At 37.5% G+C, this 72,089-nt stretch overlaps 1 protein-coding gene across 2 annotated transcripts; it reads right to left on the bottom strand.

Annotated features, from left to right (window-relative positions):
• Positions 1-21,112: 21,112 nt before the first annotated feature.
• Positions 21,113-57,339, bottom strand: SHFM1 (split hand/foot malformation (ectrodactyly) type 1). 2 transcript variants are annotated; one of them, XM_011943364.1, is made up of 3 exons: positions 57,137-57,319; positions 41,660-41,753; positions 21,113-22,081 (listed from the first exon to the last, which is right to left on the bottom strand). In XM_011943364.1, the coding sequence occupies exons 1-3, from the start codon at positions 57,210-57,212 to the stop codon at positions 21,982-21,984; spliced, it is 270 nt and encodes an 89-aa protein (XP_011798754.1). In that variant the 5' UTR covers positions 57,213-57,319; the 3' UTR covers positions 21,113-21,981. The 2 variants fall into 2 exon arrangements, with proteins under 2 accessions (XP_011798754.1, XP_011798763.1); XM_011943373.1 differs by lacking the exon at positions 21,113-22,081 and adding an exon at positions 35,325-35,528 and having other exon boundaries at positions 57,137-57,339.
• Between the last annotated feature and the right edge of the window lie 14,750 nt (positions 57,340-72,089).

The raw sequence follows: 72,089 nt of genomic DNA, 5'->3' as shown, positions 1-72,089 counted from the left end.
TTTATGGTCACCAAATATTATTTTTTAAAACTTTGAAGGCATAATAGATTTTATGTATAATACTATTTAAAACACCAAAGAAATCTAAGCTACTTTAGAAAACCTTTCTTTTTCATCTTCAGTTATGTTTCCCAAAGAATGAAATACAGTTTTTCCCAATTTGTACTCAACTTATTTGAATGTGAAATGAAAAGCTAATTGTGTGAATTAAACTTAAAACACACACTCATACAGATAATCACTCAAGCATGCATTGAAGAGTCTGTGAACAGAATAAAAACGATCCCCCTTTTCTTTCTGTTTCCACTCTTCGTAGTTTTGACAGAACCATTAATGTTGACACACTAGCACAATCTGTTGGATTTTCTAGTAGCTACAGCACCATGGTTTTGGAGATTTCTCAATTCTGATAACAATAATGATGGACATGGTTAATGCGCCAAGCACTAAGCTACATGCCTTTTATGCATGACCTAATGCAGCAGTTCTATGCTGGCAGGTACTATGATCTCCATTTTACATATGTGCAAAATGTAGACGCCAGAGATTTAAATAGTCATTTGACCAAAGTCACACAATAGTAAATGGTAAAGCCATGATTCCCACGCAGGCCTCACTGGCTCCAGGAGCCATGTGCAGACAACTGTGGTACACTGCCTGTCAAAACACAGAACAAAACAAACAAAGGCAGATATGAGATTCAGCTTTTTTAAAAATGGAGGTAGATTCCTAATAGAAAAAAATGGAGGAAATCTTACTCTTTTCTAGATCTGACTCATTTAACAAATTGCTCACCTACTTACTGGGATCTACAGAGATAATTGCCTAGCTCTTGAGTTCAGACTCTAACAGGGAAACAGACACATAAACAAATAAACATTATTTATTTTTCCAGGCAGGAGGCAATTAAGGTGATTTCAGCTAAGGGTGGTAAGACAGGTGGGATGGAAGTAATTGTTGTAGCCAAGACCCAGCAAAGGGAACGGCAATGGCATCAGGAGGGCAAATGGACTTACTTTAGAGAAGAGTTATGATAGTTGATAGCAACCTGTACAGATTAAGTCCATTAAGTCCAATAATGCCACGTACTATGCTAAGCATTCATTTTCTCATTTATTCCTCCCAATAACTTGTGAAATTATTACCTTTGCATTATTACCTTTGCATTACAGATGAGGAAACTGAGATGAGTTACCTTATCTTCTTGAAGTCAGCTTGCTAGCAAGCATTGGAACAAGGCAGGAATGCAGGCCATCCTCCACCTAACCATTAAACAACACAGTCCCCTCTTTCTCTTCTGAATGAGGATAAAATGAAGGAGTGGCAAACAGCAGAGAAATGTTTGTCTGTTGGGGGCCAGGGAATTATACTTAAGAGTGTCTATTTCTTTATGCAATTGGAAGCTAGGCTATCTGCCCCAAATGAGGGAATATGATTGAGGGGGAGACTTACAGAGAGTTGTAAACATTCACATCCAGCTAGGAGCTGACCAGAGAAGAGTATGTTTAAATGGTTTGCAGAGCAATGATGAGAGCACAGTTAAGCAAGGAAGCCCTATATTTGTAATGGAGCCCACATTCACAGTTATTCAATGTTGTGCAAACAATGACATTTGGGCAAGAAGTACTCATACTAGAGTTCACCAGGGAAAATTCATGGAGACAGAAGACACAGGTCTCCACCTTTCACTTAATTCTACAGCGTGAGACCTGTCCAGGCCAAGTTTCAGATTCAAGTAGAAAGAGCTGAACTTTGGCCTGTGGAGTTGTGAAGCTACTCCAATAGAAAGTGTTATCCCTCTCCTAGTATAATCAAGGACCAGGATATAAACGTCATATACAGATGGTCTCCAACTTCTGATGGTTCAGCTTAGAGTTTTCCAGCTTTATGATGGTGTGAAAGCTATATGCATTCATAGAAACCATACTTTGAATTTTGAATTTTGCTATTTTCTAGAGCTAGCAAGTACTCTCTTACAATGCTGGGCAGCAGCAGTGAGCCACAGCGCCCGTCAGCCATGCCATCATGAGGGTGAGCAAATGCTACTCTACCAGTGAGTTGCCAGATAATTTTTGTCCATCTATAGGCTAACGTAACTGTTCTGTGCACATTTACGGTATGGTAGGCTAAGCTTTGATGTTCAGTAGGTAAGGTATATTAAATGTATTTTTTTATTTGAGGTATTTTCAGCTTATTATATATTTGTAGGGACATAAGTCAATTGTAAATTGAGATCTGTAGTGTGATGGAACCTCGATGCAAGGCTTTCCCGCCAACTCAAGGCTCTTGACTGGGAGTCAGCAACTTCTTCCCTAGTATGATCTGGATTTGAGGTCCACGATTCGCAGTCACAGGTGTATGATGTTGCAAGCTCTCTGCAGCATTCACCACAGTAGTGTTCATGATTGTGAAGCACTGTCCCCTCCGCTGGCAGGATGCGGAGAGGCCAGGCTCCAGGCCAGTAGTTGACCAGAAATGATTGATTGCTTTAAGCACTTAGAGCCTAGTCTGTTTCCATGAAGATTTGCAGGAAGCTAACTTCTTTTCAGGGAGGGCAGCCAGCAGGGGATTAGTTTTGTACAAGTTAACCCTTACCTCTTATTCAAGTTTCTACCTCAGTGAGAGCAGAGGTACCAGAGATTAAGGGTACCAGCGACTAAAATGTTTAAAATGTTTCATCTCAGCATCTGGGCCAGGTAGTGAGGGAAGCAGAAGTTAGAGGAGTCTTGACAGAGAAAATAGAAAGGCATCAAGTACCATAGACTTCCATTGCCATTGTTGTGTGGTTGTGCAAACTTTGCAGCTTATTTCCACTTACATTCATCAGCTGTTGGAACCATCAGTTATTTCATTTTTTTGAACAGCTCTGCTAAATTATGTTTGACATAAAATCAATTGCAAATACTTTTCTTTTCTTTTTTTTTTTTTTTTGTATTTTTAGTAGACAGGTATTCACCATGTTGGCCAGGTCTCGATCTCTTGACCTCGTGGTCTGCCTGCCTTAGCCTCCCAAAGTGCTGGTATTACAGGTGTGAGCCACTGCACCCTGCATCACTTGCAAATACTTAAATTGTACAGTATAAAAAGTTTCAACATCTATCTACACCTGTGAACTAACACCACTGTCATAATAATGAACAAACCCATCGCTCCCAAAAGTGTCCCCATGCCCCTTTCATTACAGCAGGTGTTGAGGGTCCTGATTTGATTTTTCCCACCCTGTTTGTTTTATGACTAGTTGCCTGTGGCTTTGAACAAGTTACTTCTTTTCCATTTTGTCATTTCCATAATGAATATAAAACTAACTTATAAACTAGAATATTTTGAGAATTAGTGATTGTAAAATAAAGGACTAGAGATACAACTTTTATTATAATAGTGAAAAGTGAAAACGGTACTGGCTATGTAGAAAGAAGCCATTAATCTTGATGACAGAAACTTTGGGTCAGATTCCCACAACAGATTCTTCACAGCATCTAATAGAATCGTGCAGTAAGGAATGGGAAGCATGTCTTTTTGCTCCCATCTCGAGCCTCCATGCATTCATAGGCTCATTCCAGTCTCACCTCAGAAACAGGCTCTTGCCCTGGGCAGGAGGAATGTAAAGACTCCCTCTACTCAAATTCTGAGCTCCGAATTAAATTCCATTTTTTTTTCTGTTGGTGACAGCATCTGCTGCACACACAAGATGTTGCCTGATCTCTCTGGTGTCCGTTTCTGGCTTTTGGTTGGCCAAACCCACAAGTCTCCAAATTCTTAGTTGGAGTCCTCATGACTACTGCCTGAGCATTCTCTCCTCACTGCTTAGTTTGTCTCCTTGAGCTTACTTCCTTGCCTGAACATCACTGCCTCAGCTGGCTTTCCTCTTGCAGTCTCTGATATTTAGAAGAAATTAACTCCGACCCCACCCCAGCCTCCTTGGCAGCCCACCTAGTTTGTCACTGACGGTCCAGATCCAAGCATGACAATTTAGTCCTCATATCCAGTCCTCCCCTGACCTAATTAATTTTGCACTTAAGCAACTTCCATGATAAGTTATACTTTTTTTCTTTAGTCCCCAGAGTCAGTTTAGGACCTAGTAAAAAAAATATACCAGGCTTCTTCCATCTAAATTCAAAATCAGTGTTTGGAAAACTGTCTTGGTACAGCAAAATTATCTACATTTATTTATTTAGTGATAAAAGATGAAGTGATAAAAATAATCTCTGAATCCTAAAATGTCTGCAAATGAGAATGAAGAATGCTACAAGCTAGCAGTTTTAGCATATACACTCTCCAACTGTTGGGGCTGATATAGCCCAGTTGAAGAGTGCATGTTAAAAAACATAATGTTAAATACACACACACACACACACACACACAATGTATATAAAATAAGTTGGGCTTATTTATAAGTTGGGTCAATTTATACATCTAAAGTATGCAGTCTATAGTATAAAATTGGGATTATGTACTCTAAGAAATATTGTCTTAAGCCCTTTAAAATATGCAGCATCTATTATTCATTTCCACAGAGACAAAACAATTTAAATGGCAGTAAGGAAATTTAAGTTAGACACTTTGAAACAGTGAGAACAATGAAGCCAAGGAATAGGCAAAGGAATCTCCTACCTCATCAATGACAGTTTTTTGTTAGACGATTTTTGAGATGTTATCTGTAGACTTGAGACTAACTCAGGATTATGGAGATGATTCTAAATTAAGGGTGGCTTACACTTGTAGGAGGTGTATTTCAAATGGCAGCTTCTGTTGTAGACACAGATGCATGTTTAAGGATAAAGTGCTTTCAGGATCAATGAACTTCACAAAATTAAACCTCAGCTTTCCATTTGTGACCCTAAACTTTAGTATCTTTATCCAGTCTTGATATCACTCTTTCAGATTTGGGTTCAGGCCATTTCCTCATAAGTAAAAGAGGGATTAAAATCCAGGGAAAAGAGAATCACCTCCTCTGACTCCAGAGGTGTTCTCAGCAGAGTGGCTATTCCCAGTTTCACCTCTCACTGGTGAAAGCCAACAGAAGGAATTGCAAATTCCTTAGGGCCACCTCTAGTGGATTTTCTCAGTTGGAAAACCTCAGAGGTAAGAGTTTAATTAGGAATTTAACATTGGCTTCGAAAAAGAAGTCACAATATCTAGGTATTTCATGCAGGGAAGTTGAGTCACTCACAAAAGAATTTCCTGCTAAAAATTCTTTAGTGGCACGGAGTGTGTCTTGCTAATTGGGGTGATGACCACGACAACGCCAGTGGCCAGCCCTTTGCCCAGGGTGGCTGCCTCCATTAGGAATGCCCATATGCCCTTTTTGTGTACTCTGAAAGGCGCCTGGTGGGGAGGCCCCAGGAGCCACTGGCAACCTTTGTGCAGAGGGCAGGTCTGGGCAGGCCATGAACCAGCAGGACTGAGAAGCCACCTGCTGACAGGGCCTTTCTTCCTCATGAATAAGTCCGGGGGATTCCATTAGAGAAAGTGCTGTTTTAAGCATGCCGCGGCCACCTTTAATGATTTCCAGGGAAGGAAATGAGTCTCCCAAATCAATTATGACACTCAATTAGGTTATTTAGGCCGATGAATCCCAAGCGAAATTAGAGGATGGGATGCATGATTCGGTGGCCTGCAACTCTCCTGGCTGCAGGGCCCAAAGGCTGCCAGGGTAGTGTTTTACTAATACTCCTCTTGTACCTTTGAAGTGTAGTGCTTAGTGCCAGCCCAGTCCTGAGCACAGTGTGAGTGCTCAGTTAAAACTAAATCTCAATGCTTCTCTTTTTTCTGGGTTTGATCTATGCACTCACTTGGAAGATCAGAAATGCTTGGAAAATGCATTTTATATCATGAAAAAAGGCTGAACTTCTCTGGTATATGGTCTTTTAATTTCTTTACTGATCTGAATTTTTGAAGTCACACGGGTGTTTTTCAATATTAAAAATGACCAATTAATTTGTTTTTCTATAAGCTTCTCTGAGAAAGAGTGCAAGTAGAAGGGAACAAATGTTAAATCCATGCATAGGAGCCATGTAATTCCTAGTAGACAGTATTCATAACCTGTCTCAGTGTCGGAAGGTGCCCCAATAATGGATAGAGTGTCTGTGCACAACTATTGTTGAAGAGACCAGCCTGTAATCAAGAGGACTTTCCCTAATGCACAATGTGAAGACTTCTGCAATCTTTGGGGTTACCTCCTTGTGCCTCTGATCTTAACACAACGCTGAGTGTCCCACAGCCACCACGGGTTTTATCATTTCAGAGGTGGTGCAAATTGCTGTGCAACTGTGCCCACCAAAAAGGAATCCAGTTAGTGGCGCAACAGGAAAATAAAACCCAACACTGATCCCTGCTCTCTAAGCCATGCTTTCTGCCCACTGAACCACATGTTCCCATCCCTGAAGGGGGCACCTTTTTGCTAACGCACAAAGGTACTATATGATCTAGTAGAGACCCTGCAGTTGTGGTTAGTTGCATTATTGTGGATGTCTCAGAAAACTTGGCAGATGTCCATACCTGCAGAAGTGTACTGCAGCAAACCTCAGAAGTATGGGAAAGCCAGCATGCAAAATCAAGGTTCAGAATTTTCCAGAATTGAGAAAATATGAACTCACAAACACAGGAAGCACATTAAAATAAAAAGCAAAACAAAAAAGAAATCCACACCTGGATAGGTTTTAGTGAAACTGTAGAACACCAAAGACAAAGGGAAAATTTTAAAAGCAACAGGAAAGAAAATGGTCCACAAATCACAGGTAGGCTCTTTATAGCAATAAGGAAAGCTAGAAAACAGTGAAATAATATTGTCAAACTGCTGACAGAAAATCGCTGCCAACTTATACTCTCAGCACAACTGTCTTTCAAGAACAAAGGCAATATAAAGACATTTTTGGCAAACAAAAGTTGAGATCACAACCAGAAGATCTTTGCTAAATGCACTTCAAGAGGAAATGAAGAAACATTTCAGCAGGACAATCTGAGAGACACAAGAAGAAAAGTGAGCAAATAAATGTTTAAACTGAGGGTAAATCTAAACAACATTATTTGTATAAAAGAGTGATAATCTCAAACCTGATGTCTTAGAAAAAGACAAAATACTCAAGATGGAAGAAAGAGTGATTAGAATTAAAGCATGTTAAGGGTCTGTGTATTTTCACAGTGAAAGACTATTTGTATTGCTTACTAATTTTGTTAAGCCTACTTGCAAAATTTCAAGGGTGATCACTAAAACAGAAATAAAATGAATAACTTACAAACTAATAGAGGGAAAAATGGAATAAACAAATAAACAAAATATCCCATCAAGTCCCCCAAAAGACAAGACGATACATAGGAGAATCAGAGAAAATGTGAATGAAATAAAAGAAAGAAAGATGGGGGGGAAAAAGCCCAAATATATCGGTAATCACAGTAAGTGGGATTATATTAAACTTGCCAGTTAAAAAATAAGAGTTTCAGACTGGATGAAAAGTAAAACCTACTGTTGATTATAAGCAGTTCCCCTAAAACACATCTAAGAAGATGAGATAGTTGAGAATAAAAGGACAGAAAAAAACTAACCATGCAAATACTAATAAAAATAGAGCTGAGATGGCTATAATAACAGCAGATGAGATAGACTTTGAGACAAAATCCATTCTTGTGGCTTGAGTGTGTCCCAACATAATGACAAAGATTTCAACTCCCCAGGAAGATCCAACAATTCTAAAATTGCATATAACTAATAAAATAGCTTCAAATGATATAAATCAAAAGTTGATAGAACTACAGAGATAAATGGACAAATCCCTTCTCATAGTGAGAGATTTCAAAACATTTCTCTCAATTCTTGATAGGACAAAGAGATTTTTAAAAAATTAGTACAAATATAGTGGCATTTTATTGTCTAACAATTTCATTTTAAAAATAAAAATATATATAAGTACCACTCTGAACATAACTTAATCCAATCCCAGTAAAAAGCAAAAACCCCTTATGCATTTTTAAACTGAGAAAACACATTGCTATTGTATATATAATTTCCACTGTGCATTTAGAAATTTTAAAATTGTCTAGAGATTTCTATATTACTACCTCAGTTTCATCCAATGATCCAGTGAAACCCACACACTTTAAATACAGTGCCACAGAAGACTTGAACAACACAATTCACAAGCTCAAGTTAATGAACATCTAAGGAAATCCATATTCAATACCTGAAGAATATACATTATTTAATAGAATTCATGGAATATTTATGAAAATTGACCAAACGGAACAATTCTCAAGAAATTTCAAACAAATGGAATCTGACAACAACAGAATTAAGTTTAAAACCAATATATAAAAATTAGTTACATGTATGTATCAGAAATAGAAAAATGTAATTACAAAATATCTTATCTGAAATAGAACAAGTCAAAGGAAGCTAGGAATAAATAACACTAGCCATAAAAATTTACATGATTCTTAACTATTTCTCAGACCTCTTTCAAAATATTTCATATATATTAATTTACTATTTACTATTGACAATAGCCCTTTAAAGTGAGTATATTTATCTCCATTTTAAAGATGAAGAAATTGAGGCACAGAGAGGTTATATAACTTTACACACCCAGTAAATAGCGGGATTCACACCCAGGTAGTCTGCTGCCAGATTCTGTACTCCTCATCACTATTCTCTGCTACTCCTCAAAACACATGCAAGATCTCCGGGAAATCCATAAAGGTTTATTAAAAGACATTTGCACCTAATAGATGGCTATATCATATTTAGGATTGGAAAGACTCCAGATCATTCAGATATCAACGCTTTCCCAAGCTGTTCTTAAATTCAGTGCAATTTCAATCAAAATATTAACAAATTGCTTCCAGGAATTCCACAAATTGATTTTAAATTTTATATAAAACAACAAATATTCAATAAAAATAAGATAATAATTGAGAGAAAGAGTAAGGTAAGACTTGCCCTACCAGATGTAAGGACTTGTTGTACACTGTATTGACTAGGGTAGTGTGGTACTGACTAGAAATAAATTAGATGAAAGGAATAAAATAGAGAAGAGACAGTGTCAAGCATATAATTGACTTTTATATGGCAAAAGTGGCATTGTATATCTTGAGAATAGAACTGACTATTCAATGGCGATTATCAAAAAGTCAGGGGGCTGGGCGCAGTGCAGCATGCCTGTAATCCCAGCACTTTGGGAGGCCAAGGCAGGTGGATCACCTGAGGTCGGGAGTTCAAGACTACCCTGACCGAGAATGGCGTGAACCTGGGAGGCGGAGCTTGCAGTGAGCTGAGGTCAGGCCACTGCACTCCAGCCCGGGCGACAGAGCGAGACTCCGTCTCAAAAAAAAAAAAAAAAAAAAAAAGACTACCCTGACCAACATGGAGAAACCCCATCTCTACTAAAAATATAAAAATTAGCTGGGCATGGTGGGGCACGCCTGTAATCCCAGCTACTTGGGAGGCTGAGGCAGGAGAATGGCTTGAACCCAGGAGGTGGAGGTCACGGTGAGCCAAGATCTTGCCATTGAACTTTAGCCTAGGCAATAAGAGCAAAACTCCATCTCAAAAAAAAAAAAAAAAAAGTCAGCAAACAACAGATGCTGGCGAGGCTGTGGAGCAATCAGAACGCTTTTACACTGTTGCTGGGAGTGTAAATTAGTTCAACCATTGTGGAAGGCATTGTGGCAATTCCTCAAGGATCTAGAATCAGAAATGCCATTTGACCCAGCAATCCCATTACTGGGTATATACCCAAAGGATTATAAATCATTCTACTATAAACACACATACATACACATGTTCATTGCAGGACTATGTGCAATAGCAAAGACTTGGAACCAACCCAAATGACCATCAGTGACAGACTGGATAAAGTAAATGTGGCACATATACACCACGGAATACTATGTAGCCATAAAAAATGAGTTCATGTCTTTTGTAGGGACATGGATGAAGCTGGATGCCATCATTATTAGCAAACTAACACAGGAACAGAAACCAAACACTGCATGCTCTCACTCATAAGTGGGAGCTGAAAAATGAGAACACATGGACACAGGGAGGGGAACATCACACACTGAGGCCTGTCAGGGGGTGGAAGGCAAGGGGAGGCAGAGCATTAGGAGAAATACCTAATGCATGCAGGGCTTAAAACCTAGATGACGGGTTGATGGGTGTAGCAAACCACCGTGGTACATGTATACCTATGTAACAAATCTGCACGTTCTGTACATCATCTATCGCAGAACTTAAAGTAAAATAAAAATAATTTTTTTCAAAATCTGACTATTCAATAAATAGTGTTTGGACAACTGGTGAAATTGGGCATATGGACAAAGACTGAACCCTACTTCATATCATACACAAAAACTAACACAATATGATTCAAGGCTTAACTGTGCAAAAGCAAAAGACTAAAAAAATTAGAAGGCAATATAGGAGAATATGTTGTTGAACACATGTTCCTGAACAAGACGTAGAAAGTGTAAACCATAAAAGAAAAAGCTGATTTTCCAGCTACATTAAAATAAAACATTTCTGTTCAACCACAAAAATTTGAACACACATTGAATATTAGATGACATTAAGGAATCATTAAATTTATTAGATAAAATAATGGTATTATGTGATTTTGTTTTGTTTTTAAGAAAGACTCTATTAGAGATTCATAGTGAAGTATGTCCTAGTGCAATAATATGATGCAGAACTTGCTTTAAGATATTCCAGCAGAAAAAAAAAAAAAGTGGAGGGAAATACATGACATGAGATTGGAAAACATGTTGATAACTATTGAAACTGGGCAATGAGTATGTGGAAGTTATTTTACAACTCTCTTTAGTTTTGTATATGTTTTAAAATTTCCATAAGAAGAATAAAGAGAGAAAGAGAAGGTAAGATAGGAGGAAGGGCAGAATTACATTTATCAAAAAACACTGTGCTAGTCTGGGTTCCCCAGGAGGTAGATGCCAAAATGGAATTAGAGGTGCAAGAGATTTGCTGGGGAAAGCACATGTGAAGAATAAAGGCAAGAAGGAGCAGCAGTGTCCGGGAGAGTCTGAGACTATGATGCGGGCCTCACACCTAGGAAAAGAGAGGGGCGAGAAGAAGGATTGGATAGAAAGAACTGGCCGGGCGCGGTGGCTCACGCCTGTAATCCCAGCACTTTGGGAGGCCGAGGCAGGCGGATCATGAGGTCAAGAGTTCGAGACCAGCCTGGCCAACATGGCAAAACCCTGTCTCTACTAAAAATACAAAAATTAGCTGGGTGTGGTGGCACGTGCCTGTAATCCCAGCTACTTGGGAGGCTGAGGCAGGAGAATCTCTTGAACCCGGGACGCGGAGGTTGCAGTGAGCTGAGATCATGCCATTGCACTCCAGCCTGGCAACAGAGCGAGATTCTGTCTCAAGAAAAAAAAAAAAAAAGGAAGAGCCTCAGCCTGCAGTGCCACACTGAGAAAGCCCTGGGCAGGCTTCAGTACCTCCACCATGCTCAGGTTTGACCAGTAGCATGTGACCCAAAGGTGTGGCTAATGAAGGATGTCAACTAATTACTTTCCTTACAGTAGGTTCTCTCTGAACAGTGCACTCCCATGGTTACCACACACACCAGAAAGGAAGTGAAACGACAACCACAGACTTGAAGAAGTAACACAGAAGACTTGAACACTATAAACACTATAAAGAATTTTAAGAAAAAAATATAAAAGTCAAACAAATATAGAATTAAAAACAGGCAAAAGACAAAGCAGGCATTTCACAAAAAATAAAATATATAGTCCAAAAGTATATGAAAAGTCTCATCAGTAACAAGGAAGATAAAAATTAAAACCAGTTCATACCCACAAGATTGGCAAAAACGTTAGAGTTAAATATACCAAGTGTTTGTGAAGTTATGGAATAAAAGAAACACTCCATTGAATGCTTGTGGGAGCACTAATTGCCTTTGGAAATCAGTGTGTCATTAGCTCATAAAGCTGAAAACAAGAATTCACAACCCAGTAATTCCACTCTTAGTTATATATCTGTTTGCTTTCTATTGCTGCCATAACAAATTACCACAAACCTGGTGGCTTGAAACAACACATATTTATTATCTTACAATTCTGTAGGCCAGATGTCTGTATGGGTCTCCCTGGAACAACAGGAAGGTGTTAGCAGACCGCATTCCTTCCTGGAGGCTCTAGGAGAGAATTCTTTCGCATTGTTGGCACAATTCCGTTCTTTGAAGTTGTAGGACTGAGTTCCCTGTTTGTTCACTGTAACACGAGGGCTGTTCTTGATTTCAGAGGCCTCCAGGTTCTTCTGCTTTTGGCTCCCCTCCTCCATCTTCAAAGACAGCAAGGACAGGTTGAGAAGTTCTCAAGTTGCATCTCTCTGACCATTTTTTTTGCCTCCATCTTCTGCTTTTAAGTACTTGGGTGATTAGTTTGGGCCCACCTGGGTAATCCAGGATAACCTTCTTTTCTTAAAGTCCTTAACTTTAATCACATCTGCACATTCATTTTTGGCCATGTGAAACAATATGTTCACAGACTCAGAGGGTTAGGACTTGAATGTTTTTAGCAGGATATTATTTGGCCTACCACATCATTGTAAAGACACTTACACACACACCAGGACACATGGTTTGGAATGTTCATAGCCACATAGTGCATAGACAATAGAAACTGGAAACAAACCAAGTGTTCATTAATGGTAGGATGGTTGAATAAATTCTGGTATGTCTACAAAGTGAAAAACCATACAACAGTGAAATAATGAATAAACCACAGATACAAAAAATAAAATGTTGACACCCACAAAGTTAAGTGGTGGACACACAGCAGTCTCTGAAACAGTCATTCTGCATCCTCTACTTGTTTCCAAGCTGCTCTGGACTCAACCCACTTCCCCTTTAGTTCTTCCAGATTCACAATCCCACACATGTTCAGTGGGCTCAGCACTGGCATCTGGGATCTCAGTTCTGAATTCTCAGGGCTCCCATAGGCACTGGCTTCTCATCTTCGCACTGACTTTCCCCACAATCCTCTACCCCAGAAAGGCAGCTCTATCCTAGCCTCTCACTCCCAGCCAGCCCCTGACCCAGCTCTCTGGTTGGACATCCCTCTGACTTGCCAAATCCCAGAGGTAGTATCAGACACCACTCAGTCACAGACCCCTCTGCAACACAGGAGTTCACCAAGGGGGAAAATGCCTACATGTTAGTGGGATTTCAGGGGAGGGAAGAGATAGAAGATGATCTATTTTGAAGGTATATTCCCCGCCTAAAAATATGGCCTTGGTTTCTCATTCTTGTTCACTGTTGAAATCAACAGCTAACTTGAAAACTTAAAAAGCAAAGGAAATGTAGCAACTCTAAACTTCTGAGAGAGTAAATATGAAAAGTTAGTTCTCTATTTATAAATAGACAAATACTCTTTTTATGGTTAAGACTTGGCGACAGTTATTTTTACTCAGGAATTTCACCAATTCTTTGCTGAACTGAGGAAGAAAATTACCTTTCACCTAAACAAGAGAAAAATATTATTCAGCACTTATGTGTTGGTCTCCAGTCTTGACTGTACATTAAATGACAAAGGGAGCTTTAAACAAATACTGAGGTCTTGGTCCCATGCCTAGGAATTCTGAATAAATTGACCTGGAATGTGCCTGGCAGCAAGGGTTTTTAAAGTCTCCAAGTGATTCCAATGTACAACTAATGTTGAGCTGACAACCTGTCCCTAGGATAAACATGTCAACACAGGTCCTCACTGACTCTTCACAACAATCCTGTGAGACATCAGCCCTGCAGATGAGAAAGCTAGGGCTCAGAGAGGTTAAGTAACTTACCTATGACCACACAGCTAGTAAGGGTATGAAACAGCATTTCCAACCAAGTTCACATGACTTCAAAGTCCATGCACTTAACCACTAGCAAGTGAGAAAAAGCTGTCATTGTGAGGAAGGGTGAAACTAAATGTGGATAAGGACCTGCTTAGCAACTTTAATTTCCCACTCTAGAGCCATTACATTCTTACTTACAGACACAGCCAAGGCCGAATCTCTAGGACTCTTGGTCTTGAAAGAAATCTTAAAAGTTTTCCCAGTGTATGTATCATCCTTGTACCCTAGATCTGGAAACTGGGTTCTTGTCTTATGCCTATAAACTGAGGCTCTGTGGTCTCCCCTAGTCCAGGAAGGATGGGCATAAAGCATGGACAACAGAACTAGAGTCCTGGGTTCAAATCCTGTCTGCATTTGATATATCACTGTGACTCTGGGTAAGTCAGCTAACCTCTCTGAGTCTCAATTTCCACATCTATAAAATGTGGACATTAAAACCTACATTGTTGGACTGTAGTAAGGAGTAAATGAGATCTATATAAAGAGATGGTATAACATCCAGCTCATAGCAGGTACTCGATAAAGTGTAGCTATAGTATGATATTATAATAAATATAATGATTATCACTTGGTACCCTTTTTCAATGGAGTAAGATTGTTGCTTTACCTTTCCAAGAATTGCTTGAATGCTGCCATTGAACCCTATTTTTTTTCTGCCTCAACCATAAAGATGTACAGCTCAATCTCTGTGATACCTGAGGCTTGCCCTCTAGGACTTCAACCTGGTACCCACAGTCAGACCCTACTTCTACCACTCTCTCTTACCATGCTCCTCCTGCCTGTGTCCTAGAGATACAGAAGATGTTCTTGATGCAAGGCCTATGTTTGTTCAGATCCCTGCAGAGCACCCACCTCAGGGCTGTTCCAGATCACCCATGTGGCCCCAAAAAATATGCTCCCCTAGCTTCCAAGTCTCCAGTCCTCTCTTCTTTGGGCCAACTTGCTATATCCATGGCAATCCATGATATTACTTCTGCCAAGTAAAAGCATGATGTTAACCCATTGATTTGTGTATCAAAAATTCAACACCATTGGTTTTAAAGTTTGGGCTGACAGATGAGACAAACCTTCCCAGTTTCCTCAGAGGGATTCCAGCCTAACCCAAAGCCACAAATGTGGTTGGGACGGAACTCTCATTTATTCCAATCGTTGCATAAACATAGATAAAGAGGCATAATTCTCTTGAGAGATTTTCAAGGTCCTCCTTAAAGTGTGTTTCCCTCACTATTGTGGTTCTAAACTATAGCCACAGCCTCAAGACCAAATTACAGCCTTTGGCGGCCGGTTTCAGTCTGGTGGTTACGGCAATGAATTTGGAGTCAAGAATCCTGGAGTCTCAGCCAACTATTCCCTGGGTAACCACAAGCAAGTTAGTTGCCCTTGTCTCAGTTTTTCTATCAGTCAAATGGGGTAATTTTTCCTTCCTTCCATTTACTTCAAAGGCATAGGTTATGACAATTAATTACCTATTGGCCACAGTAAACTTGAAACTTTCTGTGCAGTAACAAAGCTATTGTCAGCTTTTTCCTTCAAAGCATAATCCTTGAATCTTGGGATTATTTTAGCTTTTGGATATATGAATGTCACAGCTGGAGGTTCATTCAGGGGTGTTTTTTCTCTAGGGTTACTGAGCCACATACTCAATTGCCTTAGTGCTGGCAGACGGAAGCAGAAGAATCTTCCAAAACATTAAACCAAAAAGCCTGGATTCAGCTGAAGAGAACCACACTGCTAAATCACATGGGTGGCTTTCTTTAGTCCCAACTTCCTGAGCTTCCCCATAATATACACACCTAATACCACTTGAAAAATACTGTAAAGAATATAGTTTGGTATTTGCAGGTAAATATGGCCTGGTTAAAGTTTCCCATCTCCTCTTCCTGTTTGTGTAACACCAATATCGTTCTTTATCTGCCATGTCTCTATCACTTTTAGTTTTAAAGGGATCCTTTTTCACAATCATATTTTAACACTGAAAATTTCTATTAGCTCCTTGTATACAACTGGTGACAGACCTGTGGAGGTGGAAACCCACCCACAAATACCACTTTTAGAGCAACTTTGAGAAAGAAACAACTTGAAAGTTGAATTCCTATAGCAGATAAAAGTGATAGCCATTGAGAAAAGAAATGAAATTGTAGAGATAGCAGACATTTTATTTTAATTTTCGTGCATACATAGTAGGTGTGTATCATATTATTTTTAAGTGCTTAAATTACTATTTATATGGCTGGGTTTTCCTCTTTAGTATTGTTTTGTATGGCTGTCACTTCTGAATAAGAGTGTAAATTTTGACAATTTAGTAGAATATTACTGTTGCCACATAATGTAGATTATGAACACATTCATTTCTGTTTTTTAGAATGGTTAGCTGACAATTGAAATAGAACAAATACACCTCATCACAATTATTCTTCTCTGCTATAAAATAAATAAAAATTACAGTACTGGGGATTTTAGCCAATTACAGTCCTCAACTTCAAATAGTGTGCTTCATTATTAATGCTTAAATAGATATGTTCTAAAAAGGACTCAATGAAATTAAGTATTGCATATACACTAGATATAAGAGATTAATTCACTTTGATTCATGTAGTGTAGTATAAAGATTATTCATCAATCAGCTACAGATTCAGCTTCCCAGGTGTGTCTTGGTTCTTCCACTAACCCTCTTTGTGACTTTGGGTAAGTTCCTTCACAGGTCAGGGCTCCAGTTTCCTGATTGTAACAGGTTCATTTGTGTCCCCTTCCCCTCTACCAAAGAAAGACGTGTTGAAATCTTAACCCCTAGTACCTCAGAATGTGACCTTAGCTGGAAAGGAGTTCTTGCAGATATAATGAATAAGATGGTCCTGCTGGAGTAGACAGGTCCATTATCCAATAAGACTAGTGTCCCTATAAGAAGATGGCCCCCTGAAGACAGAGGCACACAGGGAGAATGCCATGGGACAACAAAGGCAGAGACTGAAGTTATACAGCTGCAAACCAGGGAACATGCAAACCACCAGATATTAGGAAGAGACAAGGAAGGATTCTTTCTCACAGGTTTCAGAGGGAGCATGGCCCTGCTGACACCTTAATTTCAGACTTCTAGGATTTCAGACTTCTAGCCTCCAGAAGCGTGCAACAATAAATTTCTGTTGCTTTGAGTCACCCAGTCTGTGATACTTTGTTATGGCAGCCCTAGGAAACTAAAATGCTGATCTTTAAATTGAGAGTGCTGAACTCTGAAAGCCTCATCCAGAAATACATTTTTATTTTTCCAAGTCAGGAGTAATTTTTTCTGTAAGATTTTCCTGTAAAGGAACAGATATAGGCTTTGCAGGTTATGCAGTCTCTTTCATAAATACTCAGTTCTGCTGATTAAAAGTTGCTATAGATAATATGTAAATCAATGAGTGTGGTTATGTTTCATTTAACTTTATCTATAGACACTGAAATTTAAATTTCATATAATTTTCCTGAATCAGAAAATGGTATAGAAAAATTTCTCCACTACTTAAAAATATACACGTGATTATTAGCTCTTAGGCTACACTAAAACAGGCGGGGGGTGGGGTGGTTGGTGGGGGGGTCCTGGATTTTGTCTTCAGATGCAACTTGTTGAACCTTATTCCAGGTTGATAACATAAATTCGACCCACTTGGTCAAAACCATGACAGAAAAGCAATATACACTCTTTTACTTAGGATACATAAGATAAGTGGCCTGACTTGTGAATGAGAATTGTATTCATGGAGTGATATCTCTCTACAATAAAAGTATTTTTATGAACCCCCCTGAGAATCACATTTCAAAATGCATGATAGTGTAGTAGTTTTTCAAAACTCTATTTTATTACTTCATCTCTTTTCTTTAGTATTCAAAGATACTTTAATAGTAGCACAAATAATAATGAAAACAATCAGTATTTGTTGACGCAGGGTTTCATTTGGCACTGTGCTAAATGCTGTACCCAATTATCTCATTAATGCTACAATAATCCTGCAAGTTACATAGTCCTTTACCTCCTTTACAGATGAGGTAAGTAACATGCCTGAGGCAACATGATTAGTACATAATGGAGCCAGGAGTAAATCTGGTGATTCTGACTTCAAGGTATTTCATTGAAACCACTTCAAATACTATTGTTAATTTCTTGTTATGGTTGATTCTAAATTTCCAATGTTAAGAATCAATTAATTGGCTGGGCACGGTGGCTCACGCCTGTCATCCCAGCACTTTGGGAGGCCGAGGCAGGCGGATGACGAGGTCAGGAGATCTTGACCATCCTGTCTAACATGGTGAAACCCCGTCTCTACTAAAAAAAAATACAAAAAACTTAACCAGGCGTGGTGGCATGCGCCTGTAGTCCCAGCTACTCAGGAGGCTGAGGCGGGAGAATCACTTGAACCCAGGATGGGGAGCTTGCAGTGAGCTGAGATCACTCTACTGCACTCCAGCCTGGGCAACAGAGCAAGACTCTCAAAAAAAAAAGAATCAATTAATTTTAAAATCTACAATTTTATTACTAATAATAACAAAATCTATAGTTCATATTAACAACAAATAATGGAAGAAAAATGTACTTCATTCTAACTCATTAAATTAGATCAAATATAACATTTGATTTCTTTGTCTCAAATACTGGAATTACATGAGCAAATGGCCCAGCCTTAATCTTAAGGCTTACTTAGCTTTGGGAAAAACAAAAATTATGATGTAAAACTAGATACTGCTTTATAATATACTCTTTTTTAACCACCCAGTGAAAGAGAAGGTAGAAAAAAAATTCAAACTGACCTATTGATAGCATATGTGATTACGTTCTTCATTCAGGTGTATTGACAGATGGCAGAAAATAGAAGAAAGGATATAGATGCCAGGGAGATGGAGGGTGGTGTAATCAAATACAAAACCGTCTGGATCCTGTCCCTGTGTGACCTAGTGTTTGTGTTTAAGTTAAACTTTTTGTATCCTCATCTGACAGATCACAGACCAAATTTCTAAACTGAAGCATTCTTTTGGCAAACACAGAGGAGCAAAGTATTGTTTGAGGAAATTATATACTTCATTCATATAAAGGTTAAGTCAGTGAAATTATTAAAATGGTAGAACAGGGTTTGAGAGCTTAACCTGCAAGGATGCCATCATGCCTGATTTACAAAGAGCATGCAATGTGCCTGATATAAAAATGTCTGCAGAGTACAAACCCAGCAATCTGCTTTGTGTTACTTTCTAATAAATGTCAATGGGGAAACTGTGTTTATAGCTTGAAATACAGGGAGGGAGAGAAATCCAGTAGCTTGCCTCACGGAGATATATCCTCTTTGTTGATTCCAGGAAAATGTCAAATCAGTACAACTGCTCCAAGGCTCTTGGTCTTTGCTTCTGCACTGATTAAGCTGCATACACTACATTTTGGGAATAATAAACTGCATTCATAATATGCTGACTCAGTGAGAATAGCAAGCCCCACAGATTTCAATGAACACAATGTCCACAGCTATTTTGCAGCTAGACAAATTAAGACACCTTGAAAAAACAACCTGTTTCAAAACAAATTAGAATCGGAAATCAGCAACAAGACTTAAGTCTATCCCTTTTCTGGGACAGTTGCATTATGGGGTTTAATTTTGGTAACATTGTTTCAGTGATAGTTTAGTAGAAACAATTCTCACTTCCAAAGCTACAATAGATTTATGGAACTCTCACTACATCTTATTGAAAACCAGCTTTTACCCATTTAATTTGGTTTGACTGACATTTATGAAGAACTTTACTAGATTTACAGGTGAAAATGCTGAGTAAAGACAACCCCCACCCATGAGGACATTAGAATCTAATGAGGGGGAAAAACCCACAAAAGAAACTTCAGGATAGATAATTTTATTTGAATGAGCCTACAGAACAAGATAAAGATATTGAGCATGATGGAAAATGGAAAGAGAGGCACAAAGCTCAACCTGGAGTTCAAAAAAGGCTTCTAAAAGGGGATAATGCAAAAAATGAATTCTTAAAGGTAATGAACATTTAACCAATTGAAGAAGGGAGGAAAAAGCATCCTACCCTAGAGAAACTAAATAAGCAAAGTTGAGAGGTATGAGACATTGCGGAGCATGCCTGGAGAGGATGCTCCTCGGAGACCAAAATTACTAATGTGAAAACTCCAATGTATAGCTGTTCCTAAATGGAAAAACTAGGTATCTGGACAATATTATTAAAGGCTTTAGATTCACAGTGTAAACAGTAACTGGGGAAACCTGTTGCTATTACATAATGCCCAATCAGGATAGAAAATCTGATCCTAGAAATACCTCTTATAAAAATAGAAAACCAACTACAGTACTCCCTGGCTGATGACATGGCCTATGCCTGCTTTTAGGTCAGTGCCCTCATTGGGTGAAAGTCTGTGGCAACTCTGAGTAAGACAAACAGAAGCTCAATGGCCTCTCAGGTATAATCCCCTGAAAATTATTTACTGAACATCCTGCACACCCAGTGATTCTTCCCAGGACTTCTGTGTAGCACTTTGCACTTCTATCCCTTTTCTTTTACAAGGAAAGAACAGTGGTGCGCAGGAAACCAAAAGTTGTGCCTGTTCTGCCCCAAGGTCACTGTTGGCCACCGAACTGTAGAAGGTTGCAGGCAGCTACCCAAAAGTTTTTGGGAAATAGCCTCCATTATTACAATAAATGCAGGCCCACCTAAGTATTAGCCTTGAGGGAAGACGTTGTAGGTAGGAAAAAGCAGTCGTCCAACACCTCCAGCTTCATATCTGCTGAATTTTTCCTCACTCTAGTTTTTCATGCTTTGATTTTGAGTACCATCATTTCCTGGATGGCGTCTCTATGACTTGGGCACTGGAGAAGGGGTACCTTTGGTTCTCCAACTGCAACAGGCTGAAGTGTCCAGAAACACTTAGTATGAAAGAACAACAATAACACCACTGGAAGGACACTCTCCAGTTAAGCTAACAAAATAGTGGCTTCTCACCATCCCAAATCTGATTATTAGGATAAACACTAACTCTAAAAGGAAATATAACCTCATTAGCACACTATATGCATACCTTTTCCCTGTCCTCTGTCCTGCCCCTGCAAGATGCAATAACACTTCCTTTTCTACAGGGTCAGGCACCTGGTCACCAGGGTCCTTCCTGGCCAACACCAAGAAAACATTTTTCAGCTGTATGAGAGTAGTATAGTGGCCAAAAACCACCTGAGTCAGATTGCCTGGGTATCACTTACCAGAGGTGTGACCTTAAGTAAATCACTTAGTCTGTTTTTCTCTGTTTTATCATCTGTAAAATGGGGAAAATGATACTACTTAGAATTAAGCGAAAAAAATGCATATGTTATATTTATCACACATAGTATATGAAATTATTATTAATAGTTATCTGTCTTTTAGGAGGCAGATAGTTAATACACTAAAAAAACATGGAAGTCATTTCTTCTAATTTTTATTTTTATTTTTTATTTTTATTCTTTTTTTTTTTGAGACAGAGTCTTGCTCTGTCACCCAGGCTGGGGTGCAGTGGCACAATCTTGGCTCACTGCAACCTCCGCCTCCCGGGTTCAGGCAATTCTCCTGCCTCAGCCTCCCGAGTAGCTGGGATTACAGGCATGCACCACCATGTCTGGCTAATTTTTATATTTTTAGTAGAAACAGGGTTTCACCATGTTGGCCAGGCTGGTCTCAAACTCATGACCTCAGGTAATCCACCTGCCTTCGCCTCCCAATGTGCTGGGATTACAGGCATGAGCCACTGTGCCTGACCTCTTTTTATATGAAAGACATGACTTTCTGCTGAACTCTGGTGACTGAAACAATAAATAGGGTCACCCTTCAAGTAAGCCCCTGTTATGTAGCTACAGGAAGTGTCATAATCTCTTACTACCCAACAATACTGCAGTATGCTAACCATAATCGTGTCTCGCCTAGGCTGGACCTTCGCCCCGGCTACTTCTTCACCCAGGCTGCTCTCTCTGCCTGAAATGCTGTCGCACCACCCCATTCCCTCCTCACTGACTCCGTTCACATATCCACATGACTAATGCTCAACAATAGCTCTCCACTCCTGCGCATCCCAGCTCTTTGCAGTTAGGTGGGGCCACGAACACATACAGGTTGATGATATGTTAACAGCAGAGGAAAGCACTGCACATCCTTCCCTTTTGATGGAGAATATAACAGCCATATGGGGTTTCATAGACCTTTTTCATCAAGAGTACAGTTGCCCTGGAAAACAGACTTTGTCTAAGCAAGAGACAAACTTTTAAGTATCAAGCCACTGTGATCTGTGGGCTGCTTGACCACAGCATAAGCCTAGCCCATCCTGAAAAATGTACACCTCCCATGCCCCAGTCCCATCCCCACTCTATCTCCCCTCTCCCTGACTCCCGCCAGCCAAATTTTTAGATCATTACTTATATGTTCCTCAGATAAGCCTAATGGTCATTCTTTCTAGGTAGGTCCCACTCTTGCTATTCTCTATTACAGAGTCCAGTTCTTTCTTTAAAATTATTTTCCTCATAATTTGTAATTACATATTTACATATTTGTCCACTTCTCTCTTCCTTGTCTCCACCACTAGACTGTTAAGATCCACCAGAGATCTATAATTATGATCATCTAGGCTTTACTTGCCAAGAAAATAGGTAAATCAACCAGGGCTTAGAATATTACTAGGGCTTATAGGACAGTGTTTATACATATATTTTAATGAATGAACATTGGTCCATCAAAAGAAGTATATAGGCTGGGTGCGGTGGCTCATGCCTGTTATCCCAGTGCTTTAAGAGGCCTAGGCAAGAGGGGGATCACTTGAGCCAAGAGTTAGAGACAAGACTGGGCAATATAAGGAGACTTTTTTTCTTAAAAAAAAAAGAGAAAAAAAAAATTCACTGAGTGTGGTGGTGCATGCCCGTGGTTCCAGATACTTGGGAAGCTGATGTGGGAGGATGGTTTGGGCTTACGAGGTCAAGACAGCCGTGAGCCATGATTGAGCCACTGTACTGCAGCCTGGGCAACAGAGCAAGACCCTGTCTCAAAATAAAAAAAAATAAAAGTGTACACACAATGCATACAATGGCAGGAAATGTGTGGTTTCATAATAGGAATGAGGAATCAAGGGAAGGACAAATTCCACTGAACCCTGTGCTGGGCCAGAAATTTTGTGCACAGAGGATATTCATGGGCATTAAAAAATCACATCTAAGAGAAAAACAGCAGACTCTTGAGCAAGAGCCAACAGGTGGAATCCCTGTTATGCTCTCTTCCATTCTGGAAAGCTGTGCACAAGCACCAGGGTCCTCCATGGAGGAAGAAGGAGTAGGAGTGGGTGACATGGAAGGGTTTGGATATTTTAGGAGCCTGGGGACACAGTACCTCAGTCCACCCCATAGGCAGCATCATTGATTGTGAGGACCACTTCTCTGTTATTCATGGACATGGCCATCATCCTGAACCCCACTCCACCCCCGCAAAATAAATAAAAGGCAAAAAAGGAAAAGGTGGAAAATATAGTTGCATTTCTATCTTGGAAAGATTATAAAATTTGAAGACTATTCTCCTTTCTCTGGAGAAAACTGTCTTCTGCACACAGTATGGGGCGAACTACAGAGAATCAAGAGGAATAATGAACTCATAGAATTGCATCTTGAGTATTTCACTATGAACTGTCACTTGATATTCTCTTTCCTTTTCAGGCCATCAGTTTCTGCCATTACTTCTATGTATAGAGAAAAGGACATGCACTAAAACGCTGGGTCAGGAAACTGGTCACTTAAATGCCGTTAGTTCTAACACTTGATGTTTCTATCTTTGGAGCAGTTTTGTTTGGCAGCTACGACTAGATAATATGTTTAGGTTACATTAACAGCTAAGTATATAACAGACATTTACCATTTTATAGTTATCCAGCACCCAATTCTCTCCACACATACATAGCTTCCTAAAAACACCCCAGTCTCTCCTTGGGGATAACTCAAATGGTGTGTGGTCTTAGTGGGAGGACACTAAGTGCCAGCTCTCACTGTCATTTCCTACTTCAGAAGCTGGGGAGCCTGCTCCTTCCTCCACCAGCTCCCTGTTATAGCCAGGGGGCCAGGCAGTCAAATATCACTCTTGGGACTGTAAATTCTAAGTGAGTGATGGAAGAGGACGTGGACAGATGCCCAATCCTTTGCAGTAGCACCTGGGGTCCAGCTACTGAGTTAAAGCCTCAATCAACCTTAAGGTCCCTGATGCCAGAGATGTCCTAGCTTCTGTTACTTTCTCAGGTTCCTCTTGATCTGTGAACTCCAATATCCTGCCAGTAAATTCTGATTTGGCATAACGTATTTAGGGTTGGATTCTGTTGCAGGCAACCAAGAACTCACACCAGGGCTGTTACATACAGCTATGTAGGTTGTACTCTGTACAAGAGAATCCAGCGAAAGAAACCAGAGGCTGAAATCTAGCCTGAGCTCCATTTGCCAAATTCATGAGGCTAAATTCTCCTGCAGGAAGGGGTGAAAATTTCCAGTTTACATAGAGGCATTGTTTAGGCTGACAGTGGCCCTGCCCTTGACCCATACATCCCCATTTTCTAGGTGTGAAATAAAGACCTAGAGATTAAGTCATTGACAGTTTTATGATTATAGTAATGCAATAACATTGCACTGGGCTCTTCTGCTGCCTTTCTCTCTACCTATATATAGGCTAAATGATTGAACAACCTCTTTATTCCTGCAGGGAAAATGTGAAAGAAGAAGGAATGTTCCTGCAACAATTCATCCTCCTATGATAAGGCTGACCAGTCTGCTACCTATTATTTGCCCACAATTATTAAAAGAGTTGAAATTTAAATGTAAAATATATGTATAAATGTAAAATATATGTATAATACTCAGTGCTACGCTACAGTTTTTAATAGTTACCCCTTTACATTCATTAACAATGGCAGAAAAACAAGTAAAGGACTCAAGAACTTTCCATTAATTACCTACAAGTTACATTTCTGCCAATTTTATTGAGAGATATCATGGAAGGGTAAAGATGACAAATTTTGAGTGCAATGCTCTATTCCAACCTCTTCAATTTTCCCATGATTGTTTTACATTTCCCATGTCTTTTTCTCTCATGTTACATCACAAATTTATACAGAGGATCTATGGGCTAGTATATACCATGCCTAGCATGTGAACAGCATTTATTGTTAAGAAGGAAATTAGAGAGTCACCACTCCTTCCATTAGGAATCTAACAGTTCTGCTTCCTTTCCTTTACAGAGTTTCCTTTTACCATATTAAATCCTCCAGTCTTCCTTTCATGTTACTTTAAGACACTGATCAAAATCTTTTGTTCCTACTTCCATTCCCCATAAAAGAAAATTAGATTTGTTTTCAGGCTTTAATCCTGCTAAGACAAAGCAAATCAGCCCTGTTTTCATTACTGTCCAGTCAGTTCCATCAATCACCAAAGGGAATCACTAAAAGCAATCAGCGAACAAGGTCAACAGCACTCAGCAGAGGGCCAGCGCAATGGTACTTTAGCAGATCAAAATGAAGACTGGGAAAAGGATGACAGTGCTTCACAGCCGTAAGAGGCCCAGGACAGCTTCTCAGGAGTCGTCTCTAAATGGGGAGAAGATAATCGAGAGAAGGGAACTATCTTTATTGTGTAACAGGTCTCCCGACATGAAGCTTGTTAAGGTAACAAAGAGCTAAAAGGTTCAGTTGGTGGTTAGCATCATCTTTTCTTGGTACAGTGACTCAGGTTTTGGACTTTGAGACAAAGGCCTTAATTTCATAGATCGTGTTCTTCTCTAGCAGTTTGTGTTGTCACATCTGATAAATAATTACAGAATCTCTCACAAAGAGCTATAGATATCATTTAGGGTAAATTGGTTGCAAGCAACACAAGATAACTTTGATTAACTTCAGCAGAAAGGGGATTTATTGAAAGGAAGTGAGAGAGGTATTAGAATCCATGATGAGACTGAAGAGCCATGCCTGGAGATAGGCTCAAAGGTGCTCTGGTGGGGAGAAGGTCTCAGCGCAGGAACTATTCAGTGGTCTGGGCTGAATGAATTGACAGTTTTCCTCATCATTATTATCTCTGCTTAAGAAAGAAAGTCCTCAGTCGGCCTCACCAAGACGGCAGAAAAATGAAGGAGAGCGGGGAAGGGGAGTAGGGAAAGGAGGTGATGATATTAATTACCCATAAAAAATCTAGATGTTATTAGCAACATAAAGGACAGTGTGTTCCCAGTAGCCAAGATAAAACCAATGTGCACTATGGTATTAAAAAAGAAGTCACCCTAAAGTCCAGGAGCAATCTACTTAACTTGCATTAACAAACATCACATAAAGCACACGTACGTTTTTCATATGTGAACTAACAGACTAGTTTCACTGAATACAGCGCCTGATGCTTGGTAGCTACTCAATAAATATTTGTTGAATGAATAAATTTCTTTTGCAATGTTATTTGTTCTCATACTTTCTTTATGCCATTTATATTTCCCAATATCTAGCAAATATTCCATATTCAAAATTAGTGAAACAGAACGTCTAAAAGAGTAAGTTCAGTGCAGTGAGAAGAGTACCCAATTTGATTCATTTCTTGATTCTGCTCAGTGTGACCTTGGGGACGGGTCACAATGGCTTTGAGGTTATTTCTTCATCTGTAAAATGAAGTGGTAGAGGTAGATGCCTTTTAAGCATCCATCCAATTCTGTAAGTCTAACATCATGGTCACAAATACATAGATGACACAGACTCAGAAAACTTAGGAAAAATGTTTATAATTTTCACAGTATGAAGTGGTTGTACCCTGAATCTGGACAGAAAGTAAAACCTAACTTACTTGGTAGTATTTAGGAGAAATTGCCAATATTGTAGAACATCTAGATCACTGTTATCAAACTTTAAAAGAAAGGCAGCAGAATCAAGTTTTCAAATGAAATCGTATGTTGAATTCCAATGTCTAAAACAAATAAAAGTCAAACTACTCTGACTGAAACAAAAGAGGGGTGCCTACAGCCTCACAATCACACCCTTTCCCACAGTTCCCTGGGAACATTATTTGACATCACTTATTTAATTCCTGATTGACTATCCCTAAATTTTTCTGTACCTTGAAATAGTTTTAAAATGAGATATCGAATTTAATTTGGATGAGAAAAATTAAGAAAAAAGCTTTCCATGGAAAAATAAAAGCACATATGCTCTCTTTCAGAGTCAGTTGACTTAAAGACAATTTTATTAGTCTACAACAATAAATTTTAATTTGCAAAGCAAAATAAAATCTAGCAGCACTGTTTGATAAAACAGTCTTGGTCTAGACCCTACATTATGAACTAGTATTATATAGACTTGTATCAAATGGTGAAAACTTAGCTTCCAAAACAAGACTTATTTAACAAATTAAATTATAAAACATGAAGAAACTTCTTCAATACATAAATCAATAGCTTTATTTTTTTTCAACTGTCTTACTTAAGAGGAATGATGTATATGTCTCTGAAACCAAAATAATTTTGCACATGCCTTTTTTAATCACCAAAGAAGTAATTGCTGAAAGATATAAAAGACATAAACACAAATTGTCATCTCTGTGGCTCATTGTAGTGGCCTTCCTAGCTTTAGCAAAAAGCAGCAATTGCTTTTCTCATAAAATCACTGTCCCGTCCATTCCACTACTTCGAAATATCATCATCGAAATCATTAAGACACATCCTATTAACTTGGACCATGGATTTCTATACATAAAATACCAACCATGAGTCTTTGTTTTTGAGTACGAGCTTTGAAAAATTAAAATATCTTTGTTAAATCTTTATTTAGGAACCCTAACATAGACAAAAGCACATCATTTATACCTTAAATAAGGGATTAATCTTGGTGATCGATTTGTTGAATAGTTATTGAGCTTTAATGATGCCATATTTTGAGTCAAAGCAAAAAGCAATGAAGGTTTTTCTGAAAGACATTTCACCATAGGCAGCAACAAAAAAAGTGTATTTCTTAGTCGTTAGTGATCCGATTGACCTCTTTTGGCAGGATATAAGGTTTAAATTGTCTAGGCACAACCAATTAGATATGAAATGACTTATTACATGGATTTGTGACTCACAATCAAGAAGGAAGGCAAAGCCCACCTCTCACTGTTATAAAAGGTCTCTACTGTTTCTTAATCTATGCTGATTCTGCCAATCATCCTTCTGATCTCTTGATTCAATGGTTTCAAGATTCACTTTATAGCAAATATTTAAGACACACCAAGTGATGTAGCAGATGCGATTGGTGCCCTGCCCTTATTTCTTCATCATTTACCACTTCCAGGCAGGAAAGCTCCACTTTCAGCTGCCAGAGACTGTAATTCTGTCTGAATACTTTCTATGGTAGCCAGAGCCTATCCTGCCTACACATGGGTCATACCAGAAGATACTGGGGGATTTTCCCAAGTAACTCTCAACCAATGACTGACGAGTTGATAAATACTCTGGCTTGCCTCCCCTAGGACAGGATAACTCTTAAGATATGTTGTATATAGCCTCCTAGAGTTCCCAGGTGGAACTGAAGTTGAATTGCCTATGGTGTAACTTGCTATATATATATACTCCTCTTTAGCTTCTCTTTCCTGACTCACTTCCCCATTCCCCTAGCACTTCTGTAATAAAATACTGACATTTGAATCCTTATTTCTATTCTAAGTTGCTTCTGAGACAACCCACAGTAAGACAAGGGGATATAAACATGAATACAATGGGAATTCTACTTTTAAGGAATACTGTCTATAACAGAAAACCATTAATAAACACAATCAACAACAAAAACAGTAACTAAGAGGAGAAACACACAACGTTACATTGTAAACAGGGGTGTGCTGGCCCAGGTGAAGATGATAATCTAGAGTTTTAAATGTTTTGTGCACCACTGGAATGTTAGCTAATGGTTCTTCCTGTAATTCTAAATATTATCCTCATCGGTGAAAAGTGACAAGACTTTCTCTAATAGTCACCTAGTCTAAGAAAGTCATCTTACAAGGGTAACAAAGAGGGTAGGAGTATAAATTTTCTTCAATTTCATGACAGCTAAAGAGGAATCAGAATAACATAGCGAATTCTACCTGACCAGTGAATTAAAGCTATAGCTAATATAAAATGGAATTTATCCTTGTATCCACCTTTTTGACAACCCATCAACCCTCTAGGCAAATATGTGGAAAGCAAAATGAAATCAATATTCTGGCTACTGTTTATCATTAGTTTCTGACACACAAGGAACTGGCCTTTGCAATGCAACAGCAGTGAACAAAAAAATCAGGCAGTATTGGAGAGCAATTTTTAGGAGGTCGTGTTGTAGAACAACCAAGTAGATACCTTAGCTTAAATGATCAGGAAGGCCTGACTTAAGTGGATGAGGAGGGCAAGCATCCCAGGGAACAACTGGTGCAAAAGCACCTGGCCTTTGCATGTTCAAGCAACTGCATGTAGTTTAATCACTTTCTGCTTGGGTGATTTATCTTTGATTTACTCTTCAGAAGTGATCAAAATATGGCAATATTGAAAATCAAATGGTGTGTGTCAATAACATTGGCAGGAGCCAGACTACACTGGGCTTTACAAGTAGTTTAGATTTTGTGCTGCTTTAAGTACTGACAGTATTTAAGGAAAACGGTGACATGATCTAAATTTTAACAATTTGGTGTTTTTTTTAGATTAGAGGGCAGAAAGAGAAGCAGTACTAACACTAGTAGTGTGAGTAGATACTCAATTTATCAGTTAAGCTATTTCTGGGTACAAGTAACAAAACAACCAACCTAAGATGTCTTAAATAAGGACGTTTGCTTTTAGGTCTTACGTTTAAGTCTTTAATCCATCTTGAGTTAATTTTTGTATAAGGTGTAAGGGATCCCAGTTTCAGTTTTCTGTGTATGGCTAGCCAGTTTTCACAACACTGTTTATTAAATAGGGAATCATTTCCCCACTGCTTGTTTTTGTCAGGCTTGTCAAAGATCAAATGGTTGTAGATATGTGGTGTTATTTCTGAGGCCTCTGTGCTGTTCCATTGGTTTATATATCTGTTTTGGTACCAGTACCATGTTGTTTTGGTTACTGTAGCCTTGTAGTATAGTTTGAAGTCAGGTAGTGTGATGCCTCCAGCTTTGTTCTGTTTGCTTAGGATTGTCTTGGTTATGCAGGCTCTTTTTTGGTTCCATATGAAATTTAAAGTAGTTTTTTCCAATTCTATGAAGAAAGCCAAAGGTAGTTTGATGAAAACAGCATTGAATCTACAAAGTACTTTGGGCAGTATGGCCATTTTGACAATATTGATTCTTCCAATCTATGAGGATGGAATGTTTCTCCATTTGTTTGTGTCCTCTCTTATTTCCTTGAGCAGTGGTTTGTAGTTCTCCTTGAAGAGGTCCTTCACATCCCTTGTAAATTGCAGTCCTGGGTATTTTATTCTCTTTGTAGCAATTGTGAATGGGAGTTCACTCATGATTTGGCTCTCTTTTTGTCTGTTCTTGGTGTATAGGAATGCCTGTGATTTTTGCACATTGATTATGTATCCTGATACTTTGCTTAAATTGTTCATTAGCTTAAGGAGATTTTGGATTGAGATGATGGGGTTTTCTCAATATACAATCATGTCATCTGCAAACAGAGAAAATTTGACTTCCTCTCTTCCTATTTGAATGCCCTTTATTTCCTTCTCTTGCCTGATTGCTCTGGCCAGAACTTCCAATACTATGTTGAATAGGAGTGGTTACAGAGGGCATCCTTGCTTTGTACCGGTTTTCCAGTTTTTGCCGATTCAGTATGATATTGGTTGTGAGTATGTCACAAATAGCTCCTACTGTTTTGAGACCTAAAACCATAAAAACCCTAGAAGAAAACCTAGGCAATAACATTCAGGACATAGGCATGAGCAAAGGCTTCATGACTAAAACACCAAAGCAATGTCAACAAAAGCCAGAATTGACAAATGGGATCTAATTAAACTAAAGCGCTTCTGCACAGCAAAAGAAACTATCATCAGCGTGACAGGCAACCTACAGAACGGGAGAAAATGTTTGCAGTCTATCCATTTGACAAAGGAGAAATTGTATCTTTTGTCTATCCTTGGATAGATAAATATCCAGACTCTACAAAGAACTTAAACAAATTTACAAGAAAAAAACAGCCCCATCAAAAAGCGGACAAAGGAAATGAACAAACACTTCTCAAAAGAAGACATTTATGTGGCCAACAAACATGAAAAAGTGCTCACTGGTCATTAAAGAAATGCAAATCAAAACCACAATGAGATACCACCTCACGCCAGTTACAATGGCAATCATTAAAAAGTCAGGAAACAACAGATGCTGGAGAGGATGTGGAGAAACAGGAACACTTTTACACTGTTGGTGGGAGTGTAAATTAGTTCAACCATTGTGGAAGACAGTGTGGCGATTCCTCAAGGATACAGAACTAGAAATACCATTTGAACCAGTGATCCCATTACTGGGTATATACCCAAAGGATTATAAATCATTCTACTATAAAGACACATGCACACGTATGTTTATTGTGGCACTGTTCACAATAGCAAAGACTTGGAACCAACCCAAATGGCCATCAATAATAGACTGGATAAAGAAAACGTGGCACATATACACCATGGAATATTATGCAGCCATAAAAAAGATCAGTTCATGTCCTCTGCAGGGACATGGATGAAGCTTGAAACCATCATTCTCAGCAAACTAACACAAGAACAGAAAAGCAAACATCGCATGTTTTCACTCGTAAGTGGGAGCTGAACAATGAGAATACATGGACACAGGGAGGGGAATCACACACTGGAGCCTGTCAGGGGGTGCGGGACTAGTGGAGGGATAGTATTAGGAAAAATACCTAATGTAGATGATAGGTTGATGGGTGCAGCAAACCACCATGGCATATGTATACCTATGTAACCAACCTGCACATTCTGCACATGTACCTCAGAACTTAAAGTATAATTTAAAAAAAAAAAAAAAAAAGGACATGCGTAGGCTGGTTTCACAGGAAGCCTAGTCCTAGAGTAAGCTCAACGACATCGTTAAAGAATCGTCTTCCAGACTTTTTAATCTTCATCCTCAAATTGGAATAGCTATTATATGACTGTCACTAGCAATTGAGACAAGATGCTCCCTTATTTGTATTTGGAGGGAAAGGCTGGCTTTATGTGCTATTTTATGAAGCAGGATTTTTCTTTGTCAGATGCTCCTAGCCCTCCTTTGGATTCATTGCCCCAAATTTATTTAAAGCTGTCCATCCTTGTATCCAATCACTTGCACGGAGCACAGGATTACCAAGATTGGCTTAAGATGAAGCAGACCTCACCCTGAGCTGGAAATGGTGTTGGCTTGCCTTGAGTCACATGCCCCATGTGAAAGAAGGACGGATATCTAAGGGTTGGTGGGGCAGGGGAGATGAGTATTCAACAGGAAAGGGGAAGGGAAGAATGGAAAAGGCAAGTAGTGTACTAACTACATGAAATATACATTTGAGGTAGAGTTGATAGGACTCACCAATGGATTGGGTATTGGGAGAAGAGAAGATTCAGTAAGTTTCTGTATTTTTGGCTTAAACAATTGGGTTGGATGTGGGTGTATTTACTGAGGTGGGGAAGACTGGAGGAAAGATCGGGTTTGAAAAGGATAATGAAGGCTTCCAAACAAGTTAATTTTAACATACTCAGACATGGAGAGGTAATCAAGTTGTTAGCTGAATATATGAGATTAGAGTTTCAGGGACAGGCCAAAACAGAAGAGATTTGAAATCATACATGTGGAATTTGTTTAAAAGCAGCTGACACTTGTGAGATTACTCAAGAGAACATATGGATACAGCAAGAAGTAAACTCAGGAGACTTAAAGGCAGAGTACAATAGGAGCCATTAAGGTAGCTGGAAAATCCAGTCCCCACCATCATGTGTATGGGTGGAAAGAGGGTGGTGGTGTAAGCTCTCTGCCAAGTGGGTGGGATGTGTTACCTCTCTCAAAATGAGAAGTGTGGAACAAGAAGGATATGTTTAAAAATATACAGTGCAGACAACATGGTGTAGAAAGTATTAATAATATAACATTCAATCTTTCAAAAGGGAGTTGGCTCATTATGATAGTCCTCTAAATTAAACTTTTAGTGAGAATAGAATGGACATGGCATCCCCTACAGCAATTCTATGCCAAGGCCTAATGAAAAATACTGACCATTATTACATCTACAATTTGATTTCAAACACAACTGAATTTTGGAAAATAATTATGAAAAACTACAGGAGAAAAAAGGGAGTCATCGCTAACAGAAACATTTATGTCTGTATCAACAAAAACTTCTACCATGAAGCAAATTTGCAATAAACTTCATTTGTTCTGTGTATCTACTCAACTAAAATTTAAGGAGCATTTATGTGAGACTATATTAAGTGCTGTTGAAAGAGAAACCCTAGGTTGTGTAGAAGAGACCCTTCCATTGAAGACGGTTTTTTTGTTTTGTTCGGAACCACTTCCTGAGTGACTATGGGCAAATTATTCAGAATCTTGGTGCTTTTCTTCATATATGAAATGTACACCATAACGTTACCTATCTCAGGGTTGTTGTGAAGATTAACACATATAAATAGCTGAGAACAATGTCTGGTACATATAAGCATCAGTTATTAAGGGGAGGTAAGGCAACTTCCATATAAGTGGTAGCACGGCTCAGTAATAAATAAATAAATAAATAAATAAATAAATAAATTTGATTACTTGATTATCACATGCTAATCTTCAGCTCAACCCTGCAGGGATTCTTTCCATTTTATAGAACAGGAAAACCATTAACAGGCTGTTCTGAAACTTAACACACAACTAATAAGTGGTCTAATTATAAGTCAAACCTTGAAGTAACATCAGAACTCATGCACTTTCCAAAATATCATGCAAGAAACCCAAAAGTCCAGAAACCTAGATTCTAGCTCTTTATATGCCTCCTATTAGCCATTGCAATCCTGGGCCCTTTTACTTCCTTACTGTGAGACTGTTTTCTGTTTGACAAAATGTTTACAATAAATAGGCCTCTCCTCCCTCCTTCACAGGGTGGGTCACTGTGAAGGTCAAATGAGAGAAATCTATAAATCGTAAAATTTCAAATAATAATTTTTTTCATCTCCCTGACTAATCTCCTTTCCTACTTCGATGTATTTTATCATCCTGATGCCAAATACCAATTTTCAGGTACCCAATCCTTAACAACAACTACCTAAATTTTGATATTTAATTAAGGACAAAACACTGGATAACTACAAATAACCCATTAAAGCCTCTGCTCAACTCCTCTGAGGTTTCAAAATTATACCTCAACAATTTAAAATCATCACATCAAGTGGACACCATTCAGGCCATCACTTAGTAGTGTCAGTAATCTGACATTGTTAGGGTGACCATATTCTGTAACCACAGACCAAAATACTGAGAAAATGCACATCAAAATACTTCTTAGCATGTTACAACATTAACATGGCTGCTTGTCCTTCATCATATTTATAAAAATACCACTCATCCATTCAAAACTTTTATACTTTCCAAAGTTCTTTGGTGTTCCTTATTCCATTTGATCATCTAGCAGTTCTGTTAGGCAGGCAAGGTAGGTTTATGCTTGTCTTATGTTCAAAATCATTTTGAAGTATAACTTGTATTCCAGGCCACCAACCCCTATTTTGGTGTCTGCACTGCCATGTTACATAAATTTTACATTTGAAATTACTCAACATTACAGATTGATTGTAGTTCTTAGTAACAACATTTACATTTGAAAATATTCCTAAAAAATATCCCGTACATTTAAGTCATCACAAAGAATCCTTTACAAATCAAATTAAATCTCCCATTCACAAAAGCAGATGTGGCAACAGCTATCACTCTGTGAAAACTCAGTTGTACTAAATAAGCCTGCTATGTAGTACCTGAAAATATGCACTTGTTGATAAAGTATCTTCAGCCCACTTCCTCAATTTTAATAGAAGATACCATTCTTAGAACTGTGATTAAACTACTTTGGACTTTAAGTACCAATAATATGCTAACAACCATTAATAATATTATTAATGGCTCAGGAACTAAGTAAATTACAGCAATTTAAAATGATTAATATTTTTAAAACACAGGTTTTGAAAGGTCACCTTATAAATGTCAGCAAATGTTGCCTAAGCTATCAAAATACTGAAGAGATTAAGGTTCAACATGATGTAAAAGAAATTCCTTATAAAACAGAAGTAACAATTAATTGATGTGGTTTAAGAAAAGTACTGAATTGGGAATCAGGTGAAATCTACTCCAGATCATTTAACCTGAGCCTCACTCAGTTAACATTAAAAAAATAAAAGTTTCATAATATGCAATTTTACCATCTATATATAATAAGGTTTTGGAAAATCATGAGAAGAAAATTGATTAGAGGCAAAGATTAAGACTTCTGAACGAAACAAGATTATATCAAAACATTTATTTTTTGTGTTACAAAAACACAAATAAATCCAAGCAGATAATGAAATAAACACTTTTTTTAGTGTCCCATCCTGGGTTCTCTGTCCTAGAATTTATTAAGCAGGTCAGGTTTAGGGTACTTCAACACTTCCTTTGGATGCTATGAAGTCTCCATCTTATAACCATGTTTCTCTAGTTCAGCTCTACGATAAAACAGAAAGAACATCACCAGGCATTCTTTAATAACATTCCTTCAGAAATAATACAGTAAATAAACAAATAAACGAGCTATGCCCGAGACATCAGTTTACAATACCACTGAATAGTTTTATTTTTGTCTCTGAAGAAAAAACTACGTAAGAAAATTGGATATGAGTCAATATAATACTTAAAATTTTGCTTCTCCCATTAGTTAACTTATATTTTATCTTCCTTAATTGTCTTATAACTCTATTTGTAGAAGAAATGTGAAGGAGTTACTGCTAGCCTTCAAATACTTTCCAAATGCCATATGAATGTTCTATTCCTAATATATATTTAAACATAAGTTTTGAGACTAATTAACCTCAGGGAAAGTACACATCACTATCAAACCAGATTTTATAATGATCATTACAGGTATTATTGTATTACTGTTGTATATGCAGAAAGAATAAACAGATTGCTTTCCATATTGACATATATCTATTGCTCTAACCAAAATATATACATATATATTAGTAATCAAATTTAAAAGTGTGTGAAAATTTTCTGCATTAACCATATATGTAAAATAAATACAAAAAATAAGTCATGGAATATTAAACAAGACTTTATTTTCCTGATTTTAAGTATGAATGAAAATCCCAAAAGTTTATACTAGCATGAACATACAAACATAAAGATACTTTTTTTAAAATTTCAAATAATTTGTCCAATCTAAAGATTAGTCATATATTGAGAATGTCATCTGCAATTGTTGATCTGCCTTAAATAAAATATTTGTACAAAAAAGTTTAGCTATGTCATCAACTTCAAACTATTTAAACTACCATTCCAAATATCACCACAACTTATTTGCCACAATTCAGATAAAAGTTTATGACAAAATTATTAGATGGCTAATCCATGATAAAACACTGAGTAAATTTAAAGTATGATTAATATGCTTTACATCATTACATCCAATAAGACAGACATTTGTTCTCAAGTAAATTTGGCTTAGACACCACCACACTATTCCAATGCAAACACACGACAGGAATAATGTATAGTATTTAGTATTCATTTCTCAAAACTCCTTTGCTTTCCTAAAATTTTTAGTTATTTAGAATACAAACAGTGAGCTAATTTCCATAAATTATATCAAGGCCATAGACTGTTCAAATGAATCATCCTTGTCTTCTGCTAGGGTATAGTATGGGCTGGTGGTATACACACTGGATTAGGAGTCAAGAGCTCAGTGCAAGTCTCTGACTCTGGCCCTTCCTTTGCTAACAAATTGCTTCCTTTGGGCCCTTCCTCCACCCCTCAGGAAACTGGAGATTATAGTATCTGCCCTTCATTTATAACAACTTATCTCCATTGTTTTGAGAGCTAAACGAGAGAAAGTTATACAAATGTAATGTAGTATACATTAAAATAAGAATCAAGGCTGAAAGGAAAAGCTAAAAGATTCTATTTCTGATGATCACAGAAAATTCAAATGTTTCATACAAAAACTCTTGTTGCCAGTCTTTGGGGAATGTGGTAACTGTCTTTGAATTTTATCTTATGCTAAAATTTTACACTTTACTCTGTAGAATATTCACTTTAACAGCAGCAAGAAAACAAATGAACAAAAAAACCCCAAAGTTCAACCTACAATTTAAGTAACAAGTATACCAAATCTATCCTTCAGGTTTGTGTCTATTGGGCTTCCTAATGGGAGGTGGCTGGTCACCAAGTGGCTGTATAAATTGTTTACGAACACAAACGAGATGATGAAATGCTTCTCTATCAGCTAAATTCTTAGAGAAGATGAAAGATTCTTTGCTAGAATTTAAAAAACCAAAAGAAAAAAATTGAGGCCACCAAGTACAAAACAAAAACACTAATAGTCATGAGGCTGCTGAATGGAAAAATCAACAAAGACAAAAACAGAAAACACCAGCACAACTGTAATATCATACAACACACACAGTGAACATACACCATCTGAAACAAAAACAGCAGCAGTCTTTGTGCAAGAAAATAAGAAAAAAGACTAATGGCCACTAGTAGGTTTGATAAGTCCTCTTACTATCCAAGAAACTACTCAGCTTTATGACAATGGCTATATCAGATTTGGTAAATCAGGAACTATACTGGCTTTTTTTTTTTTTTTTTTTTTTTGAGACAGAGTCTCACTCTGTCGCCCAGGCTGGAGTGCAGTGGCGCGATCTCAGCTCACTGCAAGCTCCGCCTCTGAGGTTCACACCATTCTCCTGCCTCAGCCTCCTGAGTAGCTGGGACTACAGGCGCCCACCACCATGCCCAGCTAATTTTTTTGTATTTTTAGTAGAGATGGGATTTCACCCTGTTGGCCAGGATGGTCTCAATCTTCTGACCTCGTGATCCACCCGCCTTGGCCTCCCAAAGTGCTGGGATTACAGGCGTGAGCCACCGCGCCTGGCCTATACTGGCTTCTTAAAGAGTTTTTATGTAAGATATGAAATAGGGTTGAGAAAATCATACTACCTCCTATTTCTCCTAATATATAAAGAAACAAATGATATCAGAAGCCGCAAAAAAAAGAATGACTTCGAGTTACCTGGAAGCACAAACTGGCCTTACTCTTTCTACTTCTATCTGTTAAAGGTAATTACACGGAAAGAGAAAGCAGAACGTGGAAAGTGGGTGGCCTGCTACATGGATAGTTTTTATTTAACACACACCATAGTCTAAGCACTTTACACATATTAAATCACTTAAATCTTTTAATAACTCTAGCAGTAGAGCACTAATTATCATCTGAATTTTATGTGTGAGAAAAGTAGGTCACAGAAAGGCTAAGTGACTTGCCCAAGGTTCATATGGCTAAAGAGGAGGCAGATCTTGGGTTGGAACCCTGGCAGTCTGATTCACACTGGAGTCTGAGATGCCTCTCCACTGTTAAATAGGATTAGGACGAAATAACATCAGAACAGTAAACCCCATTCGTTACCATGGCTTATTGATACTATGTTAAGGGTTTCCATGTACTTTACAGAAAAGATTAGGAAGAATAACTTTGTGTGAGTTTTTTAATGAAGATAAATTTTTTAAAGCAAGGATTGTCGGAGGCTGTGTTATTCAATATGATAGTCATACGTGGCTATTTTAATTAAATAAAACAAAAAATTCAGTCCCTTAGCTGCACTAGCCATATTTCATGTGCTCAACAGCCAAATGTAACTGGATTGCTTGTATACAGCAGCTTCTCGAACATTTCCATCACTACAGTAAGTTCTATTTGACACCACTGGCAATGTAGCAACAATCTTAGTGAGGAAAAAACTCATGACTCAAATGGGGAAATAAAAAGAAAAATCTTATTCACTAATGGAGGCATCAAGATTTATATACCTCAGGCAAAAAACCACCACCAAAAACAACAAAAATAGATTGATATACCTACAGAAATCCACAAACCTAAAGGCAGAAACACAACAGAGTACATAACAGCACTGTGGGGTGTATTATAAAAACAGTAAGCCACAAAAATATAATGTTCTATTTCAAAACCAAGAAAAAGGCAACATGTAATGATGTGAAATCTAATTATCAACACATTTACTACCGAAAGTTTCTTGGTAAAAATTACAGTATTCAATAATGTATCAATTAGTTTTAAGAGGAAAGTACTAATGAAAGACACAAAAGGAACAAAACTTCAAAGGAATTTGACTATTTTGAATGTCGAAGGAAGAAAACTTATTTAGCCTCAATTTAAAAATGTCAAAAACATACCAGGAAAAAAACTCTGACATGTGATTAAGAACACAGAGTAGGGATCAACAGCATTTGGAAGACCTGAAAATAGTCTAATAGCATAACAATGCTAAGGAGGAACAAAAGGGAATGCATATTTTTCAAAAGCTAGTAGGGTGTTCTATAACATGGCTCATTTTTTGAAGGAAATAAAATAAAGACAAATGTAAAAAGAAAGTGCATGAGCTTGTACACATAGAATTAATCTGATCCTCGAAATAAACTGAAATCTGTAAAAAGAAGAGAAGGGGCTTTCAAGAGCCATATATTGATCATAAAGAATGAAAAAGAGCAGGTCCAATGCTTGGAACAGATGATGTAACATTAATAGATTTTTTTAAAAAGGCAGGATTATTGTTCAACAGCTATCATTTTTATCTTGTCCATAAAACTATAAAAGGAAAAACAACATTATTAAGACAAAATTGAAAACTTATTAAGACGGGTAAGATAACTGCATTAAAGCAGTTTAAAATCTCAAGGCTCTGGATAATTACATCTCAGGGTACTGGAAGAACCAAAAGATGTCAAAAATCAGTCAGCAATATTTGAGAAACGGAAATGAAAAATTGTAGAAGTATCAGTATAACAGTGAAAGGTAAATTGTACTACTTCTAAAAAGGAGAATAAAGTGGGTAAAATTATTATCAGTCTCCAGCAAAATTCTTAATGTCTTTAAAATATAGAGCCAATAAAAACAATGCAGTGTAGGAGCTGGTGCTACTGCATCACTATTAGAAATCAAAGTTTAAAAATGTATTATAAACTATTTCACTTTCTGTTTGTACAAGCTTATTAGACTAGTAAATGAGAAGATTGGAATACACACATCTTCTATATCTTTACTTGAGCAAAGTATATGACAGTCTATTTATTCTTATAGCCAAGACAGATAAATACAGGCTGAATCAAAACAAAATTAGGAGGGAAAAAAGTCTCTTCAACAAATGGTGCTGGAAGGACTAGACATCTATATGCAGAAAAATGAGCTGAAGCCCTATTTCATAACATATACAAAAATTAACCCAAAGCAAAGACTGACATGTAAGAGCAAAAACTACAAAACTCTTAGAAGAAAACAGAGATAAATCTTCACTACCTTGAATTTGCCAATGAATTATTAAACATGACACCAAAAGCACAAATAACAAAAGAAAAAACAGATTAAAATATGGCTATAATTTAAAACAAAAAAAGAAAAATAAGTTTTGGCAAGGATGTGGAGAGACTGAAACCTTCACACCCTGCTAGTACGAATGCTAGTAAGGACATAAATTGTTCAACTGCTGTAGAAAACAGTTTGGCAGTTCCTCAAAAAGTTAAATATAGAACTAACAAATGACCCAACAATTCCACTTCTGTTTATATATATATAATTTTTTTTCAAAAGAATTGAAAACAGGTACTCAAATATATGTACATGTATGTTCATAGCAGCATATTCACAATAGCTAAAAGGTGGAAACAGTCTGAATGTCCATCAACTGATGAATATATATAAAACGTGGCAAATCCATATAGTAGTATATATTGGAATACAATATACAATATGGAACATGTACATGGAATATTATTCAGTCATAAAAAGGAATGAAGTACTGATGCATGGTACAACACGAATGAACCTTGAAAACATTATGCAAAGTGAAAAAAGATACCCACGCAAGGTCACAATATTATATGATTTTATTTATATGAAGCATCCAGAATAGGCCAATCCTTAGAGATAGAAAGCAGATCAGCAGCAGCCAGGGATTAAGGGAAGAAAGAGTGTGGAATGACTGCTTAGTAAGTACTGTTTCCTTTTGGGATGCTGAAAATACTGGAACTAAATAGAGATGATGGTTGCACAATATTGAGGATGTACTAGAAGCCACTGAACTGTACATTTTAAATGCTTAATTTTATGTTATATGAATTTTACCTCAATAAATAAATGAAGTCAGGTAGATTTACACATGAATATGACACAGTACATTCTCACAACCCCAATCTCCATTCCAGTTTGAGAATCACCAGTCTATTAGGTCCCAGCACTCTATGATTCTAATTTCTGCTGAGTTATTTGATATTGGTAGAAAATTAACATTGACAGAATTAAATTCCCAAGGATAAGAAATGGCAAATATGCTTCTATTTTACTACCTTTATAAAAAGACCAGAAAGAATAAAATTCGTAGGCAATTACTCAAAGTGTTCATGTTTGGAATCACAGGAGATGAAGACAATATGTCTTACTTTACACAGTTCAAAGACCTATGTCAAAGATTAAGAAGCTTTTAAGAGGTTAATTATCTATGTAAATTACATATTCCATGCTTATAATTAATACTGAACTACAATAAAAATCTGGCTTAAAACTTACCGTAACTGATTAGAGAAATCATCCTCTACATTGTCATCATCCCAATTATCCTCCCAGACATGTGCATCTTCATCTTCATCTAAGCCAGCCCAGTCTAAAAATAGAAACAGATGCTGTCTAAATATTTCTCATACATTATTTCCACAATTACAAAAACTTTGAAAAGCTTGCTACTGAACACTCACAATTCAAAAACAGCTAAAACTGTATCTATGGAAAACGGTATCTTCCTTAAATCTGAGTTTATGCTGTCTAGTTCTCTCAATTCTTCAGTTTGCAGATAATCTGAAATAGAAGTTAATACAAAAAATCCTACCTGCCATGAAAACTTACAATTTCAGGAGGATATTTACTTTACTGATTTTTCTTTGTACTCATTTTTAGAAGGTCTACTTCACAATCTTTCAAAACACAACACAAAACAACCCTAAAGCAAGTTGAATGGCAGGAAGATACCAGAGTGAAATTCAAAACTGCAAAACACAAGGATAACTTATATACAAATATTTAAAAGTAGACCAACCTGTAAGCCACCACTAGTATCTGCCTAATATAACTGATACAAAATTTATATTTTTAAAGGAAGAATAAACATAAATATGCATAAAGAAGAATATTGTAATTTTTAGTTTTCTAGATTTTCTTCCTCCCTTTGGTAGTGGTAGAGAGGAGGTTGAGACTGAGATTTCAGCTTTTGTTTAGAATGGTGAGAAAGTCCATATGTATTACCACTATTCTCTAACCTCAAATCTCAAGCTCTAAATATGCTACGTGGGTTGAGCCTGGAAATAGAAATTATCTATTTTATAGTTATTTTAAGGAGTCTTTATAAAGATATCTAATGGAGTTTTATGTTACAAAAAAATAATTTAAATAAAGACTAGATACTACGTTCTTAAGTAAAGGGGATGACATAACTCAAAATCACAACACAACTGTTTCAAGGTTCTAAGACAACAAGCAGATTTTTCTACTCAGCTTGAACCACTTCCAACTAACCAGCTTCCTAAACTGTTAAGTAGGTCGCTTCCATCTGCACTGGTCCCTAAAAAGGAAATAATCATGTGTCAAAAGATTCAAGCCAGAAATATAAAATAATATTTGACACTTTTCTGCTAACCTTGTAAGTCTTTGAAAAATACTGTAGAGTCTTATCTTTTAAAGCAACTATCTTTTAAGAAACAAATTTTTTTCATCTAATTATGATTTGATTCAAAATGTTAATTTCAACAGCTATTAAGTGATGTCTTCAAGTTGGCTGTACTTCTTTTAACTTATAGAGGGGAAAAAATATTTAAGAATGGTACAATTTTTTTTTTTTTTTTTTTGGAGACAGAGTCTCGCACTATCGCCCAGGCTGGAGTGTAGTGGCCCGATCTTGGTTCACTGCAAGCACCACCTCCTGGGTTCATGCCATTCTCCTGCCTCAGCCTCCCGAGTAGCTGGGACTACAGGTGTCCGCCACCACACCTGGCTAATTTTTTTGTATTTTTAGTAGAGATGGGGTTTCACCATGTTAGCCAGGATGGTCTCGTTCTCCTGACCTCGTGATCTGCCCACCTAGGCCTCCCAAAGTGCTGGGATTACAGGCGTGAGCCACTGCGCCCAGCCAATTTTTTTAGTTTATAAAGTTAAACTCTGATGATCATTTACAACAAAGATAAAGCATCTCTCCCTCTTCTAATAACCATCTCATGCTATTTTAATGGCAGGGAAAGGAAAGGAAAAAGTAGACATAAAGTCCCAGGAAAAAGGAACTGGCTCATGAAGAGGGGGAAAAAGAATACTGTGAGCAACATTTTAGGTAGAACATATAAAAAAGATTCATAACAATAGCTCTATATTTCTTTGATATTACTATAGAGTACTTCATAGTTATGACACTACTGAGTGAACAAGGATGAAAGAGCTGGCCAAATTCTTCGTTAATTATCTGATAAATCTAGATAAACTCTGTAGCCTTAATACTATTACCCTAAGCAGTAAGAAGCACTGATGTCTATGTAATAGCATACCATCCTTCCAATTATCATAGATGAGGAATCTGAGAAATAGCCTCTTTTCTATTACAACTTATTAAGCAGTTAAAATTAATACAAGCACTATTAAGAAAAACAGTGCTAACACTGACAAACCAGAATCTATAATCTATTTTAGATAGATATTTTAAAGAGTTTATTAACCTGGATTATGTACTTAACTATATTACACAAAAAGCTTACGTGATAGTAGGCATAATGCCCCAAAATAGTATTTCCAACACTTACAAATTCTCTACAGTATACATATATGTTACAATATATGTAAGTTACAATACATATAAACTCTACTCAATGTATAACATGAAAAAGCTGTAATTATTGTAATCTCTGGGTTTAGCTGACATTTTCTTGGATCTCTGAATTGTGCTTTAATTTTCAACTCTAACACTACACTGACAATCAAGCAATTGTAATCACTCAGTTTTAAAGAGTTAACTCCAGAATTAATTTTTAAAAGGACAAAATATAACCAAACAATGACATACCCATGATACCTGATACAATACCTCAAGTCTAATGCCATCCTTCAATATGCGGATGGCCTTATAAAGCATACACTTTACCTTAAACACTAAATGCACTGCCAGAATTGTGATTAATTATGTAAATAACCACAGCTGTATTTACTTCAATGTGTATGCCTCCAGATGTGTATTGGTTAAAAAAAAAAAAAAAAATCTACATTTTAAAAAGTCAGAATTGGAAATAACCAGTAACAGATGCCTAATATGTAAGTTTCTAGCAATTCTTATTTTAGACGTTGTCCCAAATTGGGCTTTCTTCACTTTGGCTAGTTGAGAATTACATCTGTGACTAGCTTTAAATTTAAAAAATCTGAGCTATCCAAGATCTCACACACACTTCACCTAAGTATCACCTTGACATTTAAGTACAAAAAGAATTTTCTCTCAACTTAGAAAATTCTTTTAATACTTACTTTCCCCTACTCTGCAACATACATTTCAAAATTTCTGAAAGGCATGAAATACAGCATTTTTGAGAAAAGTAAAAAGGAAATTCCACTCATACTAAATAGGGTTGCAAATGTTCTATTCTACACCAATTTCAAGAGCATCAAATTCTTATTCCATAACAATAAAGGTATTCTGAATATAAACAACCTAATCTCCAACCAAGTTTCTTCAAATGCAAAACATGCAAGTATATACAGAACATTACACGAAAAGAAAAATACTAAATTGAACGTTCACCATCATAGGTGTGTGTAAAAGAACAGCAATACTTACAAACAGCATCATTATACTCATGAGTATGATATGAAGCCACACCATATCTAGTGATGCTGAGATAAATTTACAAGTGCTGCTGCTGAGGGAATATGAAACAAATTATTTTTTTTCAAAATTTCACTTCTGTAGGTTATCATAATGCAAACACGCGTATACCCCGCAGATCTAATGTCTAGTCAGTGACTGAGAAATCAATACCTAGCACTGCACCACTTTACTACTATATTTTCTCTAACAAGGACCAAAAATGTTAGTGAAGAACTTCAAACAAAAAGCAAGTCATAAACAATGTTTTTATCACCAGGCTGTTGGTGAGCTTTCAGTTATTTGTGGCAAAGAGTCTGAAACAAAGGATCAAAATAATTTCATAATCATTCATAACTATTCTTACATTTTTTAAAAAGGAAATCCAAACCCATTTATTTTCATCAAGAATTTAAAAAGATGTAAGTCTGACAAAATGGTTCCACTTTGTTGGTTCTCTTTGTTGATTTATGATTTTATTTTTTTAATACTTTAAGTTCTGGAATATAGGTGCGGAACGTGCAGGTTTGTTACATAGGTATACATGTGCCACAGTGGTTTGCTGCACCTATCAACCCATCATCTAGGTTTTAAGTCCCACATGGATTAGGTACTTCTCCTAATGCCATCCCTCCCCTTGACCCCCATCCCCTGACAGGCCCAAGTGTGTGATGTTCCCCTCCCTGTGTCCATGTGTTCTCATTGTTCAACTTCCACTTATGAGTGAGAACATGTGGTGTTTGGTTTTCTGTTCCTGTGTTAGTTTGCTGAGAATGACGGTTTCTAGCTTCATCCATGTCCCTGCAAAGGACATGAACTCATCCTTTTTTATGGCTACATAGTATTCCACAGTGTATACATGCCACATTTTCTTTAACCAGTCTATCATTGATGGCCATTTGCGTTGGTTCCAAGTCTTTGTTATTGTGAATAGTGCTTCAATAAACACACATGTGTATGCGTCTTTATAGTAGAATGATTTATAATCCTTTGGGTATAACCCAGTAATGGGATTGCTGGGTCAAATGGTTATTTCTAGTTCTAGACCCTTGAGGAATCACCACACTGTCTTCCACAATGGTTGAACTAATTTACACTCCCACCAACAGTGTAAAAGCATTCCTATTTCTCCATATCCTCTCCAGCATAAATTTTTTAAAATTTATTTGTTTTTTCTTTGGCTTCTTGAACCTGGTAGATTTGTGGTTTTATTTTTAATTCCATAAAATTCACAAAAGCCATTACTCTCATCTTTTCCAAGCCCTCATGCCCTAGATTCACCTCATCTCGGTACCCTCATTCTGATCTACCCTTGACATTACTGAGTCAAGGGTATCCAATCTCAACTCTACCATACATATTCTTAGACATGCATGGGCAAAATCACAACCCCAGATTTCTTCTTAGTCTCAACACCCCATATCAAATGAGTTGCTAATGCTTCATCACTTCTACCTCCCTTACTATTGTGGCATCATTCTCTTCACTTCATTTCTAAGAATAATTTATCTCGCCCTTAGTCCTCACCTGAGTTATTTCAACAATTTGCTAATTAACCTCCCTGACTCTAGTCTTTCTATCTTTTCAAATTAATTCTGCTGGGTTAATGTTTCAGCATACTGTCTAAAGGAAACTTACACGTATCACTGTCATAAGCAAAACAAACAAATGAAACATTTTAAAAACCACTTCTCATCTAGTTAAGGATTTTAAGTCCAAACTGGTCAGAGGCTTAAAGCTTTCCATGCTTAGGCCGCAAACTACCTGCATTTGCAACTACTGTTTCACAAACAAATACAATATACACACACATTTATTTTTTACTTCAAAGCACCTACACCCTTTCCCTTCTTTTGAAAACCCCTGGTCAGCTGCAGTGGCTCAGGCCTGTAATCCCAGCACTTTGGGAGGCCGAGGCGGGCAGATCACCTGAGGTCAGTAGTTCAAGATCAGCCTGGGCAACACAGTGAAACCCATCTCTACTAAAAATACAAAATTAGCCACGCATGGTGACACATGCCTGTAATCCCAGCTACTCAGGCTGAGGCAGGAGAATCGCTTGAACCTGGGAGGCAGAGGATGCGGTGAGCCGAGATCGCGCCATTGCACTCCAGCCTGGGCAACAAGAGTAAATCTCCGTCCCCCACCCAAAACAAAAACAAAAACAAAAACAAACAAAATAAACCCTTTCCTATTTGAAAGCACCATTCAAAGGCTGCTACCTCACACTGTACGTAACTGGAAGTAATCTGTTTCTTTTGAACTGCTACTGCACTTTACTACCAGTTGAAGGAAACCAAATTACATCTTACCCAGAAGCCCAACAGGTAAGAGAAACAAAGGCAGTGTTGCTCTGGTTTCATTGGGGGTCGGGAGAAAAGGGCTTGGAGTCCCACCCCAAGATAAGCCCCTCCAAAATACTAAAGCACTCTAGCTTGGTGTTGAAACCACTGATCCTTCTCTCTCTTGACAACTACTACTTACTAAGTTCAAAGATAAATATCTATAGAAGTCAAATTTGCCTCAGGACAGCCTCTAATTAACTGTGACCTTGGGTAAATTAAATTTTGCGGAGCCCTAGGTATAAAACTTGTATCTCAAAGAGCTATGAAGCCTCAATGACACTGTGTATGTAAAGCACTCAGTACTGATAAATGGCAGCTAATATCATTCTCTCCGTACTTTTCACTACCAGATTTACAGGAAACACTCAACAAATACATGTCAAATGAATAAATCCTTTATTACATGGTAATTATGGAAAGGCAACTTGTGGGATGAGGGAGGTAAGTAGAGAAGTATGTCCTAGAATATAAAGAAAACAATTTCCACCAAATATTACATGTACAACAGAGTACACAACCAGACAAAGGATTAAGGATATTTGGTAAATTTTAAATACTTATGAAGAAGAGTACAGTCGTCCCTCGGTATACTCGGGATACTTGTTCCAGGACAGCCCAAGTATACCCAAATCTATGCATACTCAGGTAACATGGTCAGCCAAGTGGTGGTCAGCCCTCTGTACACGTGGATTTCATTTCCCGCAAATATCTTATTTCCTTTTCCCATTTAGTTGAAAAAAATCTTTGTATAAATGGACCCTCACACTTCAAACCATGGTGTTAAAGGATCAACTGTACACAGTTTTTGAAACTTTTATTTTCTTCTCAATGTTTTCACAGTTCATCACATCTTTCAATGAGTAATGTTTAACAACCAAGTAGTAACATTAAACACTACTTAAACCACAATTGCTTACTGCTTGCTCATTCTATAGAACCAATGAAATAGCTAACCAAACAGTTTTTCAAAGAGTTTTTCAGTGTTTGATTTCCTGGTTCACACCTCTCACTATCCCTTCCCAAGCACCAGCATCTTGATTTGGGGGTTTTTCATTCCAATATGTGTGTACCCCTAAATAATGTATGCTACTATTTTATGTGTCTTTCTATGAATAACCACATTATTGTTTAAGTACTGTGGAAAAATATTTAATGGCAATTTTTTTTAATTTACAAGTTTCTAGTACTGCAAAATAAGTCAATTATCAAATAACTCACAAATTTAACAATCTTAATTTTGAATATATCCAAAATTACTAAATACATGTCAGACATAGCTCAAATTCTAAATAAATATTAAACATCATCCAAAATCCAAACTCCTAAGTACATTAGAGGGGAGAGAAGAAAGGAGACTAATGTTTACTGAATACCAACTTTGTGCCAGACTCTGTTTACATATGCATCATTACTCTGGACGAAATCTTTGTACCCCTGTCCCTCCATCCCCCCCAAAAAAATTATGTTGAAGCCCTCATCCTCAATATGACGGTATTCAGGAGGTAATCAGGACTGAATGAGGTCTTGAGGGTGGGGCTCCCATGATGGGATTAATGCCTTAAGAGATACCAGAGAGCATGCACTCTTTCACTCCACCACAAGAGAACACGGCACAAAGGCAGCCTTGTGCAAGGTAAGAAGAGTGGCCTCACCAAGAACTGTATCGACCTACACTTTAATCTTGGACTCCACAGCCTCCAGAATGGGTGAGAAAATAAATCTCTGATGTTTAAGCCACCCAGTCTATGATATTTTGTTATGGCAGCCCAGGCCAACCACTACAATAATGTAATCCTTTCATGACTCTAATAAATATTATTAGCCATATATTACAGATAATGAAAGTGAGTATTAAGATGGTAACAGCTCAGAGAAAAACATAATGGTTAATCTTACTTAAAAAAATCAATCCAAATCAAAATGATACAATTTTACTTTTCATTCATGAGGTCAGTAATGACTAAAATGTTTACTATCTAGTGTAGCAAGCTTATGAGGGAAAAGGTGAACTGTAGATGGAAACAAATTGGCATAACCCTTCTCAAAGGCAATTTGAGAGTATCTGTCAAAATTTAAGACACGCCAGGTCTAAGATGAGGTGTCTAAGCCCAAGCAGAGCAAGGAGGGAATTCGTGGAGAGGGACAGCATGGTGTGGTTGGTGTGTCAGAGCCTGGCCAGAACGAAGAAGTCACCCACACTAGAGGAGGGGAGGGTGGCCTGGCATAAAATGTGGAGCCCAAGTGGGGCGAGAAGGGCATCTGCTGGGAGCAGCAAAGATTGGTTAGGAAGGGGGATGAGCAAATAGACAATACATTGAAGATAATGGAAGCCAGGTTTCTCACTATTGAAGGGAATAACAGATGTAGAAAGGGAAAAAACTAGAATGAATCCAGTGGTGTTGAACTGCAACTGGAGACATCTGTGTGAACCCATGGTTTTATACATATACACAAACACACTCCTGTACATCCCTAGCTCCTTCCACTTAGAGGGTCTGGAAGCAGGAATATCCCAAACGCAATAAACATAAGCAGAGTGAAGACCTTGCCTTCTAAATACCATTCTCCACTAAAAAGAAACCACATTGGAGAAATGGCTGACTTCAGGTATAAAATTAGTTTGGAATACACTTTGTGCTAGAATGCTAGGAATTGCACAAAGAATAATGGAGACATGGCAAAAGCACACAGAAGACAGCCTGAAGGGGTTCCGCATGTTCAAATATGGGACAATCTGAGAATCAAAATAATAGTTACAAATTATAACCTACTGAGTCACAATCCACTAGTCCACACTGCTATATATTTTTTAAAAAATGAACAAGTTACAAGTTTGATGATCACTGGAATACTGTATTTACATATTTTCAAAGTCCCTCCCCCAAAACTGCCTATTAGAAGGAAAAATTAGTAACCTAACAATGGAAAGTCCTAACAAGCACCACCTTAATAGAGTGATCGAAGTGAACATCCCCAGTAATGGAACAAATGAGAATAATGTTCTACCTAAAAAGATGTCATAAGAACAGAGCACCAGGACTATAATGTAGAACTTCTATCATGAGGAAATAGGCACAGCTGAGGAACATTCTACAAAATATCTGGCCTATAGTCTTCTAAAGTGTCAAAATCATGAAAGTTAAAGACAAATTGAGGAAACGTTCTAGACTAAGGAAGACTAGAGAGACATGACAAGATAATGTAATCCATGACTCTACAGTAAGACATTATTGAGACAATGGGAGAAAGTTGAAAGGGATCTGTGGATCAGATCATATAGGCTGAGTATCCCTTATTCAAAATGCTTGAGACCACAAGTGTTTCAAATTTTATATTTTTTTGCATTTTGAAATATTTGCATTATATATTTACAATTGGGCATCCCAAATCCCCCAAACTGAAATTTCATTTTGGTACTCACAAAGTTTGAGATTCTGGAGGATTTCAGATTTGGGATGCTCAACCTATAGTAATGCATCAGTGTGTTAATTTCCTGATTTTGATGGTTGTCTTGTGACTATGTCCTTGTAGGAAATACACATTAAAATACTCAGGAGTGATGGTCATCAGGTTGGCAACTTATTCTCAAATGGTTTAGAGAAAAATGTTTGTACTGTATTTTCAACTATTCTGTAAGTTTGAGATTATTTCGAAATAAAAATTGTATTATAAAAAGAAATAAAAATGAGTCTGCCAATTCAATTTGGCAATTTCCTCTCTAGGAGTTTATCTTATAGATTAGCACACACACAAAAAGATGTAAACATATTCATTATCTGTAACAGAAAAAAAAAAACCAACACCCAAGCAACAAAAACCCTAAAGCTGTAAGGTTATTCACTGCAGCATATTCCTTTTTTTTTAAAGGCCAGGTGCGGTGGTTCACCTGTAATCCCAGCACCTGGGAAGACTGTGGTGGGAAGATTGCTGAAGCCATGAGTTCAGTACCAGGCTGGGCACACAGTGAGACCACATCTCTAAAAAACAATTTGAAAAAAAAAAAATTAGGTGAGGTGGCACATGCCTGTACTCCCAGCTACTAGGGAGGCTGAAACAGAGGATCACTCAGTCCTAGTAGTTCAAGGCTGTAATACTCTGTGACACCACCACTGCACCCCAGCCTGGGTGACAGAGCACCACAGCAAGACCATGTCTCTTTAAAAAAAAAAAAAAAATACACACACACACATATATAAAAGAACCAAAAAAACCCCTAATATCTATCAAGAAGGGACTAGTTAGACTATCTAAGATGCACACAATGAGGGCATAAGGTAGATTTTTATATTGATGCAAAAATGTACTAGAGATACATTAAATAATAAAAATCAAGTAGGAGGAAATAGTATATATAGTATGTCTTCTGTGTGTGTATTTAAAAGATATATACACACAAGTACAATTTATAAATACATTCTGAAGGATACTAAAGAAAAGAACATTTAACATTGGCAATCACTGAGGCATAAATAACTTTTTGGAGAATGGTAGAGGGAAACTGTTTTTACTTTTTAATTTATACACTCATAAGTTTAAATTTTTACCATAAGCATTTACTTATACAATTATCCTATATAATATACTATGAAAATACTTTAAAGAGGAAGTTAAGTAACTAGCATGAGGTGACAAGCTGAAAGTTTATGAACGGTAGATTTGAATCTAGGCCTAATCCTAGATTCATCATGTTTATTCTATCCTGGGGTTCAAAAACTTTCTTCTTGCACACAATTATCAAAAATGGACATTCAACAGGTACTCTGTGAATCATTATACAGATTACGTATTTTTTCTTAAAAATTTTTTAGTAACGAGTTCTCCATTTCTTGCTACCACCATGTAACTAATTTAAATGTTTGATGGTCATGTCCACTATATTACATTTAATAATGCAAAAACAGCAAAAGCCCTTTTTGGCACTAGGTAAATTGACTACTAGCATGGTGTGTGACACTATCAATACTGGTCACATCTATCTTCTACATTTAAGATTCTAAGGAATCCTCCTATTCAATGTTTAGTCCTGTTGGTATACGATGTTCACATAAATATTTCTCAATAGCATTTTTCACAGGGCAGTTCTTCCTCATGCAGGCATGAATATAAAATCCTTGACCTCTACCCACTAAATGGTGGCAGTTTTCCTATACTCTTACCTGTCAAGTCAATGTGACATCCAAAAACACTCCCTTGGTTAAGAACCACTGTAAGATGTCATACTTTTTAAGGCACAGGTGATAGTGCCTCATTTTTTCCAGAATGCTGGCGGCATTAGGGGATTACTAGTCTGTTGTCTGCCTCAACAGACAGATTCCCATCATAACACTGTATTATCCAGAAATTTCTGAAGGGGCCAGAGGGCAGAGAGGTGGGTAGTATTCTGCTCCTGATTTCTTCAGACTATATAGCAATTTTACCTAATACAGAAAAAGTACAGAATACTTAGTATAACATCACTCTTGTAAATGCTATTGCTGCTGCAGGCAAACTCAATTTCATTCTAAATATTCTAAAACAGCTTCTCTCTCCAAAACAAAAAACAAAAAAACTTTCAATTCTGGCACAGGAAGAGAATAAAAGAATCTAAAGGAGCACTTGTTCTCTTCCCTCTTTTACTAGAATCCGCATCTAACTGTCAGAGAAACTAATAAAAATATTTTAAAATTCTTGGCCGGGCGCGGTGGCTCAAGCCTGTAATCCCAGCACTTTGGGAGGCCGAGACGGGCGGATCACAAGGTCAGGAAATCGAGACCATCCTGGCTAACACGGTGAAACCCCATCTCTACTAAAAAATACAAAAAACTAGCCAGGCGAGGTGGCGGGCACCTGTAGTCCCAGCTACTCGGGAGGCTGAGGCAGGAGAATGGCATAAAGCCGGGAGGCGGAGCTTGCAGTGAGCTAAGATCCGGCCACTGCACTCCAGCCCGGGCAACAGAGCGAGACTCCGTCTCAAACAAAAAATATATATATATATATATATATTTTAAAATTATTTCAATAATTTGGTATGAAAAAGTAGTCAAAGTTTTAAATAAATTATAGACTACTTCAGTTTTTGACTCTATTACCACCAAATCTTCTCTAGGCTTTTAAGTCGCCCTCTGGTCCTAAAATTCCAACCATTTCAAAGCTCCCCAAATCATATCAAAATCAATCACGCCCAGGACCTTGAATGTCTTCCTAATTAAGGTGGTTCTAAATCAGTTTAAGTAGTCAAGAAGTTGGAGGCTGTATATTACAAAGATCCTAAACATGATTTTTTTTAACAGCTCCTGCTTAATGACCAGTAGATTACACACCCACCAATTAGAAAAACTGTGAGGAACTGCCAATGTAGCACCAATTCACAGGCTACAGAATGGGGGAAAAAAATAAAAGCAGCATTTGTACCTTCAGAGACTCCTTCCAGGTGTTGCACTTTACACTGAAGGGCTATTGAGAAGAAACTATGCTGGACATGGTGGCTCATGCCTGTAATCCCAGCACTTTGGGAGGCAGAGGCGGGCAGATCACCTGAGGTCGGGAGTTCAAGACCGGCCTGACCAACATGGAGAAACCCCATCTCTACTAAAAATACAAAATTAGCCAGGCGTGGTGGCACACACCTGTAATCCCAGCTACTTGGGAGGCTGAGGCAGGAGAATCGCTTGAACCGGAGAGGGGAGGTTGCAGGGAGCCAAGATCACGCCACTGCACTCTAGCCTGGGCAATGAGAGTGAAACTCCATCTCAAACAACCAAAAAAACAAAAAAGAGAGAAAGAAGAAACAATAAAAATTCCCTTTCCTTAAAATGATTAAATGGACATCCTACCAAACAAATTATTATACAAGATGGATGTAGCAACGCCACTTCCAAAAGGAAGACCCATTCCCAAAAGAAAATCTATTAGTCAAACTATGAGTAATGACTTTCATGTGGCAACCTCTCGGAGCACTGAGACTCAACAAAGCCTTTGAAAGTACGATCTGTTATATACACTGCAGAGATGTTCACAGGCTGTCTTAACAACAGCAATTTTAATTTGTATCTGTTAGTGAATTTGTCAATGGCATACTTACAAGAAAAATAATTTTCCAAAGTACGGAAAGAAATTGAAAGTAAATCAGGGCATTAATAATTGAAGTGAAAACTCAGATACCAAAATATTGAAAATAGGTCACTGTTTAAAGTAATACTTTTCAAACTTTAATGTGCAAACATATCTCTTAGGAATCTTGGTAAAGCCCACACTTACTAAGTAGGTCTAGGTTTGAGGAACGATGAGATGCTGCAATTGTAACAGGCTCCCAGGCAATGCCAAGTCTGCTGTTTCATGGATCACATTTTGAATAGCAAGAGACTCTAAACCTTGACTAGACCAAAACATGTCAGAAATGTAGATTCTCAGAAAAGAAATAATTATTTGGTGATATTTTCCTAAGTTTGTTCTTCTTTAGGTTTTGTTATTCATCAGAACAATTTTCATGAGTAAGTATTGAGTGGGTTTCACCTTATGGGTTGATTTTCTCACTAACTTAAGAAAAACCTCTCCAAATCATAAACCAGAGAAGAGAAACTTGAACAAAATAAAGACATTAAAAATGTTTCTCATTCTAAAATGGAAAGTTTCCTGAATGAATTAATTCTACACATTTATATCTGAAGACAACAAACATTATGTAAGGAGACCCATAAATGGTCAATTACTTAATGTTAATAAACCAGTCTGTTGTGAGTCCTTTGTCCTTAGAATATTTTCTTTGCTTTTCCTTTTACCTTTTTGTTTTGTTTTACTATATAACTACTGACACTTTGAAAAATTGCTGCTCACAGCATAAACTTAGAACAAGCACAAACTACACTCGCAAAAGCTGATGAAAGTTGCTGAAAAAAATCAAGTGTACCATCAGGTACATAGTTACCTCTAGATCGTTTTTAAGCAGTCAATTATCAACTAACTACTCATTTTAAATGTGGGTTCATTCATCATTCATTCAACAAGCATTTATTGACCACCTACTATGTATTAGGCACTCTGCTAAATGCTGCGGATAAAGTCTGGATCAGAGAGATAGACCTTTCAGATTCTGGCTTGGACATAATGGCAAGTTTTGTTTGTTTGTTTGTTTTTCTTTTTGTCTCTGAGCCTCCATATTCTCAGGGTGATAGTGATAATTAGATTATATAATGTAAATAAAGTGCCTAACATTTCACCCTGTATATGATAATGAAGAATGTTATTTGAAGTATGAAGTTTGAGTAAGAAGATCGTACCTTCAATAGGCCAGCTTTCTACGACACAGCTCTACGTTGGCAGATTATGAAGCAACTTGAAAGTGAGCTAAAGAAAACATGACTGAACAGATAAATCCATTACCAAAACAAAAAACTAAGAATGTCTACAATACATAATGAATTCCAGAACTGAAAAGAAATGTGCTTTGGGTTAGTTTACGAGTTTCTGTAGCATGTACACTAATATTCTCTTCCACTAAACAAAGTAAAGGTACATTATAAATAGAACAAATGTTCCAGCTATGTGGTTTTACGTACAATAGGATCATGATAGAGTATACAACTTGGGACAATTTTAGTGTAGTAGTAATTGCTTGATGCAACAGGATGTGTACCCCATTAACCACAATTCTCTTTCTACCACCTTCAGAAAGTTATCTCCTTTTCTTATAAGGTAAATATTTACAAGTCCTACTCATCAACCATTAGTCAATAAAGCAGCCGATTTTGAAAACCTAACTGGCAACAGCAATCTCACCAACAGAAGCAGTACAGCTAAAGTTAAGAACTTTGGTGTCAATCAGAACAGGTGTCCCAAATCCAGTTCTATTGTTTCTAACTAGTTATGAGACATCAGGAAAGTTTCACTCCGAGCTTCAGTTTATCTAAAGAATGGTCTAGCACCTACTTCGTATATTTATGAAAGTGGAATATGCTATTACAAGTAAAGCACTTAGACAAGTTCCTGAAAACAGCAGCCACTCAAGAAATGTTAGCAATTTGCTATTACCGACAATGAAAAAACTAAAGGTCTTTAGTTTTGAAACTAAAAAAAAAGGGTGTTTTTAATTGAAAAAATATATATTTTTTTAAAAATACATATTTATTTTTGTAGACACAGGGTCTCGCTATATTGCCCAGGCTGGTCTTGAACTCCTGACCTCATGTGATCCTCCTACCTCGGCCTCCCAAACTGCTGGGATTACAGGCGTGAGCCACCACACCCGTCAAGTTGTAGGGTCTTATAAAGCATTAAGTTAGGTCACAGTTAAATGACAAAAATGGTGAGGAGCAGGAGTAAGGCGATAATGTGTATTAAGCACCCAATATCTTACCCTTCTATCCTACTTAATCAGGCTTCATTTGTAACATCCTGAAAGTTAAGCAGCATTGGCATAACTACAGACAATTCAATTCTGGAAAGCTTTAAAGGCAAAGAAAGACTGCTAAAACAAAAAGAAAAGAAACGAAAAATAAAAGGAAGTTATGTAGACTTGAACTAAAGTTTAAGTGGTGAATAACCCAGATGAACAGTAAAGGGGCCAACCATCCCAGACGCGGGGCTCTGGGTCCAGACTCACGGTGGCGCCTCCCAGTACGGAAGCTGAGGCCATTGGGCCTCGCCAGTGAGTCCCAGCGCGACACCCCAAACCCGAAGCTGGGGCGCCACTGATGGATGAGCGTTAGCGCCTCGAGTGCCGGCCCTGGGAGTCCAAACTTCCCGCCGGTGCCCCTAGCTGGGCCCGACCGACCAAACCACCTCCACACCGAGGCCCAAGTCACCGTCCGCGCGGCACAGAAACCGGGGCACAGCGGTTACCTTCGGCCGGGAACTCTTCAAACTCGTCGTCTTCCTCTAAGAGACCTAAGTCTACAGGTTGCTTTTTCTCTGACATCTCGACCCTCCGCGCCGAACACCTCCCAGATCAGCAGGAAAGTTAGAACCCTCACTCTTCCTCAAGGAAACGCCACAGTCACTGCCGCCTCCGAGGCTGACGCTACCATAGAGACTCGGGGAAGGAACTACGGGAGCAGCGCGAGGAATGCTGGGATACTGGAGGTCGGCCCAGAGCTCCCTGCGGGTTTAGCGCTTTTTCCTAGTTTACATATATATATATATATTTTTTTTTTTTGTCTCTACCATGTTAATCGGACTCTCTGAATTGCCAAATTTGAGATCCGTGTAGTTTTCCTGACTATAAAAGACTCATAATGTGTAAAACAAGCAAAAAACCCTTTATTTAGTTTGCAACCGAGGAAGGAACTCTAGAGAGACTACAGTATGACCACAAGCATTCATCAGCCCTTCACATACATTATTACCTCCAGTCCTTAAGCCAGTTCCCTAAGCATGGTATTAAATGTCTCCACATCACAGAAAATTCACGTTCAGAAAGAAGCAACCGAAGTTACTCAGGTAGTGCTAGACAACCAAAATGCAGATTTTTTTGCCTGGCTCCAATCTCCAGACTTTTCCATTAGGCAGTGTTAATAAGGTCTTAGAATTACTTTGTGGTAAATAGCTTTTTAAATAGAATTTGTGTGGTGTGTATGTGTGTGTAGTAACTCTAGTTTACAGGTTATTATACAATAATACTATTTAAATATGGATTTGTGTAACATTTTATGGTGCTCAAAATATATCATTTAGAATTGTTTGAATAGCATTTGAATATCATTCTGAATACAGTAGTGAACTTCATGGAATTCTATATATAATATATGGATGTATATGGATGAATATTATAGAATATACATACACAAATTGGGTATTATTGTAAATTTTGATACATGTTCCAGATTATATCTATAAATCCCATTCCTTTATTTAACAATGTTAGGTCATACCGCTTACCACGAGCTGTGCATCAAACATGTATGGACAAGGTCCCTTTCTTCAAGAAGCTCATATTCTACTCAGAGACGTGTAAACGGATAAATCACAATGAAACGCAGTAATCCACTTCAATCTCCATCTTAATATTATGTGAGAAATGAACAGAGTGTTTGGGAATACAGAAAATGGAGTAATTAAATGTAAAACAAACTTGGCCAAGAACTACAATTAGATGTAATTTTTTTAAAATGTATCTCTTATACTATTTGATTTATATAGATTACTGAAAATAGTGATATCTCACTACCAAAAAAATTATGTCAGGTAATACATCTCTTAATTAGTGTGATTTAGTCATTATACAATGTATTTGTATTTTAAAACATGTGCTCCATAAATATATGCAATTTTTATTTGTCAATTAAAATAATTTTTTAAAGAATGTAAAAAAAAAGATTTTGTCAAGGAGTCAGAAAACCCAAATTCTAGTTCCCGGACCTGTTATTTAGTTCTTTTGATATATGATGAAGTTTGTATCAATCCTTAGCAAAAGAAAAAAATCAACAGCAATATGGTGACTTTTTCCCCCTAAAACTATATTCAGTTTAAAGAGAGGTTGTTGATTTAAAAATCAACAATCTTACCTCAAGTTCCACCACCCCTGCCCTTTCTTCCATTGTACTGGTTCTTCCATTGTACTGGCTCATGAAATCCAGAATGCTGAAACTTAAATAACTTCTTATTTCAGATGAGATGGGGAATGTTCAGGGTGGTACAGCCATAGACATTAACTTCTCATTTTAAATGTCATGGCACATGGCACAATGAGCAACTTCGCATTTCAATGGTCATGGCACATGGAATAATTTTAGAAAATGATATTAAGAATACATATTTGCAGACCAGTTTGTATTATAAATCCAGGCTCAATTCCTTCTAAAGGGGAGTTTAGACAAATTACTTAATTTATCTGTAATATATTTTGGTTATTTGCAGTTACAGTTAAGATTAAAGGAGATTATGTATATAATGTGCATAATTCAATGCCTGGCACATAATAAGTGATCAATACATGTTAGCTATTATTAAGTAAGGATATATTTTAAAATATCTCAGATTCTCCTTGTTACCCCTAAACGTCTCTAAGTGTGTGTTTTGTTTCCTTGATATCTTTTTAATACTTTATGAGGAAGTCAGTCCCTCTAATAATATATATTTAGTGTTTACTTTGTATCAGGCACTGGGCTAAACCCATTTTGTGTATTTACTTATTTAATCCTCCTCACAACAGCCCTATTGATATGGTTTGCCTCTGTCCTCACCCAAATCTCATCTTGAATTGTAGCTCCCATAATTCCCACATGTTGTGGGAGGGACTCAGTGGGAGGTAATTGAGTCTTGGGAGCTGGTCTTTCCCATGCTGTTCTCTTGATAGTGAGTAAGTCTCACAAAATCTGATGGTTTTATAAAGGAGAGTTTCCCTATACAAGCTCTTTTGTCTGCCACCATGTACGACATGACTTTGCCCCTCATTCACCTTCAGCCATGATTGTGAGGCCCCCCTGGCCATGTGGAACTGTGAGTCAATTAAACCTCTTTCCTTTATAAATTACCCAGTCTCAGGTATGTCTTCATTAGCAGCGTGAGAACAAACTAATACAGTCAGTTGGTACAGGGTAGTAGGGCACTGCCATAAAGATACCTGAAAATGTGGAAGCGACTTTGGAACTGGGTAACAGGCAGAGGTTGGAACAGTTTGAAGGGCTCAGAAGAAGATAGAAAAATGTGGGAAAGTTTGGAACTTCCCAGAGACTTGGAGGGCTCAGAAGACAGGAAGATGTGAAAGTTCGGAACTTCCTAGAGACTTGTTGAATGGCTTTGACCAAAATGCTGATAGTGAAATGAACAATAAAGTCCAGGTGGAGGTGGTCTCAGATGTAGATGAGGAACTTGCTGGAAACTGGAGTAAAGGTCACTCTTGCTATGCAGAGAGACTGGTCGTATTTTGCCCCTGCCTTAGAGAACTGTGGCACTTTGAACTTGGGAGAGATGATTTAGGGTTATCTGGCAGAAGAAATTTCTAAGCAAAGCATTCAAGAGGTGACAGAGCATAAAAGTGTGGAATATTTGCCACCTGATGATGCAGTAGAAAAGAAAAAACCATTTTCTGGGGAGATATTCAAGCTGGCTGCAGAAATTTGCATAAGTAAAAAGGAGCCAAATGTTAATTGCCAATACATGGGCAAATCTCTCTAGGATATGTCAGAGACCTTCATGGCAGCCACACCCATCACAGACCCAGAGGCCTAGGAGGGAAAAATGATTTCATGGGGTGAGTCCAGAGACCCCCTGCTGTATGCAGCCTCAGAACTTGGTGCCCTGCATCACCAAGGTACAGCTCAGGCCATGACTTCAGAGGGTGCAAGCCCCAAGCCTTGGCAGCTTCCATATGGTGTTGGGCCTGCAGATGCACAGAAGTCAAGAATTGAGGTTTGGGAATCTCCACCTAGATTTCAGAGGATGTATGAAAATGCCTGGATGTCCAGGCCGAAGTTTGCTACAGGAGTGAAGCCCTCATGGAGAACATCTGCTGGGGTGGTGAAGAAGGGAAATGTGGGGTTGGAACCCCCACACAGAGTTCTCACTGCAGCACTGCCTAGTGGAGCTGTGAGAAGAGAGCCACCTTCCTCCAGACCCCAGAATGGTAGATCAACTGACAGCTTGCACCATATGCCTGGAAAAGCCACAGACACTCAACACCACCCTTTGAAAGCAGCCAGGAGAGAGGCTGTACCCTGCAAAACTACAGAGGCAGAGCTGCCCAAGACCACTGGAACTCACCTCTTGCATCAGCGTGAACTGGATGTGAGACAAGGAGTCAAAGGAGATCATTTTGGAGCTTTAAGATTTGACTGCCTCGCAGGATTTTGGACTTGCATGGGACCTGTAGCTGCTTCATTTTGGCCAATTTCTCCCATTTAGAATGAGTATATTTACCCAATGCCTGTACCTCCATTGTAGCTAGGAAGTAACTAACTTGCTTTTGATTTTACAGGCTCATGGGCAGAAGGGACTTGCCTTTTCTCAGATAAGACTTTAGACTGTGGACTTTTGAGTTAATGCTGAAATGAGTTAAGACTTTGGGGGACTGTTGGGAGGCATGATTTGTTTTGAAATGGGAGGACATGAGATTTGGGATGGGCCAGGGGCATAATGATACAGTATGACTGTGTCCCTACCCAAATCTCATCTTGAATTGTAGCTGCCGTAATTCCCACATGTTGCAGGAGGGACCCAGTGGGAGGTAATTAAATCATGGGTGCAGATCTTTCCTGTGCTATTCTTGTGATAGTGACTACATCTCACAAGATCTGATAGTTTTATAAAGAAGAGTTCCCCTGCACCTGCTCTCTTGTCTGCTGCCATTTAAGATGTTACTTTCCTCCTTATTTGCCTTCAGCCATTATTGTGAGGCCTCCCCAGCCAGGTGGAACTGTGAGTCAATTAAACCTCTTTCCTTTATAAATTACTCAGTATCAGGTATGTCTTTATTCGCAGCATGAGAACAGACTAGTACGCCTACTGAGTACAATTTAAATCCACTTTGTACTTGAGAAACTGAGACTCAGAGAGGTTGGTAATGTGGCCAAGGTCATAGCGCTAAGAAGTGGTGGAGCTATTATATTCTAAGGACTTTCTTAAATGATTGAAAACAAACCATCCCGATGTGCAGAGAGGCAGACAGTTAACACCAGAACCCCCAGAATCATTTTTTTTCTGACACATGAATGTAGACAGAAGTGCAGCCAGCTCTAAACCCCATTGTGATATATGTTTGGGTTTATTATTATCATTTGGTAAGAAGACTTAATATAAGATCTACCCTCTTCCATTTTTAAGTGCACAATACAGTATTGTTAATTATAGGCACTGTATTGTACAACAGATCTCCAAAACTTATTCATTTTGTGTAACTGTAGCTTTATAGCCATTAAACAGAAAATCCCCAATTCCCCATCCCCTAGTCCCTGGCAACTACCATTCCATTCTCTGTTTCTATTACTTGGACTATTTTGGATCCTGCATTTAAGTGAGATCATACATAATTTGCCTCTCTGTGACTGGCTTATTTCACTTAGCATAATGTCCTCCAGATTCATTCATGTTGTTGCATATAGCAGGATTTCCTTTTTTGAGGCTGAATAATATTCCATTGTGTATATACACCACATTTTCTTAATCCGTTCATTAGTTGATGGGCATTCAGATTGTTTCTATATATTGGCTACTGCAAATAATACTACAATAATACTACATATTTATGGAAGTACAGATATCTCTTTGAGAGCCTGATTTCAATTCCTTTGGATATATACCCAGAAGTGGAATAATTTGATCATATGGTTGCTCTGCTTTTAATTTTCTAAGGAAGCTCCATACTGTTTTCCATAGAGGCTGCACCATTTTTAGACTTCCATCAACATCACACAAGGTTTCCAGTTTCTCCAAAACCTCACGAACACTTACCTTATTTTTTTGTAATAGCCATGCTAACAGGTATGACATAATATCTCATTGTTGTTTTGATTTACATTTTCCTGGTGAATAGTGATGTAGAGAATCTTTTCATATACCTTTTGGTCATTTGTATGTCTTCTTTGGATAAATGTTTATTCCAACCATTTGCCTTATTTAATTGGGATATTTGGGTTTTTGTTTTGCTTTGTTTTGTTTGCTGTTGTATTATAGAAGTTCCTTATGTGTATTTGGTATTAACCACTTATCAGATAAATAATTCACAAATATTTTTCCCATTCCATCAGTTGCCCTTTCATTCTGTTTCCTTGGCTGTCCAGAAGCTTTTGAGTTTGATGTAGTCCCACTTGTCTATTTTTCCTTTTGGGATATTCAAAAAATCATTTTTAGACCAATATCAGGAAGCTTTCCCCCGTTTTCTTTTAGGAGTTTTACAGTGTCTGGTCTTATATTTAAGCCTTTAATCCACTTTGAGTTGATTTTTGTGTGTGATATGTTTAATGGCTTGGTTTATGGGGGAGGGGCTTAGCTCTTCTTGGAAGGTGTACGTATACCTGGGAACAACTCACACTCACATCTTTATTAGTATTATCAGTACTCTGTACCCAGTGATTGATTCTGGACTTTCGGAAGAATTATAATCCCAAACAGAAGGAGCTTTTTTGGCTCTTTTGTCATAACAAAATGCTTGGACAAATGAAAATGTGAAAAATTATAATTGTAAAATAACTCTCTAAATTATTTAGATCTCATTGTAGGACAATTAGTAATGAATAAAGATACGGTTATTTAAAATCTAAATGCTAATAATGAGAAGTACTTAATCTACCACAACATAAGAGCCTAGCCCAAAAAGACCCCATCTTGGACCAAACTACCTGTTCAAAAGTCAGTATTTGCATGCCCAAGACTTGTTTGAAAAGGCGATTATGGTCTCACAGGTAAATCATAAGAATTTTTAAAATTTTGTAAATGCTGTATTTATATGACAGACAAGAACCACTCTGAAGGAATCATTATGGTTTGGGAAATGATATGCAATTTCAAAATCATCTAAATCATTTCAATTGCCTGTATTTACATTTATATAATGGGTATTTATAATGGTGATTATTTTAGAACTTACCTTGTTTTCCAGGATCTCACATTGGTTTCTATGGGAACGAGAATGGCTCTGAAGAGGAGCATTTTAAGAACTCTTTTCACATTCAGTAACTGCTAACTGAACTGTAAATTCTGTTTGTCTGTTAACGGTTTTTAACACTTAGATTTTAACACAGAAATAAAAGTTGGGCATTCTAGCTTCATAAATCATTTTAAATAAAAACTATTTTTATGAAACATCTGGCACATTTGAAACATTTGAAAAACAAAATAACTAGCTTTAGGAGCTAATAATCTGTTCACTTTATTAAATTCATTAATGATTAATCCACATTTGCCATGTGCTTGCTCTTAGAAAATTGTCTAAAGAAAAACTTCATCTGATACATTGTTTTAATACACTTTCTCTGCTATTTATACATATGTGTGTGTATATGTATATATATATATATATATATATGTTTTCCTAGTTGTATAAAAATCCTTTAAAGTAGTATAAAATGTTCTGCTAATACCTCACTCATCCTGTGCTATTATATACCCTGGTACCATGTTGTACTTTGACCATGAGTTGGGACTTTATTCATGTTCTTACACCAGTTGGAACTTATTTTTACTATTTTTTGAAACAAGCTCATAAGTCTTTGAATTTCAATTTTTCTTTTTCTGGAAGAAATGTTTAGATCATAAAAAGCTCAACGTGTAACTTATGGATTACATTTGTTCAGTTTACTGTATTTAATATTCCTTCACATTTCATGTTTTCCAATTAACTTTATTTTTTTTAATTCCCTGGAAAAATAAAATGTCAATATATGGTTATTTAGTTCCTTCTCAACATAATTAAAACCCTAAAAATAAGAGAAGCCTATTCCAGAAAAGAGTGCTAAAACTCAAAATTTTTCTTTTACCCAAACTATAAAAGACGCTAGTTGAAAGCACATGGCATCCCATAACCAGCTTATGTAATAGCTACTCCAGTTATTTCTTATATATGATCTGTGTCTTAAATCCAAAGAGTAAAAGTTGATGGCAGACTGCCAGGTGGGGTAGAATTAGCACTGGGTGATTTTGCCTTCCTTTTGATTGGAATGTGTTTGCTTACTGTCAGCCTATCCCTGACGGTAGGCTGTCAGAGACTAGTGACAGTTTGAGAAGTGGAGCTGCTAGCATCGCTGTGACTAAGAGATCATTCTGCAATTCAGCGGTCTGGTGTAAGCTCCATGGAATTATTTTTTTCTTCTTTCTTAAAAATATTTTTCATTCAGATTTGATTTTATGATATGAATTAAGGATTGCCACACTTTGAAAAAAGGTAATGATAAATAAATGAGAAATATGTAATCAAATGTTTTGAGAGGAATGATTAATTAATTTGCCATTCTACTTTTTAAAGTTGATTTTGAATTGAAGTACAAAAACTGAAAAGTAAAATCAAGTCTAATGTTAATCGTTAGAAGAGAAAGAGTTATCTTGAAAAGTATCTGAATCGGAAGGTGAGGAATATAATTGTCTAGCACAGAGCTACTCAAAGTGGGGTCCCTGGACCAGTGCCTATAAAAGACAACTACAGAAAGTGAGCATAAACACTTAGAAACTCTTAGAGCAGTTTGACACTGCCACTTCATCCAACCCTGTAATTTAGTATTTTACAAAAATCGGCCCATGGCATTTTTGAATTTTAAAAATTTGCCCTTTAATACAAATGGAGATTGATTGATTTAGCATAAATTACTGTAAGCAGAAAAGAGTGTCATTTGAACTTCATATATTGAGAATTATTTATCCTGTGTGATTCTGTCTGAAAGCTGGGAAGTGAGGTGTTTTCCTCTCTGAAAGATCTCTTTCTAGCCCTAGGATAACATATTTATTTTCATAAGATTACAGCAAAGGAGGCTGAAGCTGATGTTGTTCTCTCCTTTTGCAGATATAAAAACAAAAGTACAAAGGGCTTACGTGAGGTGTCTGATGTTACACAATTAACATCAGAATTTAAAATCAAGTTAAGTAAACAGCATTGTACAGAACTTATTTAATATTCTGATGAGTAAAATAAAAACACCCTTGATTATGGCATCAAATTGGATATATTTATAATTATATATGGCAGATAGCAGTGCTTTGTCTTAAGGTTTCTGAAGGAAAAGCATTGTGATAGTCATTCAATGGGTGAACAGTGAAACTATACATACTGCAAACCAAGGTGATGAGTTGGAAGAAATTCAATAACCAAAACCAAAATTAAACAAAGAGAATGAAGAAAGATTAAGGTAGGAACACATAGTCTGGTTAAAGAACTAATAGAGCAGAAAGGTAAGTCCACACCTCTCTGAAAGGTATAAAATTCCAAAAGAAAAAGGGTTGACCTTGAACTGTAAATAAAGGAAATAAAATGAAAATAAGAAAGGGAAAGTTTAGACAAAACATTGGGAATTCTTGTTAATTGTCAGGAGTATTAGGTTAGTTGAGTGGGTGCCCAAAAGAATCTCTAAGGACATTTAAAACTTCATTGAACAAAGCCATGGACAGTGTATTGTGGTGAGCAAAAATACTTAATGGCAGGGGGATGGTCTGGACCTACCATGAGGTGTTTTTCAGCTCTAATTTCTAGTATTCCATAGCTCCGTGAAGAATAGTTGCTAAATTGCTTGATCAACCCAGACAAATAAAACTCAATAAAAGAATAAAGTCCCAGACAAAACAATAAAGTCAGCCAAAATTGAAACACACCCCTCAGAATAACAAAAAAACCCTAAATCTTGCATCATACCCCAAAGACAACAAATTCAATTTCTGGCAGCCTGCCCAGAAGAATAAATTCCAGAGACGAGATCCTTCACTGAGTAAGCCCAACCAACAGGTTGGGAGAGTTCAACTTCTCAGACACGCAAAACCTCCCAGCAGATATTAGTATCAGAGCAGACTAAAACTGAAAGGGAAAAGTGATATATTAAAGAGCTTGGTCTATGAGTGAATTAATTCCTGTATTCATTCTTCAAGGAGTTATTATGGAGTGCCTACGATCTACCAGCTACTATTCTAGGGTAGGGTACCTCAGTGAACCAAACAGTGAAGAGGTCTGCCCTTGTGGAGTTTACGTTCTAGTGTGAGGAAGAGTAAATAACACGATATGCCATATCTTCAATAGGTGGGAAGTGCTAAGAGGAGTAGATAGTAGGCTAAAGAATATGGGTGGTAGGGGTGGGACTATGGCACAATAGGGGCAGATGGCTGCGTTCAATAATGCTATCAGGGTAGAACTCCTGGAGAAGGAGAGACATTTGAGCAAGACAAAGGCAGTGAGAGTAGTTAGCCAAGTGGGTACTGGGGAAGGAACATCCCAGGCAGTGAGAACTTACAGAGCACAGCAGGAATGGTGGAGCAAACCTGGTGTGTTTGAGGAATATGAAGGAATATTCTTTCCCACACCCACTCCCCTCCAATGGGATGAAGTCGGAGAGACCTTGTAGGCCTTTACTAAGGCCTTGTCTTTTATTCTGAGCAAACTACTCACATCTTGCTGTGAGAATCTTAGGACCTCAGTGAAGAAATTAATGCAATTGAGGTGCCAGCCTCCTTGGGAAACCATTCACCCATACATCAGTGGTGTTTCTTTGTGCTCCTTCAGATTGTTCAGGTGGTGAGTTATAAGAATGTCAGCATCTTCCAGCAGCATGGGCCTTTAACATAAAAATATGTCCTGTAGGTACTGCTACTGAGAATGCAGGGAAAATCATAAATCTTCTAACTCTGGATGTTTGCTTTCATTTTTTTCTCAGACCAGCAATAAAATATTTTTTAAAATTATACTTATGATCTTTGTATGATGTTTGCACATATATGAAATATGTACTCTGTCACAGAAAATAAACCCCTAAATATCAGCAATTGTATTGTGGGTTCATATTCTATGAAACCTGATCTTTACTAAGGGCTTGATAAATATTTAAAGTTAATTAGGAGCTTAAAGATAGAAGACAAAAATGGATCTGCTTGTGAGAAGGAATAACAATTATTAAAGGAATTTTTTGATGTTTTTGGATATTTGAAAATATTCAAAAATTAAAGGCTAAGTTAGAAAAACACTGTTAATGTTTATTCATGATTTGAAAAAAAAGTGTGTTAAATACCTGCTATGTGCCAGGCACATTTTCTAGACCCTATGGATACAACAGTGAGCAACACAGAAGAGCCTGAAATCTAATACATTCCTCTATGAAGATTCTCTTCAGGCAGTTTACTAGTTCTATTATAACAATATGTAGCTGAGGAGGTGGGTAGACTCGTCTGCTCCTGCAATGGGAGACGCATCTGCAAGCCAGCATCACCTGTTAGGATGGGACATGGCTAGGATCATGGGACATGATGCTTCATGACCTGTCCCCATCTGGTGATCTACTCTTTGGAACTCCTTAGGCAGAGACTACATCTCTGAATGTTCAGGAACTTTAGAATGGCAAGAGAGTATCTGGGTTGGCTCTAAGTCTTTGCTATTGTGAATAGTGCTGCAGTAAGCATACGTCTGCATGTGTCTTTATAGTAGAATGATTTATAATCCTTTGGGTATGTACCCAGTAATGCGATTGCTGGGTCAAATGGTATTTGTAGTTCTAGATCCTTGAGGAATCGACACACTGTCTTCCACAATGGTTGAACTAATTTATACTCCCACCAACAGTGTAAAAGCGTTCGTATTTCTCCACATCCTCTCCAGCATCTATTGTTTCCTGACTTTTAAATGATCGCCATTCTAACTGGTGTGAGACAATCAATATCTCACTGTGGTTTTGATTTGCATTTCGCTAATGACCAGTGATGATAAACTGGATAAAGAAAATGTGGCACATATACACCATGGAATACTATGCAGCTATAAAAAAGAATGAGTTCATGTTCTTTGCAGGGACATGGATGAAGCTGGAAACCATCATTCTCAGCATACCAACACAGGAACAGAAAACAGGTGATGTTGATGCTGCTGACTCGAGTACCACATTTTGAGAACTGTTGGCCTAATCAATGCACTACACTGCCCCTCTCCAATCTTAATAAAGTCCTCAGCCTTTCTGAATCATAACTGTAGTTCTTATATTTACTTCATATGCTATAAAATTCACCATTTTAAGGTGTACAACTCAGTGTTTTTTTACTATCTTCACAGTTCTGCAACTACCATCATTAATTCCAGAACATTTCCGTAACTCCAAAAAGAAACTCAATACCCATTAGCAATCACTCCTGATTCCTGTCTCCCCCAATCCAGGAAAAAACTAATCTATTTTCTTTCTCTATGGATTTGCCTATTTTGGACATTTGATATAGATGGAGTCATATAACATGTGACTTTTTGTGTCTGACTTCTTTTCCTAGCATCATGTGTTCAAAGTTCGTCCATACTGTAGTGTATGTCAATACTTCATTTTCTGACTGAATAATGTACACTTGCACGGGCATATCTTATCAGTTGATGCACATTTTGGGTAGTGTACATTTTTTGGCTATTATGAATTTGTATGAACAAATATAGGTTATATGTATGATAGTGTCCAGTAGGAGTGGAAAGGATTTATGGTAACTATGTTTAACTTTTTGAGGAACTGCCAAACCATTATCAAAGTGCTGCTCCATTGTATATCCCCATCAGAAATGTATGAGAGTTCCAGTTTTTCCACAACCTTAGCAATATTTGCCATTGCTCATCTTTGTATCATAGCTATCCTAGTGGGTGTGAAGTAGTATTTTACTGTGGTTTTGATTTGCATTTTTCTAATTTCTAATTGTGCATCATTTTATGTGCTTATTGAACATTCGTATATCTTGTTTGAAAAGATGTCTATTGAAAGTCTTTGCTCTTTTTTTTTTTCAAGAGACAAGATCTCACTCAGTCACCCAGGCTGGAGTGCAGTGGCACAATCACGGCTCACTGCAGTCTTGATATGGGCTCAAGCCATCCTCCAGCCTCAGCTGAGTGGCTGGGACTACAAGGATGTGCCATCATATGCTAATTTTTAAAATTTTTTGTAGAGACTGGGTCTTGCTATATGTCCCAGAATGGTCTCAAGCTCCTGGCCTCAAGGGATCCTCCCATTTTGGCCTCCCAAAGTGCTGGGATTACAGGTGTGAACTACCACACCTAGCTTCATTTTTAAATTGGGTTATCTTTTTATTGTTGAGTTATAAGAGTTCTTTATATAGTCTTCATACAAGTTCTTTACCAGATGTATGATTTACAAATCATTTCTCATATTCTGTGGGTTGCCTTTTTGCTGTCTTGATGGTGTCCATTGAGGCAAAATGTTTTTAATGTTTATGAAGTCCAATTTATCTAATTTTTCTTTTATGACTTGAGCTCTTGGGTCATATCTAGAAACCACTGACTAATCCAAGGTCATGAAGATTTACTCCTATGCTTTCTTCTGTGATATCGTAATCTTATATCTAAGTCTGTGATCTGTTTTGAATTAATTTTTCTGTATAGTGTGAGATATGAATCCAACTCCATTCTTTTTCATGTGGCTATCCACTTATCTCAGCACTATTTGTTGATCACAGGTTCCTTTTATAATTTAATAATGTTTTATAGTGTGCATTAATTATAATATTTTTATTAATATTAATTACAATTTTTTTCCTCTCCAGGTGCTTGCCTGCTCTGCTGTCAAAGCTTTGTGAGCACTGTAATTAGAACAAAATGAGTGTCCTCGGAATTAAAACCCCCCAAGCTAGTAATGATTGACCACAAAGTAGGCTTATTCAATTGCACCCCATCATTCAGTGTTATATAATACCAAGTACCAAGAGTCTTACCGTTATTATGTCATCCTATATTAATTCTTTCATTCACACATATAGGATGAGAAGCAAAGGAATGTTTATCCTATATAATGTTCCTTTATGATTTTTGTAATACTATTTTACTGTTGTTTATGCCTATAGCACCCATTCAACTGATGTTATAAATACAAATTTGAAATGTGGTGAGTTATTTCCATATACTGTTATAGTAATTGAATATAGAGAGCAGACCAAAACCAGATGAATGCTAGAAAATAAACAAAAGTGGGGGAAAAGAGGCAAGTTCTACTTAATTGGGACTGATAGCAATTAGTACATTATATACACGGATGCTTCCTTTTCGTAGGAAGTCAGATAAATGGAATGTAAAACACAATGCAGATGCTGTCCAAATATTGTGAGAGGGTTGCAATGGGAGGTGTAAATGTAGAATCTGAAAGGTATCAGTGCATATGGCATCCAGAAAAATGAGAATGGTAAAGTAAGTTTTTTTTGGTATTTCCCAAAACTAGTAGTGCCTAGAATTGTGACAGGAATATTTAGGTTCCTAGTTAGGTATAACTCTGCGGTGCCATAATTTTATAAAAGGAAATTTCAGCAAGCTTTCTCAACCTAACAATATCCTCTTTCCTTTATTTCCTGGCTCCATTGTCATTTAACCCACTGCTGTCCTTAGCTCATTTCTGAAGTAGATATCTAGAGAAAAAAAAATTAACTCTCTCTGTGTAAATACTTTGCATTGTAAATTAATAAACCTTTCCGGTGACTTTATGGAACGTAGGCCTAAATTCAGTTAGATGAGCCTCTGGATCTGAGGACTGAGTGAGGAAGGAAATCCTGGACTAGGGTTGAGTCCAAGCAACATTGCTGAGTAAAGTGATAATGACATTAGAAACCAAGCCACAGGACCTTGTAAATGTGTTTCAGGCTCACATTTATATTCAATGGAATTCTGGTTATTCTCATGAGTCAAATGATAGAATGAAAATGTGAAATCAGATCCTCCTTTTTCAGTATATTGATTGAAGAACTCCTTGATACTCAGATAATTCTGGATAGAGATATAATTATTCCAACAATATGTTTATGGTGACTGACTTCTGTATTGTGAAAATGCCCACCAAATTTGGTAACACATACCTGAAAGTTCCTGAAACACAAATATTATTCACAAATAAGAACTCAATATTTCATCTATTTATTTATTCTGAACTTCACTCTTATGAAAAAGCCAAAGGATGTCATCCCTTGTTAGGCTAGGGACTAAGGAGTTTTATTTTACATAATTTAGTAGGCTTTTACAATTCTCTCCATGCTGCTTATATCCTTTTCTGGTGTCAGCATTCTTATACTACTTAGTCTAAACTTCTAAAGCAGAAATGGTGTGCATGTCAACATAGTTAGCAGGAAATTAGGGGGTACATTTTCCACTCAAATCAAGTCTTGAAGATGAAGAGAGAAAGAAATCTCTAGAGATATATGGAATAGGGGCAGTCTTGAA

The sequence above is a fragment of the Colobus angolensis genome, unplaced genomic scaffold, assembly GCF_000951035.1.
Source record: "Colobus angolensis palliatus isolate OR3802 unplaced genomic scaffold, Cang.pa_1.0 Scaffold104, whole genome shotgun sequence".
NCBI classification, from domain to species: domain Eukaryota; kingdom Metazoa; phylum Chordata; class Mammalia; order Primates; family Cercopithecidae; genus Colobus; species Colobus angolensis.
The sequence above is the reverse complement of the archived record's forward strand: the minus strand, read 5'-3'. Positions and strand labels throughout refer to the sequence as shown.

Bases quoted from the DNA above. Each gene is read 5' to 3' on its own strand.
- SHFM1 (XM_011943364.1), bottom strand. From the start codon at position 57,212: ATGTCAGAGAAAAAGCAACCTGTAGACTTAGGTCTCTTAGAGGAAGAC. The intron at 41,754-57,136 runs GTAACCGCTGTG...TTCTATTTTTAG, and splicing joins TGAAGAGTTCCCGGCCGAAG to ACTGGGCTGGCTTAGATGAA. The intron at 22,082-41,659 runs GTAAGTTTTAAG...TCTGTTTTCCAG, and splicing joins GATTTCTCTAATCAGTTACG to GGCAACTGTACTCTTGATGA.